Raw genomic sequence first — 72,089 nt, forward strand, 5'->3', positions numbered from 1 at the left:
CGTGGCTGTAAAGTGACCTTGTTGTCACCCTGTGGTGACAGGGGACCCTTCTGAAACAGGGGAGGAAAAACCCAAGACCCTGTTCTACCCCCCAGCCATTCCCCGCCTCCTCGGAGCCTGAGCAAGGACAAGCTGATTAATTTTCTCGGGTTGCCCTCGCAATCCCCGACAGCCGCTTCGCTTTGTCGCGATCCGCGGCCAGCAACGGCGCAAATCCATCCAGCTGCAGGGTCACTGCTGGGAGCCCAGGGAGGAGGAGGAAGGGCGGTATTAGTTATAACCAGCCCTGTAATAATACTCCCATCTGAGGCTGCAGGAATAGAGGCAAGAGCGAGATCGTTGGGTGCTTGGTTTTCTTTGCGTGTTTGCAAATCTGTACAAATACGGGATCTGCCGGCTTTTATAAACATCTTCTCAGGACGCAGTCAATCAATTAGATTGGCAAGCAAGCAGATCAGGAGCCTAGGATATATACAAGGCATAAATATATACATCTAAACCCTGTCAACTTTGCAGTATTAATGCTTTTTTTTTTTTTTTTTTCTTCTGTAAGTCTTTCTAAAAGAAACTGTATCTAGAAAGATCTCAGCAAGTCAGGAAATCAGAGTGAAAAAGTAGGAGGTATTGTTAAGAGGTTATGTTACTTTGTATGTTTTAATACCAGCAAGGGAAATGTTAGAAAAGAGAAAAAAAAATGCCTAAGCAAGTTGAAAACTTAAAAAAAAAAAATCTTAATATACTTACAGTCAGGGACACATTTTCAAGAATATGTGGCTGAAAAACATGAAACCTGGTTATTTTAAAATACAATGCAGTAGATATATCTGGAAAAGACATGAGTTTACCAGATTTTTTACTCAGCAATGTATTCTTTACGTTGCAGTCATTTCTAGTCTTACTTTAATTTGAAACATATTTGTATCCAGGGATAGGTCCTTGCAAATGCATTGGTTTGGCGTGTTTTTTGTTTTTTTATGGTCTTGTTATCAAAAGAGCTCTGCACAGCACGGAGTTTGTGCCCTCGCTTTCTGAGACTGAGTTGCTTGCAGAAGGACACGTGTGAACTAGGGATCCACAGCACAAAGAGCACAACAGGTCTGAGGCATCCCAGTAATGTAGAGAATAGTTACATTTCAAGGTAGGAGTAAAGCAAATTTCAGGACTTAAAAGAGAAGGGCAGATTCTGAGCTGGTGTAAATTAGGAGTTTCACTGAAACAGAGAAGTGGTGGGTGCTGTAGAAAAGGTGGGTTGTTGCTCCTATGTTGCCATGATGTGGCCTCTTCTTCTGGATCATGACAACATAAGAGGAAAGCCCTGGGCTGCTCTGACCGGGTGGGGGAATGATGCCAAGAGACCATAAGCTGTGTTTTGCAGAGTGTATCAAGGGGAGATTTTCCCAAGCGGTGAAACCTGTCAAACAAGCTTGTAAAATTGGGGACAAGAGTGTTAGTTTTGCTGAGGAAAGACCTTGTGACTGCATTTTTCTTTTGTTGCAATTACTGCATTTGTTGTGCAAGTTTCCCTGTCAAGAAGAAACTTGATATTAAACTCACTTTCAACTCACATAGTTGTCATCTGTTAAAAGAAAACGTATAAGGAGCCTGAGACAAATATTGCTCATGTCAGGAGAGTGGTATTTGGTGCTGACCTTCCAAACTGGCTGGGTCTTACAGACATAAATAGTATGGAAATTAATTTTCATTGGCTTCTCATAAACTTAAAAGCACATGTTTAAAAATATGTATTGTCAGCAGAATAGGGATCAGGTTATTCACCTGCTTACGTCTAAGAGCTCTCCCTGTAAGGACTAGTGTTTAAAACGGATTAGATCACTCGCTTAACGTCATTTTCATTTTTATATGACAATTTATGCTTGTCACTATGTAAGTGGGAGCTTCATCAGTCAGAGCTTTATTCTTGTGAACCTGATGTTTTCCATAGCAATGTATTATGGAGCCCTTTCATGGAAATTTGTCTTGATCTGTAGAAGACTGACCCAATGAGGGACATTTTCAGTTAAAATAGTACATGAGATAAATAACAACAATTAAAATATGAGGTGAAGATTTTATAAATATTTAATATCTTCAGTGTAAGTGGTATTTTTGTAAGCATGGTAACACCAATTCCACATTCTAACCTTCTGGGACACTAATTGGAAGGTGACTCTCTTCTGCTCTCAGGTATCAGTGGATTAGTTTGGGCTTACATGAAGCTCACAGTCTTTATTCACAAAAATTCCTGGCAGCCCCAGGAACGGTATTTTAATGTTACAGAAAAACTGTGAAAGCTCATACATTTCTTTTACCTTCAAAGATTCACAGTCTTTTTTTCCTTCCTTTTCCAAGATAAAGGATTGTTAAGAATTATATAAACAACCTTTTCTGAAAAGTGAAAAAGGAGGAAAGGGGGAGTGAAGTATATAATACACATACCTGACAGTATAAAAACCCCAACCAACCAACCAACCAACCTGGCTTTTTTCAGCCTTTGAGCATACCTTCTAAACTTTATGATATGGCAAGTGACAGATCTCTTTCTGGAAGATCTTACTGCTAAAGACAATGCTACTGACTCACCAAAGACTGTTTGTGAGAAGTGCCAGCCAGAGCAGACAGATTACTGTTCACCAGCCTATGAACACACAAATTCTCCTTTGCTAGATTATGTGATACACCTGTACCCTGAGAACTGGCTAAAAAGGGGGTGAAACCAAAAGGGCACTTTAATCACTGCTTGAGAAAATTAGAGTTTAATAAAACTGAGACACCTTTACTTTTAGACCAATATTCTGCTATTTCTGTAGAGGTGGAACTCTCCTATTTATTCCACAGATCTCCTATGCATCATGGGCACTGAATTTTACCTCTTTTCTCTGAGGTTAAATGTTTTTTGATTAAAGCATTACTTGTATTAAGTAGCAGTATTACTTGCACTACTTGTAAGCACAAAGTCTCCAGAGAGTCAGCTTGTTTTTTTCTTTATTGAGATTAGCCAAAGAGGTTTGAGAATACTGCTATGTTGCAACTGGTAACACAGTGATCGGCTTTATCAGCTTTAACAGTGTGCTAAGACCATGGGTCTGTCAGAAGGTAAGGCTTTAAAGAAAGACACTTCTAAGCTTTTGCTTCTTTCAATGTGTAATGACATCCTGATTCTACTCCTGTGAGTTACTGACTTGCTTTTGACAGGGGTGGGGCCAGAATTCTACTAGGGTGTATCTTGTTAGATGTGTTGTAAGGATAATGCAGATAAGCCTCTCCAAATGTTTTCCCATATTCTATGTAAAATTCCGCTTAGTTCAAGTATGAACAACTTCCAAAGTAGACTAAAGATCGTTAATCAGCATTTGTGGAATTATTTTGAGGATGATTTTGGAATAATTATGAAATTAAAGTTATTGACATAAAGCTGTATGGCTGCCAACATGGGTTAAGGAAACCCATCTGTTTCTTTTGTATAATAGAACTGTCTATACTTAAAAAATACTGACATTCACCGAGAGTACATCTTTACTGATCATTTCTTTCTGTTATTTAAGCAGTGTTAAAAAATTACAGAGAACACTTTATATTTTAAAAATAACAAGATTACACACAGTCCATTTACTAATTTGGGGGGAAGAGAAAAGCAGGCTGCAAAGGAAGACTCTCCTCAGTCTTTCTGCAGACAGCTGTGAAGAGGAGATCTGCTGGACAGTCCAGGAAGGCTGTTATGTCATCGCAGCAAAGAAGGAGGTATGAATATGGCTGGGACCAGGTATCCTCTTACAGAAACCACTAATCTCACCTCTTCAAAACTTCTGCCTCATTCTGCATTAAAACTAACAAGATTTTAGTTTTGATGAACCCTTTAGTGAAAGGATTTATCATAGAATTTTTTTTTTCTTTCCTCCCCTTTTACTCATTTGTATCTTTAGACCCAGACCATAAATCTTGATTTGTGTTTAACAATTTAACTTAGTATTACTAAATATTGTTAATTTAAAAGAATTCTCAATACATTTCAGAGTCTTTATGATTTTAAATAAAATTACTTTATGTAGGAAGTCAGCACAATATCTATGTACCATTTAAATCTTCAAATGAGGCCTTTAAGTGCTGCGATTTTCAGTATATGTTGTGCAGCACAATGTCCATTGTGAACTTAATACCAAGAAAAGGAAATAATGTATAAAAACATTTATTTTTAAAAAGGTGAAAAAAATTTTTTTTAAAAAAGCTGATTGTTAATTATGTGACTCCTGTATTTTATTACATATCTAAACGTAGGGAAATACATACGTATATACATAGGGAAAAAAAAGCTTTAACATATTTTTACTGTGATAGATGAATGTTGTATATCTACTGTAAATGCTGCTACTATGCCAGGGAAAAACAAACACCCAACAAAACTAGTTTTTGCTACTACAGATCAGAAGCAGTACCGTCAGACTTTAGACAGCATAGAACAGTAACGAATAGATTTATTGATATAAATTCCCAAGTGGAATGTAGAAATAAGAAGTTATATTTAATGTGAAAAACCACAGGATCTTGATTGTCACTAAGAAGCACACCAAGGGAGGCACTTCTAAAACATTTCTGTGATTTCCTTGCTTGTTTTGCCATGCAGATGATTAATGCTGCAGATGGCAGGTAAGCTTAAGAAGTTCCCCAGTTATAAAAATATATTTCAATTCAGTTGCATTACATGTAATTATGACAATTAGTCTGAATTCTGGATATGAGTACAGGGAAAGAGCAGTTGTGAAAATACTTTTTTAAACACCTAAGAAAAGCTAAGATAAAGGTCATGCAAATAATACCTGTGGCATCATACCCCATAAGGAGTGTGTTCTGCCTGGTGTAGCAGAGCAGTACTTAAGTCTCTTTCACTGTCTACGTCTCTGTGGAGCCTCACAGGATTTTTGGCTGGCTGAGTCAGTGGATGGAACTGATGTATAAAGGGGTCCACAGGAGTGAACGAAAGGTCAGTTTGTTGATACCGGGTTATGTGACTGCAGAAAGACTTGTGCAGCACAGGCAGACATATGTTTTTTTGGAAGAGGAAGGCTGCTTTGGAAATTAAATTCTTCTTTTCAGTTTTTGTGTATTTCATGTGTAAGGAGAACACAGTGTGCAAGCTGTAGTCCGACAGAATAAAGTTCCATAAGGAAAGTGAAAAGACAAATCATAAATAAGTTTCAGTATCTACCTTACATTTCAAAAGAACTGCTCATTTTCTTATGTCATGGTCACATATGAAAAGTATTGCCAACTTGTTAGGTTTTGGCTATTAGCATATGTGTGCACATAGATGCGTCTGCCTTGAGTCCAACAGAGCATTCCTTGCCACTCGACAGCCTATCTGCATGTGTAGGGCTCAGATGCTCCTAATGGAACACAGCCAAAAACGAGACAGGTTGCATAGATGGTCTTTCTCCAGAAAAACTTACCTGAACAAGCCTTCATATTTTTTTTTCCTTTTAAAGAATTTCTCATCTTCATGGATTATAGGTTTTTCCATCGGTTAATAATAAAGGCTATGCCTGCTCTGAAAACTTAAGTTTGTACTGGTATCCACTGTCAAAACCAGACTGTTGAAATAATGAATGAGGTTCACTTCCTCAGAATGTGTAAATGTCCCAACTCAGAGTTAAACTTTCAACAGCTGAAAGACAATACCATTGACATGTACCTGGCACTAGTTAGTCAGGTTTATTTTTTCCTGGAAAACTGTTTTGGGCGACAGAGTGGCGTCCCGGTTTCCCAGGTTGTTGTGCTGACAAACTGCAGTGGTGGTAAAGGCAGGGAGTCTGACAAAATCTCATTAATCATTTTAAATTAAATCCAACATTCCTCTCCAACACTGCCAAGAAGAAAGCTAACTTTTACAAATGAATACTCTTTCTGAAAAGAACTGGTATCCTGACCATGTTGCTTTCACATAAATATGCTTGATTTCTGTCACATACACATACTGAAAAGTAGTACTTTTAAGCTTAAAAAATAATACATTTGTTGGATTGCTAGAAATCTGAGAAGTGCATTTTGTTCATTTCTGTATTAGGTGCTATGAGTGAGCCACACAGCTGAAAATTAGAGCTTCTTCATTCTTTCAGTGAATTGTAGGTTTTTTGCTTTTTAAAATTATAAAGCAAATACAGAAAGTTCCTTTTTAATGCAAGAAAATTTCACATGAGGAATGGAAGTATTCTGTGTAAGTATTTTCTAAACCTTCTCTTCTCTAAGCTTGTTTATATGAATAAGAAAGGAAAACTGCGAATTTACTAACTTCATTGTCAGCAAAAGCACTGAAGTCATGAAGGAGCAACGTGATCTCTTTTGAAGCTTTTTACATACATGTTCATTTCTGTAACTAATCCTAGCTATCTGGTTATGATTTAATTACATGCATCTTCTGGTAAGTCCTAACTTTTAACATCTGATAAATAATATTAGAAGATCACATAAACTTTTATCTTGCTAAAACCACCATTATATGTAGATTATAAAAATTTGTATATTATTTCTCTTTAAGGCTAATAGAAACCATAATGTGCCTATGGGAGACACAGGAAATCCTTTAAGTCTGTCCTTTGTCTGTTTTAATAGTGCTTCTGAGATTAGAATGGTGGATTTTATAATGGCAGAGAACAAGTCATCAGCCTCAATGCTTATTAGTTTTGATACTTACATGAAATATGTGAAAATAAAAAATCCCAATCCCAATATAAGGCAAGTAAATCCGACTTTTCTGAATGCTTAATATTGTTATTTTGACATTTTAACATGATCAGGTAGGTGTACCTCAATTTTGCTTAAGTACTTAAAATAATGTAATACTTGTTTTCTAAAAAACAGAACTATAAAAAATGTTGGATTGCACAATGACAACATTACACAGAGAACAAAACTATTACCACTTCAAAAAAGTAATTCCTGTTGATAAATTTGTTTATGTAAGGAACATTAATAAACTGCAGCATACCAAAGAGGAAATAGTAACATTTATTTGCACAGCTAGGCAGTTTATTTTCCTAAATCTGTATTTTGAAACTGTTTATAATTTTTCTTTTTCCTGTGTGTGGGGGTGGGAGGGAAAGGTTAAAGAGAACAAATTGAATTTTTTTTTTTTTCCTGAATGCTAATTTTTTGCCCACTTCAAAATTGACAAATGTGTCTCTAACTTACAATTGTTTGGGCTTTTATATGTTGAAGCAGCTTTGATTTATTTTGAAAAGCCAAAACCGTATAAAACTGTTGTTTAGAGTATGAATGGAAAGTATTCAAGACAAAAATAGTTTTGAGAAAATACGTAGAGTATCAGACACCGTCTAAAACTAAAGCATGTGACTATGTAATATATGCCATATTCCCTGAATAAATGCAATGAGAGCCTCAGAATTTAATACAGGCAAAAATGAGCTGCATTATGTGACACTTTATATGGACACAGGTACACTCATTTCCCCTACATGAACAAAGAACAGTTGTCCTGTCAGATCTGTGTATGCTAAAGTTAGCAAAATTTCAGAAATGGCCATTCAGAACACAACTTCAGTGTCTTTTAGGACCAGAATAACTAGCGTTTGCAGGGGCATGGGCTGTAGGCTCATTTCTTCCTCCAGTGCTGCATACAGTTAGCATGAAGGCAACATTACATGGCCAAATTCTAACAACATGCAGTGGTGGAAACGCAGTAACTCGGGAATCATTTTGCAGTTATGAGTATGATCATGCTCATATATTTAGGCTTTGGGTCCTCTATCTAAGTCTTCCAAGTGCTTGATCAAGTAACTATTTCCACATCATTTAGTGACACCTGGATCAATGGAGTATACACTGTTTTTTTTAAAATGCACATGGAGACACCAGTAGTGCATGGAAGACACTGCCCAAAACTTAAGTTTTTAGAGGGATTTTGGAGGATGACTAAGAGAATTCATACTTTATCTTTCTCACTTTGCAAGAGTATTGTTACACCTGCTTAAGATTCCTTTTCTTTTAAGACAGAAAATTGCCTAACTTCATGAAAAGTCTAGATTTTAAAAATGCAAATAATTGCTTCTCTGCCACTCTGGAGGAAAGACTCAAACTTCAAAGCAAAAACGCATAGAAGAAACGTCTATTGTCAGGTTTTGTTTCTTGGTTACCTCTAAGGGAATTCACACTTGGCATGCTGTGTTTGCTGTTTTCTGTTCCACTCTGAGTTAGTAATATAATGTACCGTGTGAGTTGGGTGTTAACCATCTAACACTGTTCAAAATCCTGTTCTGAAGATCAGATGCTGTTATCTGTATGTGATTAGGGTTTTGTTTTTTTTTCTTTTCCCCTGGACTTGTGTCTTATAGAAACTTTAACCACACCATCTTGTCTGTAATTTATATTCTTGGCTGTTATACTGGCCTTGAACTTTCTAAACCTTGTTAATAGATGTACTCATCTATTCCAGAAAAATGCGTGTTCTGTCTGCTTGGAGGCTTTGTTCTGTATCTGCTTGAGGATGGGAACTGAGGATAACTGGAAATTAAGAGAAATGAAGATTAATAATTGTACTCTTGTAACAATGCAAAATTAAAACCATTACCACTAGTATCAACATGAATACCAGTCAGAAGAGAATCTGGCCTCGCTCTGCATTTGTGGTTTGAGATGAAAACATTTCCTGATAAGATTAGTTGTAATTTCAAAGTTCAGGGAATTCTTCTCTTTAACTGTAGAACTTCTGAGAAGTGTTTTCTAGAAAGCCGTATTCTTCAGTCTTCATGTAAGATCACTGAGGAGGACAGAGATACTTACCCTTTATTGCTGGTTTTACAGATTATATTAAAAGTTTTCCAACTTGTTGGGTTTGCGGTTCTTTTTGTTTTGGTTTTTTTTGGGTTTTTTAACAGGACCGGATACCTGTGCCTTCAAAGCTCCTCAGTGTACCATATACTCTTTGTGTTTGAGAGATTAATTGACTACTGCAGAATGCATCCCTGGGCTTTCTGAAATACATGAAATGACACTGGGTGAAGTAATGAGAAGTTATCCAAAGAGAGGGGAGTGATATTATAAAACCTCTCTGGAGGATGGCTGCATTTATTGCTGGCTCCTGGCTTTGGCTGTGTACGGTACACAAATACAAATTGCATTTACACTTAAAGGTAACATAATAAAAAAATACAACTTGTTCTGGCTGCATTTTTGCATGTGGACCAGAGCTATAAAGAAAATGTACTAACACTTGAAATAGCAGCAGTAGCTACATTTTTTAATCCCTGTCATTTATGTAGACCTTATGTGGACTCTCACTGTCATCTTCTCATATCTAAGACAAATGTAACACCCCCAAGGTGCCAAATGGAAAGCAGCAGTGTGGGGAAAGTGCGTGTCTGTGAGGAGTATGACCTGCATTCAATTCCTGGCTTTGCCATAGGCTTCCTACATAAAAAATCATATTAATCTGTAAAACAGAACTAAGAATATCTTCCTACCTCACCTCATGGTGTGGTAGGGAAAAAGGATAAATCTACTTGTTACCATGATGAATCCAGATGCTAGCAATAGCTGAGTATTATGTAAACAAACATAATCAGGAACAGCTCTGATTTCAACTACATATTACGTCAATTTAAGAAAAGTACTGCTCTATGAGTCATCTGAACAAAAACCAGGCAAATCCTCATTCAATTTCTGCACATGCACGGCAGTTGTACTGCTAATAGCCTACAGGCTTCAGAAAATATAAGACACAATCTGACCAAAACCATTTTGGAAGTATTTTCATACATTTAGAAGTATTTAAAATCTAGCTCTATGACAGATTTAGAGAGTAATTCAGTATCTGAGTCTGAAACAGCTCTCCAATCCTGCACAGTCACTGCTTGGATCTTGCACAGTCAGTTTGTAACAGCTTTAGCAATGAGTCATCTGGTACATACTTGCCCAGGCATTTCCATCATTGACACTTCTAGACTGAGGGAAGCAGCTGAAAGCAGCAACACATTAGCTACCCCTACCATGCACCCTGCTGACACTGTTCCTTGTTCACTGTGCTAAATAGATGATTTTTGTCCTATGATCCAAATAAGTAGTGTCTGTGATATAGGTTAGCTCTATATAATCTGCACAGTTCCCTAGGCTATCCCTGTATGACATCAGGGTTCACCTAAAATAGAGGCTGTAATCTTCTTCAAAATTGAGTGAAAGGCAGATTGGCAATGTGCTAATTCAGTTAGTCAAGAGAATATTAAATATCAGCTTAGATATTTTACAAATGTTCTGTAATCTACTAGAATAAACTTTATTGTAGTATTCAGAATAATGTTTCTCTAACTTCTCTATCTGAGGTAGTCAGCACTGTAAGAAAATGCAAAAGAAAGAAGTACAACACTATTTTAAGAGATAAAAGGAGAAATTTTAGTTAAAATATTTTACAATAAAATAATCATGATTATAAATCTCTTTAGTTAAATATATACACATTACATGGTAGTCTAAAAAGAATGAACTTATTAAAGTTTCAAGCAGATCTAACGCACAAATTCACCACTTTGTCAGCTTAGACTGTAATGTCAGTTTAACATTCATAAATGGCTGTGTCAGACTAATGGAATTGTTTTGTGCAAAACTAAAAAAATTATGAAAAACAGATCTCCAAATCCTTCTGTTCCCACAGTAAATAGATAGAAAAGGTAGTTTACACATACACACACAAACTTTGATTGCATACAGAGGTTAGAATGACCAGCACTAAAATAACCCCCATCTCTACAAAATAATTAATTTCTTGAACTGATGTAGTTTTTGTAAATTACAAGTTTTAAGTGCTAGCAAATTGTGCTTTTAGGCAGCCACATGGCCAATAAGGTAGATGTTGTCATAAAGGTGCCCTACAAAATCTTCACTAATATTCTGTGCCGCTCGTCGTGTATTTCGGATGAACTCCCTCTTTGACATTTTGTTCTTCACATGAGGGCTTGTTAGATCAATGGAAAGTAGAATCAAAGAGTAACATAGTACATAAACTGCATCTAGACAAGAGAGAATAAATTAAAAAATTCTAAAAAGGAAATTGTGATCATTAAAATTACTGTTCCTTGATCAAGAACCTTATGGTCTTCATTATCTGTGCTTATAATTTTATATATATATATATATATATATATATATATATATACACACACACATATATATAACAACTCAAAAGGGTATCCCAGTGAAATAAAACTTAATATAGCAATTTTCAATTAATATGTCAGCATATTGCCAAATGAGCATGTACTCTTAATATTTCTACCTTACCCAAAAGTCACTAAGGACTTTATGCCACATTCATTTAAACAGATTCTTGGAAGTTTTCATAAACTAAGGCCAACATCTTGCTAAAGCTTATCTTTAAATATGTAAGCAGTCCCAGTGCTGAAAACTGGCTCTCCCCCAACCAATTAGAAATGCTTGTTAACTTGAGTAAGGCCCAAAATTCCCTCTCATTACTGTGGGACTATCCACAAGGTAAAATGTTAAGTGTGTAAGTCTTTGCAAGAGGGAACAGAGTTTACACTACAGAGTTTAAGCACAGACAAAGGTGGAGGAAAGATAACATGAAAATAAACCCCACTTATCAGGTAGGTCTAAGAAAAGAATCTGTATGTTATTTTTAGGGTTTTTTTCAACCTGAGTGGGATGATGCCTGTATACTGAACCCTCCCAAGTTGTGTTTGTATTTTCAGGAATACTTGTTTAGGTGCTGATTTTAAATGTATCATAAACAGTAGCATCATCCAGAAATACAAAGACTGATCCACTGAATCAAAGCTCTTTTTTGCTTACCGGGGCTAAGGCCAAGCTCTCTCATCAAATCAGGGTTACAAGCACAGAATCTGTGAGAGAACTTTGTTATGAGAGTCTCAAGGTACTCCCCACGCTCCTCAGGAGCATGAATGTGTCTGAAGAACTCTCTCAGTGCATTTGGCAAGAACTGATTTCTGAAGTTGTGCAGCGTCACAAGGTCATCCAAAACATCTCGCCTGGTAGAATAAAATCCCACATAATTAGAGAAGTTTCTTTTAACTGTTTAAACATGGAAATGTAGGTTTTAAAAATAAAAATGAAAGCTTTAGAATAGTTTGAGCTTTGAGTTTTGCTGAAAGACAAAGAAAATTATCACTAACAGCACAAAGACAAACACATGTTCTTCAGACACATGATACTAGCTGAATACTAGAAAAATATACATTAATCAGAATTCTAAGTTTCTTTATATGCATATGCTATCATAGTCTACATAGAGGTTTCACTTCCTTTAAACTGTCTGACAAAGCCATTAAAAAAGACAGTGAAGGAAATAGATTCATGTGTGTCACACACTTTGGTGCCTAAGAGGAAGCTGTTACAGGAGTGTCCTGTTAAAACCAACCTTAAAGGTAGACCTTTAAAGTCTAAGTCCATCAGGGTGTGATGCTCTCAAGCACTGAACAGAGAAACATCTAAAGGATTCAGACTAGCCTGCACGAACAGATGTGCAAAAGACATCTGAAGGAAATTTGGAAGCAAATTTTTAGTGAATCAAAGAATATTCTCATATGTTTATTCTATTAAACATTTCAGTACTAAGAGGGGAAATGTCAACATTTAGAAACCTAGTTTTTCTTTTTAGTGCCTGATTACACTCTGTTTATGAAGGGAAGATGAATGGCAGTAGGCAGTGCTAATATTAACTTGCAATCTCATCCATTAAATGGTTTTGTACTTTTTCTATTGCCAAAAAATTTGATAATCTGAAGTTTTACAGCGCAGGACTGTCAGTGGTGATAACACTACAGAATGACTTCTTTTACTCCTTTAGTGATACAGACTGAGGAGCATGAGGAGGAGAGGACTCCTGACAGAAGCGCTGCTGTCCCTCTGCTATTTCTATTTAGGTCCAGTTATTACTCTCCTGCTCTTTCAACTTCTCCTGAATGTGTTGGTGCATCTCTTCTGATACTGCACTACATCAACCTGAAGGTATCCTGGAGGGCAAGAAAAAGCACTGTGGAGGTAGAAAAGCATGCTACAGCAGGGAAAAGTGTTCCCTACTGTAGCTCATGCTGTTCCAGGAGGATGCTTCCACTGCATCTTTGGAGGTGGGTGTAACTTCCATAGGAGAAATACCAGCCAACCAAATAATGGTTAGATGATTCCACATTAATTAAAAAGCTATCATCACTTGGGAAAGTGGTAACTACTTTTTCTGATTAACACCCATACGAGATAGGAAAAAAAGAAACCTGAAGTCAAAACCAGCAGCAAAATACCTAGAAAATCTGAATGTCATACAGCATAAAGATTATCCTGTACAGTTTAAATGCTCACTATAACTTCAAAACAATTTATGCCCAGAACTGCAAAAATGCAGAAAAAAAGAACAGGATGTGAAATTGAATAGTTACAGATGTTATTTTTAGGTGTTTTTATAAAGAGAAACAGTCACATAAATACTTGAACTGAATAACTATTCAGATTTAGCAGCAGCATTAGTTAGTTGCATTTCATCATCTTTAAAATTATATCAGTACAAGCAAAACATTGTTGAATGGTGCGGTACAATGAAAAATAATAGAAAACGTCTCAGGAGAAATTAATATTACCTTTCATCAAGGTAGATTCTCAGCTTCTTCCAATTTAGTGTTCTTGTGCAAAAGATAAACTTAGCTATTTCTTTTGGTGAATCGTCTAGTATGCCCTTGGACATGAAGTAGCTGACTCCCTGAGAAAAAAAAATACATGTATGTATGAATATGTTTAATCTTCACAACGCGTTTAGGAACAATATCGTATTTGGTAATGTAGGAACATATCCTACTAATTAGTTGGTTTGTTTTTCAGAATGATTCCTCTTCCTCTAAGTCACATTTGAACATGCACAATACACTCTAAAACTATAAATCGAACACAAAGAAATAATTTACTGTTATGGTTGAGATTTTACATCTACTCACAGTAGGAAATTTAAAATTATGAACCCCATAAGCATGATGGTTCTTTAATAATTTCCTTACAGTGTAGACTAGTATTTTGATTTTCATACTTTTGTAATTGCATTTAAAATGCTGCAGGGACCATAACTTTTAATTTCATAACTTTTGTAAATAAGAAAATCTTAGCCATAATGTGTCAAACCTTTAATATCTTTCACTAAAACATTAACGTTCTCACATGTATATGATGTGTCACATTCAAATAGATGCATTAAATGCATTTGTTTAAATGTGTAATAATGCAAATAAACACAAGCACGCTGATTTCAAAGCATAAGTAAAGATCAACATATATAACTATGCATACACATAAATAAGAACACTGTGCCTAACAAAGTTTAAAAAGATAGAACAATTGTACATATTTTATAGTCATATTATGATTTCCAGAATTTTCCACACTTTGCCAAGCACACATTTCTTATATAATACACATGCCAAATGTCATTAAAAAAATATTTCAGTGATATTCTGGATTCTTTCTGTTCATTGAAATATCCCAAAGACTACAACTATTTTCCTTATGATCTCAGAAATCAAAACCAAGGTAATAGATTTAAAAAATGTTCACATTTTTCAAGAACAAAAATCTCAACCTGAGAATAGCTAACCAACTGGCTTCAATTCAGTCTGGCAGGGGCTGGGAGTGGTTCTGAGCATTTGTTACAAGGAAGTGTTACAATACTTAAGTACATTACCACTTGACTATACCATAATGTTGAAGTAATGTAAAATGTGCAGCACAGTGCATTTCTTTATAGGATAATGCATCAAGGCCACAACCTAAATCACCTTTACAATACTTCAGAAATCTTTTTTCATGAATCAAGCTTTACAATATTTTGCAAGTCTGCCCTTTTAGTTTACACTACAATTATAAAGATGTATGGGCAACCTGTCATTCAGTGTATAAACTAACTTCCCAGTGCTCTTCAATTTTGCTTAGAAAAGAAATAAAGGACTGCATGCAGGTTTGGAAAGTTGTTTCATGGAAGTGGATTAGTAAAGCAAAGTCTCAGTTATAGCAAGCAAAAAAGGAATTAGAATATATACTCAAGATATTGATAACATGAGTGAAAAGCTAACAAGCACCTGTAATACTATCTAGCTTTTTACTAGTTCATAGTTTTTGCTTATATATTCAGTTAATCAGCATACTTTTTTTGTTAAAAGCATGTTTTATAAAATAAATAAAAATATAAAGGTTTTACATAGGTAAGACAAAAAAAAAAAAAAAAAAATCCCAGCAATTTTCGGCCCCAATTTTAAGAAAAATATTTAAGGCCATAATGAAACATGTATTGCACTATAAGCTTGCATTTAAGTCCAAATCAGGTAAAATTTGTTTGTCCATAATACGGATGGACAACATAAGTTTAAGTACTTCCTTGAATTAGAGCTAAATAGGAATCTAAAAATGAGATCAAAATGAACACCAACTGTGTTAATTCCTCAAGTATTTTTGCTATTTATACAAGACTAGCAGTAGGACATCTCCTTTACATATATTCTGACTTAATGAGGCTTACGCATTTGCTTCAGAAATAAGTATTTGCTTAAGGAAGGCTGGCAAGGAAGTCTCAGTAGTATGCCTGCTGCAATTATTTAACAAACACTTCTGCAATATATCCAGAAAATACCTGGCATATCATAGATAAGGCAGCATGAAAATAAGACCTAGTTTTAGACAGACAAGGGGTTGGTTTCTGTGAAAGTAAATGCCATTAAGTAATTTCTTTCATGGCCTAGATTTCAACTCAGTGTAGATCTTTACCTCATAGGCTACCAAGTCTTTTCAAGGCATTTTTATTCCCTGTCTCTAAATCCCTCTCTTTCCTCCCACCACACATAACGCTTGACAAGATCTTTCTCTCTGACTGCAGTCTTGTTATTCATTCTCCTCATCTCCTTCACAAATAAACAGGGTATATATAAAATATATTTCAGCACATGCATCATTTTTAGCTGCTTTTTATTTCTTCCCAAGCCATCACAAATACTTTGCAACAACAGAAACCTGATTTCTCTTTAAAGTCCTTAAGCTTTGGCTCACAGCAAATGAAATTTATTTACAAGATTTATGGCATGTCATTGAATCTGCTTTCTGTAACACTGTAAACACTGCTTTGAATCCCCCTCAGAACCCACACTTCAAATAAATCACTTCTGGTAGCCAAAATGGTCACTGGTGGCAGGTATACTAGCTGAAATAAGTAATTCTACACACTACTAAAATCTACACTAAGATTGTTTATCAGTCATCTGGTGACTCTTAGAAAACATTTCACTGAAGTCAGGTAGGCAGATCTGTGCCATTATCTACTAGGCCTGAAGAGGTAATTTTAACACTTAGGAGATACTGCAGGATGAGCACACACGGTATGTTCTTCTATTTCTGATTTAGTGGAAGAGTAGTGAGGTGAACAGTATTACAGCCAGTATTTCCAGTAGCTCTGTGTCTGCCTAACCTATCTGAGGAGCCTGCTTGTCACCATAATGTTCTTAGCATTAGAGAATTAGGAAAGATGCCTTAAGGATAGTTTGTCTTTGTGACAAGAATGTTACCACTGAATTTCAGACAGCTCTGGATAAAATCTTAATGTATGAAAGTGTTGATTTAAATTATATATGCAAATAACAATCATAACTACAGAGCATTAGTAGCAACAGAAGCCATTTGTTGTATTTCAATGCTATTTTTTACAGTTGCTCCTTTTTTACCAGTCACATGATGCTTGTTTTGCCAACCTATTCTATTACTGCACTGACACTCCTTGCTTGCTTTCAACCTGTTCCCAAGAGCCTTTCCATTCACCTTTATATCCATACAGTATATCTAAAACTCAAAAGTTTGTTTTTTGTTTTTTTTTTTTTTTTTTCCACTATTGGTTTCAATTCTGCATTGATCTTCTCTGATAAGAGTACTTTCAGAACATTTCAGTACAGCAGTCAACATTAAAACTTCTGTAGTTGCCTCTGACATCTCTGTATAGATATGCATACAAAACAAATCAAATTCTAAGTTAATGGAATAGAAATTTTGGAATTGGTGTTTTTCTACATATGTACATGATTTCTCAATATTTAAATGGAATTGCTTGCAAAGTTAGAGTTGGGAGACAATGAAGCTTTGTACCTAATGACTAGTTAAAAGCAGTGCATGAAAATATGACAAATACATTTGTCAATAAAGACAAATTTCACTTAGTACTTGAAATTTCAATTTTCACACACTCTATTTGTGTAGCTTAAATAGTTTTAAAAGGTGACAAAGGAAATCACTAGTAGAATACTAACATTAACATTTTCAGGTGATTTATAATTGTGAGATACGTAATCCTACCAAAATGGAAAAGCATATGTAAAAACATAAAATGCTGATTTCTTTCTAGCCTGTACTGTATTAAAAATAGAATATTTTGATCACCAAATTAAAACATTCTTAAACGAACACTGAGGAAATATAGGAATTCAGGTTTAAATATTAGCTTAATTATATAGATAAACTCTAAATATTGGGGGCAGTGACTGTCATTTTATTCTGTATATACAGTATCTGTCATAGAACAGCCTCAATATTTAATTTGAGCTTCTAGGTAACTCTAACATAATTAATAAAGAATACCTGTATGGTATTATTATTCCCATTTTTTAGGGAAATTATTATCTTATTATATGTCATGGTACATCTTCTGGAACAAAATATACAGTAGTGATGCAATATTTTATAATAGAAATTTTCAAGATTCTTTTCCTAAGAAATATACACAATATGGAACATACATTTCAAACAGTGTCTCACTAAATGTCTTTAAAATACAGTCTCAGTGATACAGACTTATGATGGCAGAAATCACAAGTTCATGTTATGCAGAATTTATAACTAATAATTTACAAGATTAAAGTTCTCTGATTTAATGGAGAGTTTTCAAAAGGTTTCAGCTGTGTGTTCCATTCCAACCTTCTAGATAAATCACACAAAGAACTTCTTCCCTCTACAACATACAGATACTTTTAATATTCTTCAGACAGATAAATCAATGCCTCTAAAAATTGGCTTGCTTAGTAGATCACTATGAAACAGCTTAAGTTTTCAAAAAATTTGGTTAGAAATATACAGCACAGTAAATATTCCATCATCTACAGATTATCTATAATTAAAAGTCAGATAAGGTAGCTTTATGCAAGTGGATAACAATTCATTTATAATTAAGAAGAGGTCAGAAAACTGACCTCCCTGGCAAAAACTCAGGGCAGTTGCAATGAACCAGACAATCAAAAGAGTGGAAATCCAGGCTTAGTATAAGCACTGTCTTGCTGTACTTTACTGTTACCATGCTACGTAAAGGAAATCCTGACCTCACTGAAGTCTGAGAGTTTTGGTACAGTCCAGATTCCAACACATTCATAAAAATAAATGCTATTAAACAGAATCAGTTAGAATCACTAAGAATGAAACAAAAATTTGATCTTCTCTCCTGACCAAAGGATTCTTTTTTCCACCTTCAGTGACAATTTTAACTACATAGCATAACTCCATATAACAAACTTGACAAAATATTTTATAGGGAGTTAGAAACACTATACAAAACAGTGGGAAATAACTTCTGGTTACTTACAAATTCTGAGTCATGAGCATATGAGATATGAAATGAGCACTGCATGAGAAACGTTTCACATACACCATACACTCTTTAGAATAAAATACAGCAGAGACCATGTAGGCAGATTAAACAACATAATATTCATATTCAAGTGTTAATACTGACACTAAACCACCCGCTCTCCCCAAAGAAAGAAAAAACAAGTTCAAAAATCTTGGCTACAATGGTGCTGCCATATGAAAAAAACCCCAGAAACAACAAACAAAAAAATAATGAGAAATCAAACATGCACCGGAGGGGGTTTTTTTCAGGTTACGTGTAAAGTGATTAGGCACATCCTTTCCGCAGAATGTGAGCACCTGCTATGAATTATGCAAGCTCATGCACACAATCAATACATTAAATTACAGCAGATATCACAACACCATGCACACAACAATGGCTAACCAGAGAATCCTACCACAAAGTGTGTAGATGCTCTTCCCTACCCCGTGAGACACCGCTAGCTCTGGAGCTGTTGCTGTGCAGCCTGGTTACCCATTTTCATGACATGGGCGGTGTCCTTTGGAGAATCTTGCTCCTGTGGCTGTAAGTATTCCTATTTTTATAGTAATTTGATCAGGTCTGTTATCAAATGTAAAGCAGAGTTTGGCAGGAAATTCGGAGACACAATTTGTAATAGTGGAATGTCATATCATATATTCCAGTCACAGTGTCCTTATAATAATAATTCTGCCAATATCACATTCGTAAACAATAAAAGCAATAATATTTGTGAATTCTCCTGAAACTCAGGCCCTGAATAATTCCTACCAGGCTATGGTGCTCCACAGGGAGAGAGGAACAGAAGCCCTTGGGAGATATCCTGAGGTTCTTGTGTCTCACTAGGCCTGAAGCAGACTGTACTACTATTGTACAATATAAACATAATGAACCCAGAAGAAATAAGTGTAGCCTAATAAATCTAATACCTAATTCAGGTATACTATAAGGTAGCTCTAATTTGTAGATCTTTATTTCCTTTAAAAATAATGTTTTTTGTTCAGTGCCTTTTGTGAAGTCTCCAAATGCTTTAAACCTACCAAGAGTACTTTAAATTAGGTTGGAATATAACAGCATATTATAAACTAAGATAGTGAAAAATGACGTTAAAACAAATTGAAAGACACAGAAAAATTTGAGTGGACAAAGCTGTAACCAATTAAAACCTGACTTGTTCTTGAAAACACATTTAAGTTACCTAAATATTGTGTTTCATTGGAAAAGCTTTACATTTATCACTAAATTCACTGAAATCCTGCTGAATCAGTGATAATCATTCAAGTGCCAAGGTGCTGATATGACGTCTCAGCACCACGTATCACAGTTCAAGGCGGAGCTCTACCAGAGAAATTACAAAATACTGTAATTTGTGACTAATAAAAGTAGTGGATTTCTTCATCAAGCAGAATATGAGATAAAGCGAGAATTTGTAACAAAATCACATCATTGTAATGATTCATACAACTGATTTATTTATTTCACACCATGGTCACAAGTTCATGTTTTCTGTATGATATCAGCAGCATGAACTATTTTCTCCTAGAAATGTATCTTTTCATGTCTCTTAATCCTTCTCCTACTTTGGATTTATTCAACTACCACTTCCTTGTATACGCATAAATATATGTAGGAAGTTAACACTACTTTATGTTCAGTACTGTGTACCTTCTTTTCCTAGGGAACATGAAGCAGGAGCCTGGTTTTGTACACAAAAGACTCTCTGTCCCTTGGGCGTTAACTGCATATCTCCCAGGCAAAAGCTGTCTACTCTCAAACTTTTCTTCTTTGAAAGGTGACAGAGAGAAGACAGAAACTGACTTTTCCAGTTAGCTACAGGAATTAATAAATGGAAATATTTTAGTTTGATATGGGGTGTTTTTTGAAAATAAATATTTGTTGCTATATACTATAAAGAAGTATTATGCTTATGCATAACAAACGTCCACAGAAATCAAATCAAACTGATCTTTAGGATAGTTCAGTAGTACATCTTTTTCATAACATTTCAAGATTTGCACTTTGATAGTGGGAATATTTAAAAATCCCTCACAAGAAACCATAATTGTCATAGAAGTATGACTTCTATGTACACTACATAAGTAAGTATGTACATAGTGTACTCTTCTAAAGTAACACACTTTATACTTCATTCTGCTTTAGCTAACTAATGTGGGATCTCACTCATACTCTACAGAGCATTTTATTTTATCTAAGCGTATTATTACCCTTTTAAAATTCACCATTGTCTCTTCAGGAATGAGTATAGATCCTAACTAAGTTAATACGTGGTTATGAATTTCTGGCATCCATAGGTCAGACTGCTGTACAGAGCACTTAAGAGGCAAGCCATGTAAATGATGTGCACAGGTACCATACACAAAAAAAGATTAGGATAGGGCTGTAACTTAGTAGTAACCATTCCTACAGTAAACCAAACACCTATTAAAACTTGGCTTTTAATATGGCTATAATTATAAAACAACAATCACAATTATTTTAACTGTTTATTACTGTCAGCAACAGTTCACTTACCTCATCAGGGTTGGCATTAAAGGTGAGACTGCCCTCATCTAGCTGCATATACAATTTTCTAAAAGAAAATCCTAGAGGCGGATTCTTATTGTATATAGAACAGTGACCCCAAGTGGATTTGCACAACCTATGAAAACAGAATGAAGTCTATTATCAAAATTCCTGTCTGTATTTCATGTATTACACAGAAGCAAAATGTAATCAACACTGCAAAGCCAGATACTCAAACTACAGGAAAAGTCAGAAATGGGTTGCTTGTAACACTGAGTTATTACGCCTTTTGAATGTGTGTTGCTCAAGTCTTCAATTATTTGATTAATTTTTTCTTCTAGGACAGGGTTTGGTGTATTGGAGTGCAATCCAAAAACATATCCCAGTAGGTGGCAACGTAACAACATCCATACAGCTGAGACCTCTGGCACTCCTAGTATCTGAACACTGGGTAACTGTGACAAGTTGTTCTGCAGCAGTATGACGTTCAAAAATTGTGTCTCTCGTGCCCCAATTGTGTAGTGAGTGGGATACTACACCTACACAAAATTATGTTTTTAACTCACTGCTTTCCCCATCTATCCTTTTCCACAAAAGTGTTTTTTCCAGTCTTGACCAATCCTCATTATCTGATCCAGCCCCATCCCTCTGTATCTTCCATCACTTCTCAGTTTCTTTCCCTTCTTTCTCACCCTGACTCTGTTATCTCAGTTTCATCATTTTCTGTCCCTCATCTCAGTTTTCTTGATGACAATATCTGAAATTCCTTTGTACTTTCACTTCCTAGGCACTTAGTTTGTTGTCTGGATTCCTCATTGAACTGGTAGTTCTGCTTCAACACATCTACTTTGCAAATAATTAGGCACAATGCTTAGGACCCAGGAGGTAGCCACTGAGGACATGGGAGAGACTTTGTTTTCAGTGCAGGAGCCTGGGTCTTATTTGAACCGAGTTCAGAACTGCAGACACAGGACTTTCCAAAGCATAAATGTGGAACATTGAAGACTAAGATGTCTACAGATATTATGCAAAATGAGATTTTTATTGATTTGCTAAATTGGAACACATTTTCACTGCCAAAGTGTGTATTTCAAAATATTTTTTTGGGGGGAAGATTTCACTAATGACTGAGCTATTTCCTAGGATGAACTCAGAGGAAAATACATACTTTTTCCCCCCCGTATGTTAAAACTATATACTGCATACAATTAAAAAGCTCTAGTATCTTCATGCTTTGCTCCAGGGAGTTTATTTGTATTTAGTGTGGCTTTGATACCAAGAACTGAGTATAACACAATGCAGACTGATATACATAAACTTAGAAGCTTAGTGGGATCTTCACTAGAATCCCTGTTTCCTGCCAAGACAACAGTCCTCAACAGCAGAACAATTGTGACTAAGAAGTTGTAACTGCATTATCCTATTGCTGGGTTCATAAAGCAAGATATGAAGGGAAGCTGAGGGGGAAAGAAACAGATGAGGGAAGGAAGAGATGTAAGGCACAATGAAAGGAAAAGAAGCAGGACCTGAACAATAACCCAACTATTACAGTAATACTACTTACGGTCTGTTAAGGGGTAAGAATATGTTGTGAAAGAAGATACAAGTTCTGCTGACCATCTACTCTAAAGCATGATTTCATCAGTCCTTCCTAGTCTTGTAAAACATCAAGTATCAAAGAAAATACTTTTAATTACATTTTGATCTAATTTTCTTTAACAGAACGATCCTTTATTTCCTGAACATACAAACTCTGTGTATGTTAAATAAATGTATTTTAACTGTCAAGACGGCAGAAATTCCATTTGATGCATGTGCAGAACTGACCTTTTCTTTCTCCTTTCCATCACCATCTTCCATAAAACACACTTACGTTGCTCTAAGACAAGTATAGTAGATGAGTCCTCATCCGTTTCTACCTGGCGCTTCAGCTGAATAGGTTTGCTTGCTCAAGCTAGATAGTTGTTTGAAGTTCAGAGAAGTAATCATACATACATCTGAGATGTGCTTTCAGCTAATAAAAAACTGAAGACAAGTCCTTCTTTTTTTCCCATGATATATCAACCAAGTGTGTAGTAATACACATGTATACTTGTACCAAGCGCACCTGTGTATGTAGCAATCTCCACTAATAAGTGGCAGTAATTAGAAAGCCAGAATAACACATTTTAAAACTATACTCATGTTTCCCCTATGTGGTATCTCATTTAACTTAGGAAACCTTAATAAGGTTAGGATGACAAAAAGCACATATTGAGACATAATTTGAAATCTAGTAATTATTTTTACTATGTCCAAGTGATATATTTTTTTCTTTTTGCTTACCCTTGCCAAAGAAGCTCATCATTAGCAAGATCCTGCCAGACACATGAGGCTAGACAGAGATCAGTTGCATTCAGGTATGACAAAATGGTAAAACTAAGCTCCGGTGGCAGCATTTCCAGGTTAATGAATCCTTCTTGTTCTTTAGATTTTCTTGTCTTCAACAGGTGGTAGATGTCAATGCCTCCTTGGGCTTGTTTGCGATGGCTTGTATTGGAAACATTGTTAGAAGCTATCCTCCTACCATGTTCTCTGGTAAGATAGCCTTGTCCACTGTATCCTTGGTGTTGCAGTTGCTGGTTCCTAGCAACTCTCCAGAGTCCCTGACCCATCTGCGAGCCTGCCGGACATAAAATCCAAAATAAGTGTTGACAGCTATTTATAAATATTTGTAAGACAGATTCTGCACACACTGGGAAAATAAAATTGTAGGACTGATCTGAATAAGAAAAAAGTGAGTTTTGTGAAAAAGTTATGCCAACGATGTAATCTGTCTCCGGAGCAACTGAATAAATACTAAAAACAAAACCCATAAAAAAAAATTGAATTTTTTTTCAAAAATTTATATGCTTGAAGAGTTACAAAATTCACAGTAAGCTTCTGCAAACAGTATCAAACATTATCTATGTCTTATGCAAGTCAAGAAGCCTTAACCATCAGAACATCTGTAACATATCATCAGACTTCCTTTAAAATTTAATAAAAATAGCTTATTTAGAGTCAGTGAAGTGCTACAAAATGTAAGAAGAACAAAAACGTCCTGAGTAGTGGGTAGCACACAAAATTACGACATTAAGACAAAGCTTAATGACTTCAATGATAATGCATTAAGGATTCAGTTTCTTGTTTCTGAGCACTCAAAATATCTTTTCAAGCTTTCTTGCACAGTAGCATAAAAACTTCAGGATAAGGCTTCTATATATTACTTATCACTGTGTTTGCTATTTTTTGTCAAATGTTGCTGCAGATGGTAATAAAGAAAATAGATTCTGAATGCTAGTCAGTTATCAAGATTTCTGAATGCCACGACTCAAATTTCAGAAACCACCTCTGTTTACCAAGAGGAAAAATTAAAGTGTGATAGATCATACTAATTCAGCGTGGGAATGTTGTCTTAATCTTATCAAAACTGGTATATATATGGGGATCTATCTTATTTTTCAACCTTTGCTACAATGACAGATCACCACAGTGATTATACTAGTAATATGCAGATTCCCAATTCTGACTTTCAAAAAATAAACACTTATGGCCTGGTCTGGTAGGATCTCACATGTTTTTGAAATTATGTATATTCTATTAGCATGGGGAAGTAAAATTGGGGCTTTAACAGCATTAAAGGTTGAAAATGAATGACAATTGTTCTATATAAGCAGAAAGAAAGGAGTGATTATGGGAGAAAAATTAGATAAATTACAGAAGAAAAAGCATAATCAAGATGGAAATAGACAAAAGAAGTTTCAGCTGGCTGGTGAAGCAGTTGTCTGCATAAGCATCCATTCAGGGGAAGTTCAAGGATTCATTTCTAGATAAAGCCACAGTTGTGAAGAAACTCTAGTCATGTGTATTATATTAAATTTAATAATACACAAGAATTCACATAAATTTATAACGCTTTTTATTCTCAATTTTTGTAGTTACAAATTTGGCTTAATTTTTTTATCATACAGAGGCAGGTCAAACCATGATCAACTGCTACAAAATACCAGGCAAGGTTGTTTTTTTTTTTTAAAAAAGTCTTATTGAGTTACATCATAAATAGGACATAGAGCTGACTGCAAGAATCTATGTATAAGGAAAGTATTCCCATTTTCTTGAAACCAGAATAATTTTTTTATAAGTCCTTACAGCTATGGGTAAAGTTGCTTCATGACAGGAAGCTATACCACAATCTGCCATTTAAAAAGTGGCAACACAAGGATGAAAGTGGGCTTTGGTAATTCATGCTGGTGTTTGCAATTAATTTATAAATTTTTTAGCTGTAAACAAAATGTATTTCTTAACAAGATGAAGAACTCTGCCTTTTTTCTTTTCACTGCGTAGCTAGGTTAAAATAAGAGTTAGTAACTTTTTTAAAAGAGACATTCCCAGAACTACAGTTGCTCAGTGCTACCATTTTCTGGTTTTGAATAACTAAATCTCTCCAAGGAGAAGGAAGTTACTAACCTTCATCCCAAAGGAGGATCACCAAGCACCGTTACGCCAAAATCTAGCACTATTAATCTAGCAGGTGTGCCAGAACTGGCATTTGGGACCACAGGCTTAAACCCATCAAGTCTCCTGCTGCTCCAGCTGCTGCTGCTATTGCCCCTGCTGAGCAGTGATGTGCAGTGACCAGTTTGTGGGGGTAGGCAGTAACAGCCAAGGGCTGGAAGGAGGAGAGAAGGCTTTCCTAAGGCATGAAAAAAGCAGATAAGGAATATTTCTGAGCAAATACAAGTTTCAAAAAAGGCGACTATCACCACGCTAGAGGATTCAATTAAGATAAAGTTCACATTTTGCTAGGCACTGTATATGAGCTTGTTAATTACTTAAGCACAGTACTCAGTAAACAGATATGTCTAAATATCTTGGGAGGCTTCAAACAATTCTTGACCTTAGACCTCTGAGTAAATTGAACACTGCCAACGAGGCATTACACTTTCAAATATGCAGATGCCAAATTTAGAGGCTGTGTTCACTCTTGGAAGGTATCAAATGACCTGAATGACTGAATAATAACGATCTTTCAATTCAATTATGTAAAAAATTTAGACTTTGGAAGAAGTAAATGTATACATACACATGTAGATTCAACTCAAATATAATCAGCACACTTTCTTCATGTAGAAACAAAAGCAAAATCTGCCTGAAAATATAGCATTGACTCTAATTGAAATGATAAAATAGCTAAACAGCAAAATACTAGTTTCAGGGGCAGAGAGAACTAGGACTGAGGGCTTGTAACTCCTCATTATTATTTCAAGTCCTTAACCACTAAAGCAATAAAAAACAGAAAAAAAAAAAAAGAAACATTGCAATATTAAGCCTTGAATTTTACAAAATATGAAGTGAGAGAACCTATTCTATGTAAACTGTGTATGTGAAATTGTTAATTGCAGCAATCCATTTGTTGAGGTACCTATCTGTAAAACAAATCAAGGAATTTATTTTACTAGTATTTTTTACATCTTTTCTGACATTAGTTTATATCATTATAAAAACCCCCACATTTCTATACACATCTGTCAACTCCCAACATCTTTTGAAAATACTACTTATTTGGGCATTAAATAAAAAAAAAAAAAAAAAGAGTAACAGGAAGGCTCTGAAGATAATTGGGAACTGTATTGCGACAAGTTTTGTAATCATAATACACCAGGAAGATGAGAAATACCAGCAGTATTATCAGAAACAGCTCACAGAAAGGATGTGCCCAGTCAGTTATTAAATGAACTTTACACTATCAGGTAAGAATCTGGCACTTTTATAGTAGCTTCAAACCTCTTCAAAATCAGATTATCATTCTGTTCTATATGCACTACTTGTAAAGAATTCAGTAGTGGTCACAGTGGACGAAGTTCTCTTACTTAGCCCTAAATCAAACACTCAAATTTTAGTTGCTATTTTAATATCTTTATTGCAATATTCAGCTAGAAGAGACTGTTCACAGAATACATTCTACTGAAGAATACTCACAAGAATATCAACAGTTCTTGCTGGAGGTCATGTGGTTTTTCTCCCTACACAAAAGCTAACTGCTATATACCACCACCAAAATAATCACTTCTAAATTACTTAACAATAGAAAGTGGATCCAAGTCAGAATAAAAATACCAAGTAATTCAAGAAACTAACCTCTGTATAATACACGTATATATACAGAATATATCACTGCAGAAATTGATAAAAATATATATATATGCTGTTTTAGAGTATCAACTAAAGAAATTTAAAAGAAGAAACAAAGTGAGACACAATCTAAACCATTCTAGAACCAGTTGCTGGAAATCCACAAGCTTCTGGCTGCGTAGCTGTTTACCAGTCTATACGCCATTTGTTAGATTGATTTTATTTTCCCCATCATGCAATTACTTTCAGCTTTGTAGTAATCCAGGATAAATGCTTTGAGAACTCACTCATACAACAAGATGAGTAACCTCATTGTTTTTCTAAAGCCCTTTAAGTAATGGTGTCCAGAACTATATTTTTACATTATTTTGAACATTCATTTTCAATCTCCAGATTCAGCAAGCCACTCAAATGTATTTTTTCAAACTTCCAATTATGTAACTTTATCTAATAACTGAACCCTCTTGATAGCTTGGCTGTAATAACTATCACAGTGAAAATAAATAATTGCTTCTCTGTTTCTGCCCGATATCTGTCAACGAATCTGATTTCAATTTTAATCACATCTTCTTCATGTTACCTTGTTACTGCATAATAAATTATTTTGCAGTGTCGAAGAGGAGAACAGGATACCAGAAGCTAAATGGAGTCTAGATTAATGCTGTATGGGTACTGGCTTCTGCTTTAATTAAGCAGAACACAACATACCCTCTCGATATAAACCCCTTCCACTTTATGCCAACCGAGCCCTACAGCCGCTGCTTTGCGACCAGAATTATCCGAACAGTAAAACGTTCCTTCCCTCGATGCTATCGAAGCTGAAGCTTCGTTTATCGCACCTGTATTCGTGACCGAGGCCTGCCGACACCCCGAACGTGCGGGCTTTCAAACCCCACTCCAGGCGGATAGACGGACGGTCCCCGAGGCACAGCCTCACGCCCAGGGTCGTCCCAGCTGACAGGAACGCCCCGAGGAGCCCCCTTCGCCGAGGACCGCGGCTGCCCTCCCACCGCCCCGCGTCCCGAGGAGCTCCGCAGCCAGCCCGCTCGCCGCCTCCCCAAGTGACGCTTCTCCCCGCAAAGGAGAGCCGGGCCCTCGGCCGGGGCAGGCGGGGTCATGGCCGCCCCGCTCTCGGGGGACACCGGCGAGCCTGACCCCCGCGGGTGCCGACCCCGACGGTGCCGCCCCCGCGCACCATTGGGCCGCTCCAACGGCCCCGGCTCCCGATTGGATGCGCCGCCCGTCCATCCGCAGCCGCCTGCCCCGCCGAGGGAAACCCGCGGGGCCCGTACCTGTGCGAGCTCGGGTCCCAACCGCCGCCGCGACGAGCCCGGCCCGAGTCGGTGCGTGAGCCTCGCCGGGCAGGAAGGGGATGAGCAGCCCCCGGCGGCGGGGAGAGGCGGTCGGAGCCAGGGAGGCCCCTCCGGCGCACGCAGGGAGGCCCCGCCGCCACCGCTCCGTCTCCTCGCCTGGCAGGTTTGACGTTCGCTGTTGTTGCTGGAAGTGACGTCGCTGCGGAGGGACGCGCGGGAAGCGGAAGCGGCCGTTGTCTCTCGTGGCGGCATATTCAGTCTGCTCCCGCCGCCGCGCTCCTGAGGGGAGACAGCGAGGCACGCCGCGGCCCGGCGCGATCGAGGGTTCCCGCAGCGGGGCCGGCGGCTGGCGCCGGTGAGCGCCAGGGTCTCTCTCGGGGCAGAGGTTTGTCCGCCGTCAGGGGCCAGCCGAGCCCAGGGCCCTCTCTGTCCTCAGGGCCGTCGAGCCCGGGGCGGAGCGGGGGAGGCCCGCTCCCCGGCGCGTCTAGGGGCGAGGAAGGGAGGGTGGGGGCCGGCCCTGGCATTGCGAGTTTGCCTCAACGCGTTCGTGCGGCCCCAGCACCGCAGCCGGCCTCGACTTCGGCAGAGTCACGCTTTTTTTTTTTTTTTTTTCCGCCGGTGCTTCAATGGTGCCCAGGGCAACCGGCCCGCGACGCGCAGGTCCTTGTGCCGTTGTATTGTTCGCAAGTGTCCTGTGTGCTTGAAGCGTGTCTGTTGCAGCTGGCGCGATAGCGAAGTGCGGTGTTTGTCCTTGACTCTTTGCATCTCTGCATAATGGTGTGATGCCCCGCTCCCCATCCCATGTAACAGAAGAGTCTAAAAACGCTTAGAAGGAATCGATTCCTTTTTGTTAGATATTTCAAAGACGGTGTTTACAGCATTCAGATACTTAAGAACTTGTGTGAGTTTTTCGGTGTGGGGTTTTTTTGACACTTAATAGTTCTTTGAATGCCATATCCCGTTTTGAAAGCTGTTCTGTAAACCTCTTGCAGTTCTGTTACCTCTTAAAACTTCATCGTGCCTGATTTTATTCTGGATAGCCACTGTTCTGTAACTGCTGTCATGAATTCCTACAGGCAAAAGCTATACGTCACTTTTTACAGTGTCCTCTTTCCTAAAAGTATTTTCTACCAATTTACTTATGTTATTCTTACGATCTCTTGAGCTATTCAGTTTGTAGTGACAATAGTTGCCAATTTTTACATCCAGAGGTCAGGTGTAGAAAGGATTGTTGATACTTTTGGGAAATAGCGTATATGATTAGATGAATTCCTGTGAGAGTGTCTTCTACGGGTATTTGCACTGCAGATATTTCAGCTGAGAAGTATCTCACTGCAGAGAGCTTCAGTTTTATGTCAGATTCTTTGAGATTTGTCTTGAGATCCTGTTAAATGGGCAGAACATAGGGTGGATCAGTTTGTAAGTTAGTGCAAAAAAAATAGTTGCCTCGGTTTCCAAACAGCTGAGTTAAAATTGTCCCTACCCTTTAACAATGAGTCTTCTGTACTTATATTTAATGTGACTAATAACCCAGAACCTAAGGATTAAAGAGGAAGAATCTGATAATTAAATATTAAGAAAATATTTTAACAAGGGGAGAGAGAACACATGTGAAGATCTTAATCTTGAAGGTGGCTGAGTTAAACACCAGAGGCACAAGAAGAAAAAAACAAAGCATAAAAAAACCCAGACCACTGTGAATGCAAGCTTGAACTGTCTTTTTTTTTTTTTTTTAATTTTACTGTAAGCGTGTGGTCAAGAAGTTTCTTTCAAGAAGACTCATTGCTTTGATGAGTAGGACCAATTAACAAAGCTGCAAATGGAGTACCCATTGGAGTTGATTTCTGACAAGGCTAGAGATAATCTCTTTGGAGTGTTTAGTCTTCTGAATCTCATGTGTCAGCAAGAGAGATGATATAAAATTCTGTATCTTGAGACTATCTCTTCAAGTATAGTCTTTCTGTCAGTGCCTCCTCACAGATTGAATTGGTAGACTTCAAATTACTTGTTTTTTTGGCAAGAAAAATTCAGTGAAGACAGTAGCAGACAGTTATCTCCTAGGTTCTAGCAGAAAATTGAAGAGTAAATTTCTGTTCTAAGGTTTTATAGCAGAAATCATTGCTTTTACTGAGGCTTTTGGGGGAAGTACTGTAGAGGATTAAGATAGGAACAAGCAGATTGCAAGGATGTGAGGAAGGAGAGCTGTTTTTGTGAGGTGTCAGCTTTTTGTACACTGTTTGGCAGTTTGCTAATAGACTTTCTCAGGTTCTATCACTCTGTCCAGATTGCTAAGGTGCAAGCCATTTGTTTCCAGTTGTGACTTAAGAGCTAGGCTATCATCCAGTCTGTGCTTTTAAAGTCTTGTATTGGAGAAGAGCTGAGCTAATATTGGTTACTTATAAACAAATGGTTAGAAGATACAGTAAATAGGACTCATAGGCTATCTCTAAATATAAATGTATTTTGAAGCAGTGGAGTGAGGAACAAGGTTCTTTAAGGTAATTATTAGTTCTGATATTTGAAGGTACTGCTTCAGATGTTTCACTTTACTATCTGCCAGCCAGGTAAAGTTGTCAGTAATTTTAGATCTCTTAGGTATTCCTCCCCACCCCCCAGTCTTCTCTTCATCCATTTGGGAATTTACTAATCGGTTCTGTTTGGTAAAACGTATTACAAGTGTGGGCTTCCTGTACATATTTATCCTTTTGATAGATCTCAAAACTGATTTGGATGATGGTGATTTCATGCCTTGCTGATTCTCTTTTGTTGTCTTCTTTTTTTTTTTTTTTCTTTTAGTTATCATTCTAATAATCTTGCACCTATTTTGAAATATCTAGGCACTGTTACTCCCTCCCTCCCTGAACAATTTTAAGTGTATTTAATGGATTGTCTAAATAGAGAAGTATTGTCTGTAATGAGTTGCTAGTCTTCCCTTTTTATTGGTATTGGGGCCAGGTGAAGAAAAGAATAAGCATTCTAAACTGAAGAAGTTTTCACTACTTGTGGAGTTTCTGCTCTTTTGAAAAGGTGAAGAAATTTGTTTTTGCTCAGTTTGAGTGGATTTAGCCAGCCCTAAATTCTTAATATGCTTTCAGATACTTTATCTTTAAAGATCTTTGATAGTTGACTGGATTGAGGATTACTACTTGATCCTATTCAGAATGAATGAAGATGATTACTGATATTAATTGGTATTGAGTTGTAGCTCTGTACTGTTTTATAATAATTTGGAAACAGTAGTGTCTAGAAAAAAGAAGCAAACGCCTTTGATTTTCAGTGATAATTCTCTTACATTTTGTATTTTTTGTATACTTTTTTTTTTTTTTAGAGGAGAATGTACTCTATTATATTTATTTCATAATCTGAAAGAAGAATAGCATTTGGAGCAATGGCAACAGGAGACCTAAAAGGAAGTTTGAGAAAAATAGAGCAAGGACTTCGCTTGTTAAATTATCCAAGAGATGTGGATTATACAGTGTAAGTGGCAGTGTGAATAAATTTATGCTAATACATGATGACAGCAAGATGTGTAAACAAGATATGTATAAATATTAGCATCGCACCCAGTGATGAGTAAGCAGAGCATATGTCTGTGGGAAGTTGAGGTTTGATATATGGGAACTGGAAGATAAAAGGATGCAGTTTTGCTGTTCTGAGCAATCCTTAGAATAGTCCTGAAATGTATCACTATCTTGATCTTCTTTCTTCTGCTTTTTTTATGTTTTCTTTGATTAATCTCTCACCTTTATAATTTCTTTAAGTGCTAGCAAAACTTTCTTAAGGAAATTTCATCCTGTGAAGATTAAAAAAGAAAAAAAAGTGGTGAATGTTATGGAAAAGCTGGTGGACTTTAGACCTGACAATGTTAAAATTATATAAAGGTCAAAAAACCCATTTTGAGCATTTTACAGGTAACAGTAAAGACTGCTGAATGAGATATGCCTGGAAAAAAACTTAAAATGGAGGAAGTACTTGCTGGTTATATTAAAACACCTTTCAAGTTAAGCATTTGAAGTAATGTAATGAAAGGGTTTTGTTACCTTATGTTGTGTAAAATACTTTTCTTTCTCAATAGGTTAGTAAAGGGTGATCCAGCTGCATTTTTACCTATCATCAGCTATTCTTTTACATCTTTTTCAACTTACGTAGCAGAACTTCTGGTAAAGTGTGATGTGGAACTCACAGCAAAGAGTGACTTGCGTTTCATTGAAGCTATTTATAAGGTACCTGTCTTCATGTTCTTCACAGAAGAGAGACAGTTTTGAGTATGGTTTCATAAAAATTAAACGTCTAGTAAGAGTTTTACTAGGAAGTGAAAATTTTTGGAAATGAAAGTAAATTGTAATTCTGTTAGGATTTAAGATAAGTGGTAAGTCACTGCGTGGCAAGTCTTTGTTTAGATTTTCATGAAAATAAGGATGGATGTTGTTAGGCAGAAACAGAAATATTATTGTTTTATGTTAGTTGTGAAGAATACCAAAATATTTATTGTACAATTTTATGGCACAGTTTTATAAAAGTGACCTTAGAAGAAATAATAAGCAAAAAAATTGTAGCAGATGTCAATACTTGTAGTGAAAGCACAATTAAGAAATACAACTATTTTAAAACACTATGCCATATTAACATATAAAGTCAAATACTTAACAGTTTGTAAATGGTAATAAAATTCTTAACTGAATGAAAGTAATTTGGACTATCCTTAAAAATATTAATAAGTATATTTTATGAAAAGTGACTTGCTGTATTAAAGAATGCTAGCTTATTCAGACTAGTTTTTCATCTAAGAACAGACTCCTTCACAAAGAAGCTCTGTGGTAGCCGTATTTAGCCCTCTGATGCATTTGCTGAGTTTAATACAACTTTTTATTGTGCATTTACTTCGGACAGTTTTTGTTAAACTTTTTTAATATTAATGTCTGCAGTCGTTTATTTCATGAATCTTAAGACTGAGTTAAACTTTACAAGAGTGATATGAATGAAATGTTTCTGGAAAAGGTATGTTGAAAGTCTAATTAGAAGACAGCTGAGAATATATAAATAACCCAATGAGAAAACGTTTAACTGCTGAAGTGCAGAGTGAAAGATTATAGAAAAATAAGAACGTGAGCATGCCATTTCTACAATAAATTGCGGGGTGATTTCGAAAATGAAGTAAACTCTTATTTTGTTGCAGCTTCTTCGAGATCAGTTTCAATATAAACCAGTTTTAACAAAACAGCAGTTTCTTCAGTTTGGCTTTGCAGAAAGGAAAATGCAGATTGTTTGTGACATTATCAACTGTGTGGTGAAAAAACATAAGGAATTAAGTAACTTGAATAAGGTACTGCTTAAATGGTAACTTTTATAATAAAAGTTTCTTTTGACATGTTAATGCTGCAGGTAGAAGCTGAAGACCAGTTTATTTGAAGATGCAGCATTGCTGATAGTCAAAATAAAGGAAAAATTTTTTAAAGCTCCATTGTAAGATGCTTGAATGCTATCAGGTATACAAAAGACACAAAGCTGCCAATGCTTTGTAGTATAAAGAAAATATCAGAATAAAGCTAAATCTAGTACTTGGTATCTTTACAGTAAGTGATGTTTCCTTTTATGCTTCTTGATATAGTGAATATTTGTGTAACTTGATAGACTTTGCAGGTTTAAATCTAATCTTTGAAGATTTAAAAACAAAGCAAAATTGTCTGATATGTTGGAAGTTCTGGAAATATTTAATTTAAACATGACACTTGTATATGTGTTTCTGTGGTATACATCTCAAATCTGATTATTTTCATTAATCATTTTTGTTTTACGTTGTTCAGGCATTATTTTTGCAATGGTGTATGCTGTGTATTAATTTGTGCTTAAATAAAGGAATTTTCAGTCTTCATATTTGACAGAATTTTGTTTTGTTTGAATTTATAACAGTCTTTAGGACTTCTGTATACTTCTCACTTTTGGGGGCATAACTACATTTTTTGTATTTGTCTTTCAACTCTGGTGCAAGTTGTGTTTTTTGTTTACAACCACCTTTGTTGCAGCCTCACATAGGCATTAGTGTGTGTATGAATATGGCATTCATTTCCAGTTCTGTTTCCTCTGTGAATTTGGGTCTGTCTTTTTTTTATGACAGTACTGTACTGCAGAGGTTTAAATGTGTTTGTGTGTGTGTGCTGAAACATTCCTGCTTGTTAATGATGGCAGAAAACGGGGTGGGTCATCCTGTCCCTGTGTTTTGTACTGTGTGTCTGTCTTTGTCCTGTGTCTGTCAGGTGTCCCATCCCTCTGTTCCCCCCGCCCCAAGATTCCTGTGTTGGAAGTGTAATATTTTCTCCTCTTCCCTTTGAAGGTTAAATCCCAAACGAGGAAAAAACTCAGATCTTCTAAATGTGAAGTATTGTCAAATTGTGTTAATGTCTTTGCTGATCCTAGTGGCAGTGCTCCAAATTCCAAACAGGTATGAAAATAGTTTATATGTTGTATGTCTAAAGGTTAATCTCATTTGTAGCACGTCAGGTTTTTTCTGGAATATGTGCTTGCATTTAGGTTTTAATGCTTGATCAAACCAGGTTGTTTGTTGTTGGCTTTGTTTTTGTTTGTTTGTTTGTTTGTTTTCCCCCAAGTGTGGTTGACTGAAATAATAGCTGAAATACAGAGGATATCACTTCTCTCTTTTACCGAGTGGTTGATCTCAAAGGCTTGGTGGTAATAATGTAGTACTGTTGTTTGCTGTTTGAATTATATCAACTGGAGGGACAGCAATGAAAATGAAGATGCAATTGGAAAAAGTATATGCATCCTGTTTGGAGATTGATATGTGCTTCGTCTAACATGCAGTGATTTCAGTGTAGCTTTCAAAACACTTTTTGTGTTTTTTTTTTTTTTTTTGTCTGAATCTGTTCAGCGAAGGTTTCTTAATGTAACATTCCTCTTGGCTTTTGTATTACAAGAGTAACACTTGATCTTATGTGTTATGCTACTCTTGGCCTGTGGAGGAGGGAGGAGTCAGCTTTCCTAATATTTTCTGCTAAAAGGATGCAAAGTAAAATCGTATAAAACTTTTAGACTGTGACTGCTCATTAAATGTTGATGATTTATATTTAGAAGGAAAATACTGCTTTAGAAGTGAGGAAAACTTCACAAAGAAAGTATTTGGAATGACTTATCTGGTACTTCTGGTTGTTGAATGTTAGAACTGAATGGGGATATATGTGGGTGTGTTAAGAATTCCCTAGAAGAGGAGAGTTTCAGCTTCACTAGAACATCTGTAAGTGTTAAGATGCTGCACAAAACTAGTAATTGTGGGTTCTTAATCATTAGGTAATTTATTTTGTTTTGTGTCAGATAGCGATCATAGGACTTGATCCACCTGGAGAAAAAGACAAAATTTGTCTCGTAGTTTGTTCTTTCTAAGGGAAGCTTTCAAAGGACATTAAATATATAGCTAGTAGGGCTATTTTGCTGTCACTTGTCAAGAAAAAGAGTGAGCTCTAATTTCCCCCCCCCCCCCCCCCCCCCCCCCCCCCGAATGTTTGAGGGGTGGTTTTGATGTTGGGACTGTCTATATTTATGTTAATACATACAGTGAGATTCATACCTCCCAATCCACGCTTAGAAATCTAACAACCCTTACAATAAGAGGGAACATTAATGCCTTCATTACTGTTTATGGAAGGGAGCGAAGGTACTTGTGGTAAGGTGTGTTCATATTTGTTTTGCAGTTCTTTTATGTCTCTGATTTTTTTTTTTTTTAATTTAACAGCCTGCTGTTGCTTTCTTTGTTTTTTCAACCAGTTAGGATAAGATTGTTAGATTTAAATAAATCAGTAAACACTAAAATGGTAGGTCTTTTGTGTCAGTTACTTGGCTGATGAACTGAAATGTTCTTGAAATGAATAACACCAGTGATTTTTATTTTTTTTAAACATATTCAAAAGAAGCCTCAAGTAGAACGGCACTCAGGAAATGAAGTTAGTGGTGACCTTCATCCCCTACCCCTTCCAGCACAGGGAGGTGATGAAGAAGAATTGTGCCTAGATCATGATGTTGTGGAAGTTAAATATGAACAAGTAAGAACTTTTATTTTAAGATGCTGTTTGCATATATTAACTTTTCTTACAGGGCTTTTCTAAAGGGATAAAGGTTTTTACAAGATAGCTGGATGCTCCTTAAGTTTACCTAATATTAAAAAAGTTGAAGAAAAGTCAGTTAATTGTACTGTCGTTTCAAGAGCCAGTTCTGTCAACAGTTTCTTTTAAAAGCCAAGTTCCATGAATAGGCATATTGTGGCAATTCTGAAAGAAAAATAATTTTCTAATGTAGCGGAATGTGATTACTGAACTTGAAGAAGATTCCACTTAATTTCATTGTTCAAGTGATGAATTATATCTGTTTTGAAATTTGAGGACATGTGTTCTTACCCATATTTTCAGGTCATAGGAGATAATTCACAGATTGAGTTCCTAAAGAGTCAGCTTGCTGATTGCCAGGAAAAGCTTCATAAACTAGATTGGATGGAAGATAAACTACATGTTCTAGAAGAGAGACTGAAAGGCAAGGTGATCATAGATGAGAAGGACTGGAATAACTTGTTGAGTCGAGTTTTACTTCTTGAAACAGAACTGTTGTTGCAATCCAAAAAGGTATGTTAATGTCTGCTTTTCTTCTATAAGAAAAGTTGTCCAAACATAATGTTGTCAGCCTGTTTCTGCTTTTCCTGCCTGTTGAGGTATGCTCTTCCACTATTTTTAAAGGCATAATCTGAATGGAAGTGCTCTTTATGGAGTTGATGGTATTTTTTTCTTCACTGTTAAGTCCTGTTGTTTTCTTGTGTTCTGTGAAGCAAAGCTCTCCACTGGAAATTATTTCCTTGCAGGAACAGCAGGTATAGCTAAGCCTATTTTTATTACTAGTGACTGTGTGTGGTTTTATTTCCTAGCGAACTTGTAGAAGGAAGCTTTTGAAGATGCTTAATTATGCGTCTTTGAAACCTTAATGTTTTGTATTTGAGTTTCATCATGCTGGTGACACATTTAAGGGTTTCTGAATGTCTTTACTGGCTGCAAATATTGTTACTGTTGATACAGTTGAATATCTTTTTTTTTAGTTCTCCAGACTCTAATCAGATACAACTATTTCCTTTGGAAAATTAAGTCTTCATTCTATATAACTAACGTTGACAAAAATAGATGGCATGCTCAATGGAAAATACAAGGTTAATAGAAAAGTTAAGTCTTTCTTATTTTAGTCCTATTCTTAGTTTGTGGCTCTTTGGAATTTCTAGCCTAGTTTATCCTTTTTGTACGTCCCCCCCCCCCCCCGCCTAATTTCTTGTCCATTATGTTCATGGCATTCTTACATGCATGAAAGTTCTGCGTTTATGATGTGGCTACAATTGGCATATTTGTCAGAACAAATCAAGTATTCTGTTGCATTAAGACTGTTATTTTTCATGTTGTTGAAAGGTCCTTGTATGCACATCGTATAATTTCATATACGTACACATGTAAGTATTTTGAGATGCAGTGAACCGTAGCATCAATTTTGTGATCACATGCTTAATTTCAAAGTGTATTTGCATTATGTGTCTTGTGTATCCTTCAGATACTGTCAGATGCTTTCCAGAAGTTGAAAACCCTTCTGGAAAGTAGTTGATCAGTGTTGCACTTTTCTCTGTTGTAAAAACTTTGAACTTATTTGTAAGTAGGAGCTCTGTGTGTGTTGCTGGCCCTATTTGAAAATGTCACTAATACTTGTATACGAGACATGGGGTTTTTTTGTGTTCTTTGAACTTGCATTAGTTAGGTAAAGTCTTGAAATGGAGGAGTGTTCAGACTGATCACATTGTTTCTAGAGGCTCAAATAAGGATTGACATTCTCAATCACTTTTTTTTTAAAAAAACCCCACAATTTCAGGTCAGTAATGGCTCAAGTGATTTACCATTTGAAATAATTTTCTTATGGATATTGTAATTTGATTATCAGTGGACATATATTTCCAAATAACACCACCAATGATAATGTCTTCTGCAAGCAGTCTCAAGGGGCCTTCAGCTGAACAGCCGTAGACAGTTTTGCTCCCGTTTCAAGTGTATTCTCTTCAAGAGATAAGAGTTGCGTTTATCACGGTAGCAGCACGGGAAAGCTTGTGTTTCAGACTAGGCTTGTTCTTTTATTTCTGTAAATTTGGTTTATTATTACTTCACTAACACATTTGTTGCAGTTGTTCAAAGGTTTGGAATAGTATTTGGAAAATATTTAACATTAACATTAAGATCATTCAAAAATTTCCAGTAGTATAATTATAACTTGTAGTCCATGTTACTGAAAGGAGTCATCTGCAGAAACAAGTTTGAATGTAGTTTGTGTGTGGCATTGTTGCTTGTCTTTTTTCAAAGCAAAATAAGCTGGGTTTTATATTAAAAATAAGTCTTCAAAAGCCTAAGTTTTTTGCAATAGGCATTTGAAAACTGCCAAGAAATAATCCTCTGGGCCAGAGAATTGCTGTTTCTTTGTTTCATGAAATTCCATCCAAGTTGTGCTTCAGAGATAGAGAAGCAATTCAGAATTACTCCTTTCTTCTTACTCTTGCATTTTTCAGGGAACTTTTGGCATCTAGCCAACATAGCAGGAACACTCTAAGATCTGTCTTGCACTGTTGCCAAAGTAGCAGCAGCTGTGCATTTAGCTCTGGGAAAGTCTGAAAGATACCAAATCCTTGTTCAATGAAAGGAATTGAGCAGTAGTCAGCGCAGATATCTTTTTTTAAAGAAGTATTACTGTTTTGGTTTGTTTTGTTTTTCCAGCTTCTTCCTACACAATACCTACTATTTTTCCCTCATTCACTTCTTTGAGTATAATATTCCCCTGTTAACTGATATAGTCACTCCAGTATATATAAAGTAATATACTTTACCAAAGGCTGAAATTTCAAATCGTAACGATAACTCCTTGGTGAAAAAAGTCTAGATGTTGAGTGTTGGATTTTTTAATTTTGAAATTAGAAAATTGCACTCAAAAATACTTATTGTTAATACAACATTAATTTTGTTTAGTTGTTTATGAACAACCTTTTCTAAACTAGATGGAGTTAAACTGAGAACCTTTCTTAAAAGAGCCCTCTCATTTAGGTGCCTGGGAAACTAGTTTAACATAGACTTTTGAGTTCTAAGTGTTGAAGTGGAATGAATTTCAGTTCATCTATAGTCTAATTTTTTAGGACAGAGGAATTGCATCTATGAATATCAATCAGATGTAGAAAGTACACTTATTTTGTTAAGGTAGCGGCAGACAATGTCAAGATGTAATTGTTAGCACAGACCAAGAACAGTCTGATTGTTTATTCTGTTCGTACCTGTTATGCACTATATTTGGACCTGGTTTTGAGCTGTTTATGAACAACAGTATTGATGCTAAAAAAGTTCCCATGAAATAGGCTGTCTTGCTAATGCAATGTGCATATGCAAATTATGGGTTTTTTTAGTTCTGTAAAGACAGTGGTGCAGTGTCAACATATCTGGAGCGTGTAGCACTTGCATACATAATTAGTATTTAAATATATTTTTGTTTGTCAAAAGATGGTTTAAAGAGGGTGTTTGGCTAAAATGCAGTAAACTTGTATTTCAGAGAGACTTATCTACAGAGTTCAGCAATATAAGTCAAGAATGTACTTCTAGTAGCATTCCAGTTTCTTCTGGTGAGTATTAATGATTTTCTTTTTAATTAACATCATATGCTAAACACTTCTTGCTGACCTTGACTAAAATAGTGGTTTTTAAGTAGACAATTGTGATTTAGTGACCTCTGAATTTAAATGCACACTGCAAATTAGAAATTAACCTGATTGTCAATTCAAGTTTGTAGCTTATTCTTCAGAAGCTTTATTTACTGAAATAGTTTTTAAAGCAATAATGAAAATACATAGCATTGCAATTAATAGTTACAAGTAACTACTAAAAATCTCGAAGATGCAAGTTTGGTTAAGGTTCTATAGCTAAAGCTGTGAAAAACCATGCTATCTGCACTTTAAAGCAGTTATCATAATGTTTTAAAACCAAGCTATTTCTAAGCACAAAAGGAATAATATTTGCTACCACTGAGTTTTTGTAATCAAAGTAGTGTGACATTTATGATGTTTTTTACTCTTATAACGGCTCTCAGGACAAAGCAGGGCTTTTTCATTCATAATCTGTGTTGTTTTTCAAATTGCTGCTGAACAATTTCTACAGTTTCATCCCTTTTGAAGCACTTAGCAAAAATGCTAGTTGGATAGCTCTTAAGCTTTCCTGTTTTCAAGAGCAAGACAAAATCTTTTTCTGCCATTTCTGATGTGATTTTTGGTAATGTACAAGTGAACGAAACAGCCTTAAGTGGGAAAGAAATTAAACACATTCCCCAGGCCATAAGTGTTTCTCCTCTCTTCCTCAGTGTTAGCTCTTTAGCTCTTACCTTGCATCATTCTCTTTATTATTTTGGCCTGTTTCTCCTATGGCAGCTGTTCAGCTGTTATTCTTACCATCAGTAGTAAGGAGGATACTCTATTTCCCATTTTCATGTATTAGGCATCTTTGTCCAGTGTTAGGCTGTTGCACTGAAATTAAAAGGGAATCTCAGCAATCCACTTTATGTGGAAATTAGGGAGTCAGTTTCTTGGTTATGTCAAAGCTTGTTTGAATTTTGAAGTCTCAGAAGTGGGACCTTCTTTTTACAGACCTTAGAAAGCTTGCAACATGTTTACTTCCTTTCATAAGTTTAGTGACACTTGAGGACTTCATAGTCAGCAAGCAGGCTGGTGGTCTTTAGGAGAGAATTTTCATATTTTCAGACTTCTAGAATTCCTCTGAATTTGTTATTCCTGTTTTTTTAAAATGATTCAGGAAATTTTAGGCATACAAATTATGTGGCCAGTCTTAACTCTTCTGAGATGTACAGTGCTAGGAATGCTTTTATGCTCCTTTTGGTTGTAATGCTCTTTGGGAATCACAGCTGTACAGAAGAAACAATTTTTAATTTCAATCGATTAAAAATAATTTAATGTGATTTTAAATACAGAATAGTGTAGCTAAACATGTTCCAAAGACATGGTCCGTAGATGGTGGCCTTACTAAAAAATAAGGGCATGGGGACAATTTTTCTCTTCTAAATACTACATTCTCTTCCTGACAATACTGTTCTAAAATTGCAGAGTATGAAAGCTTTCCCAATGTAAAAGTCTGTTTTTGCTGAATGATTGCTTAAACCTATTCCCATAGGAGGATAGCTAGGGAAATAGCAAGAGCTTGATACAAATTTTAAGCTAAGCAAGGAAGGTGATGATTTTAGTTATATTTCTGCTGCTTATAAGACATGTTACTTAGCACAAATTTAAGACATGTCTGAACAGGCAGTTTACAATAAAAACAATCTAAATTATTTGGGATTACTATTAAATGTTTGACCCAGTAACTAGACTTTCTTAAGTGTTGATTTTACTGTAATCAGGATAAAGGTATCATTCCTAGTAATCTTTCTAGAATTTGTCTTGTGTGTTCTACACAGTATACTGCACTTACCTTGTGCAGAAAGTGAGAAACCTATTTGGGACTCTCACTGGTAGCTTTTCTTTTCTCCTCTCTAAACAATGCATTCTCTTCTGTTATTGCATACTGTAAATCAAGCTATTTGGTACCTGACCATGCAATAAGAGAGCAAAAAGGCAAAGGTGACACAAAACTGAGTATTTCTCCACAGATACAGAAAGGAAAGAGGAGATGCCAGAGAGTCTTCATCAGTTGTCTGGATACAGTTCACTATTATTCACAGACCCATCTCCCAAAGCCATGACCATTAATTCTCATAATCTGACAGACATTTCAAAGGTAAGTGAAACTGACAAATGCTTAGTTGATTTTCCTTCTAATGTCAAGAGAACAAGTAAGCATTAGTTTAGGTGTATATAGTACTAGTGAAAAACAAGGAAACGATGCAAAACTGCATCTAGGTATGTCTCAAAAATCCTTTTGATATGTAAACAGTGCTTAAAAGTCACATTTTCCCTACAAAAATTTTCAGGTTGAAAGTCCATCTGAGGAATGTTAGCTTTGAAGTGTTCACTAACTTTGTTGCTTTTAAATTGTAGGAGACAACAAGACAAAGAATGGAAAGGATAAGTAAAATGTAAGTAATAGGAAGGGGCAGGAGGAATTCATTTCCCAGGAGGGAGTTGTGCTGGACTAAGGCATATAGAGAACGTACATATGTGTTCCAAACCTCAAAGGTCTCTACATCAGGTGTGGCATTTCCTTATAACTCCACTGGATAATAAATCCTCTTACAGTTCACTATTTGTGGGATGAGTCCTATTTTGCTTTTGAAAGAGCAATAGAAAACATTCTTAGTAGTATTAATGAGAGATTGAAGTGTTTAGAATCTGGTTGTTAAAGAATAGGAGTATTACTTCTGATTGGAATTCCCTGGTACTTGCAACTTTTCTTCCTGAAGAATAACTACGATACCTTTGCTCTATTTTTTATTATTTAAGGAAAAATAAAAGCAATTTCCACCTAAGCGTTGTGTTAACTGTATTAAAGGTGTATTAGATACTAGTCCTGAGATTCGTAATGACAATTTTTTTGTAAGAAATACTTGTATTACACTTGAAGAGAAATGTATTGCTGTATAATGTTTCTTTAGCAAGAGATTTTTATTCTGTAAGTGCTTGCCCTGAAAAACTGTATCCTTTCTGAGATTTTATTTTGTGGGTTACTTCTATCCTTATGTATACTTAAGGTTTATTGACATGTGGTAGACATTTAAAATGCAAACCAATTGCAGAGGAAAAGGGGGGGGTGAGAGGAAACTTAAGGTTTTGTGCTTCCTGTTAGTATTTCAGTTATTTCCTACTCTGTGTGTAAACAAAATTTATTTTCAGAATTGAAGAAACATCAGAATTGTTGAAAACATCAAGCAACACCTCTGAGAAGACCTGAAAGCACAGATCTTCAGGCCTGGTCTCTGTTGATTTACAGATATCAGAAATAATATGTATGTTTGTACAGCATTAAATTTTTAATATATCAGATTTGTAATGATCACCAGTGCTTTTATTCCTTTTAATAAATATTTTCTCATGTATCTCCCAACTCCATTTTTTCGTTTTCAAAACTGTTCGCTTCTGTAAAGTGAAATCGTTACAGCAGTGTATTTTTGGGTTGACATTTGTTAGCAGTGTGCTAAGTAATATGTTTTTTAAAGTGCAGGCTTGAGTACCATGGTTTACATCCTGTTGGAAACATTCCAGCTGGGACTTGCATATTATACTCAAGAGGCTTTCTTACATACCGACTTACCATCTGTACTGTTGAATAAGTCTTAATGAAAACTTAAATATGCAATTTCAAATACATACCTCTTTTGCTGGTTTTTTTTTAAAATATGAATTTTCATGCTGAGCTGGAGAGCACCAGCACATTATGGCTTCCATTAACACTGACAAAGTGAGGGTCAGTTTGATCCTAAACATGAAAATGTGCAAGTAAGTCCACAGGCTTTGACTGCAAGAGATGTGTTGAGCATTTTAGTGATCTAACCCAACATGTTTTAAGACCAGCAGCATAGATGGGCACTATCCAGTATACAAAGATACACAACACTTTAATGATTTGAAGCCATATTAAAATTTCTCTTTAGAGATGTGGGTAGATGCAAGACTTCCGTAACCATTATATAATCAAAGATATGTGAGGCTTGATAAGTTTTACTTATTCATTGCTCTGTGTAAATTGATAGCCTATTATATCAAGGTTGCTTTGTGCTATAGTACTCCAGTTAAAAAGATTTTGGGAGTTTCCTATCACAAAACTAGTGGATTTTTTTGGCAGAGTTTGCAAATTAAGGCGAAAGCAGCTGTTTGACATTATGCTGTAAAAAGTGATTTATATGTTTTAACAATAATTATTATTTTTTTCTATGACCATATGGAATAGAAATTGACTTTATTTTACATACAAACAAAAGAACAAAACGGTGATCCATTATGTTATATAAACTTTAGTTGAGGGGTTTTGAACTTTTGCAATAGTACTTTTCCAGTTGCATTGGGGGGAAAAAAACCCCTAGAAAAAGAAAAGTTAGATGATGTGAACATGTTTTTCTCCTTAATTGAAAATAGACCTTGCAAATCACGGTTCATTATCCTAACAATGAAATGAAATGAGATTTCTTCTAAATGTTAAACCAATTCAACAGAGTATCGGTGATATTTTCTAAAATAGGACTGCAGCACCACCTTGTGGAAAGGAGGAAAATTTGCTCCTGTACAAGTTGAAGTTACTGCTTTAAACCAGTAATGATCAAATATTTTGGAATACTACCTCTTTATTTTTTCCTCTTTGCTTTGGAAGTGAAGAGATTTCTATGTTAAGATAACTATTCTATATAATATTTGATAATATTTGGTAAGCAGGAACCAGAACAATGAATCTTGTTTGTAGATGTTATGGCAAAGATGGGAAGTGTTAGTCCATATAAATTATAGAATTTACAAGGATTTATCACTGAATGCATCCGATTGATACAGCAAGTGTTAGAAAAAGTTCTTTCTGTAACTGTGCAATTTAATATCTAGTAGTTGAAAATCCAGAGTTTGACTGTTTCCTTGTTCCAGATACTTAAATGCAGTACTTCTCTCTGCACAATGGGATTCAGCCTTTGTAATTAAAGGCTTTGCTTCTCCTGTTTTTGGGACCAAGCACAGTCTCACTTTGATCAAACTGAAGCCACGGGTGTTTCACTGTTAGGGCAGTGGAGTTTCTTTTAAAGGTCTTTCTCTCACGTTTGCTTTTTTTTTAAATCAAATTGGGGTTTGGAAGATAATACCATCTTTTGAAAAAGAAATACTCATAGTACATTCAAACCCTTTTTACATGTTTGAGTTACTTTTTTTTTTTTTTAATTCAGTTCTATTCTCAAAAACAGTTAGTACTAATAATGGCATATATTACAATACAATTTCACCAAAGCAGTGCAATGCTGGGAAGTGCATGTCATGACTGAAAATAGCAACAGTTTTTGGATAATTACTGATGCAATGCTACTTTGAGCATTGTCACAGCAGTCAGAGTTGACATTCTACATGTACAAATAGTTGCATGGGTAGATCTTGCTGAGTAACAGGAAATGTTAGATACGTTCAAAAAAAACAAATTAAAAAAATCCAGACAATATTCCTCACTATAGTTTCAGTCATGCCTAGCTCTCTTCAGTGACTTGGAAAAAAAATTCCTGTTGTTCAAGATATATGTTCTATGATTTTATGTCATTAATTAAACTACTGCCATTTCTTAAAGTTACTGAATTTAATATTTTTAAAATATTAATTTTATAGTTAAGAATTTTTTTATAATTATTTCCTTAAACCTTAATAGAATAATTCCACCTTTTATAACTGAAAGTTATATGTGGGGTAACGAAGCACAATTGCATTAAAAAGGAATGCTGAAACTGAAGCTTCTACAAAAATATATTTACTTTTTTAGCACAATTCTAAATATGTTAAAACTTACAGGACTCCCATTAAGATTTTTTTTTTACTCTTCCTTTTCTAACATCAGTATGCACTTTAACTCATTTATTGAAATTAAAGCATGCTATAGGAAACACAATAAGAATACTCTCACCCCAAATCTGTAATATTGCAAAGAAGTCTGATAACCTCTTTTAGTTATATTTTAAGTTTATGTATATACTACTATATGTGTTATTATTGTGCTCCAAACCATAAATGCTAAGAAAATTATTGCAGTTTTGACACTAGAATATATTCTCTATGATGTTACTTGTGACGTTTGAGATCTGATACTTAAAATTGTAGATCACTCTGGTTGTACCTAAATATGAGACAGGCTCAGTTCAATTATATCCTGGTGTTTATGCATAACTTGGAATTGTTTGGCATCATCAAAAGTGTATTCAAAGCTCAAAGCCATAATTACTAAGCGTTTCCTATTTCCTTATATCAAATTTTCTTATGCTTATTCTTAGACTTCTTTTATGTGTTTCTATCCTGGTTTAGTCTCATATTCCCTGTCAGGCTCAGTTCAGTTTGTAGTCCAACAGTAAACATAGTGCAGAAGAAACCTGGACTTAAAATGTTTTGGGTTTTTTTTTTTTTTTTTAAGTTTCACTTTCTTTTAAATTTGCCTGATATAGAATACTTGTTGTCTTGAAATCAGCTCCATTAAGGAGAAAATCTTCCATGGAGTCTGTGGAACTGAAATCTTGACTCTGTAGGGAGGGACATTACTTGGTTTTCCTTCCCTGTTAGTCTAGCAGTGATTAGTAGAGCCACCTTGTTTGAATTCGAATATAAAAATAGTTTTGTTCTTTTTTTTTTTTTTTCTAGTATTGCGGTATATTTATTACACAGTTTTGAAGAAATATTCCAACGTGAAAAATACTGCATATGACTTTTTTTTTTTTTTTTACCTTAAGCTGCTGGTAGCATGTAGTGTTGTGACTTCAATTTAGCTGCACCTGATGACAGTGGTCATTTTTCTTCTCTCCTTGTGGGAGATCAAATAGGTGATAGTTCTTTCAAATGAGCTATTTTTTTTTAATTTCTTAAACAAGAGTGTGGTGAGTTGTCGGGATAGCTGTCTGGTGCCCATATGGCTTCACAGCAAATTTTGTGTTGCTAAAGTTGCTATTACAGCCTGCAATAGAACCAGCATATAAACCCAAATTTTTTCTAATGGCTATTTTGTTCTTTTTTTTTTTTACCCCTATTTCCTTGCTCATTGGCTTTTTTGTTTGACCTATTGTATCTATTTTTTATATTATTATAGTAGTGGAAAACTAAAATCAAGGATATGGAAATGATGAAGTTTGAGATGTGCATTCTTGTCTTGCAAAGGTTAGTTTTTCTGGAGAAAGGAAAGATCAAAATGTTTGAGAAGCTACTAATATTTGTGGAATTTACTTAGATTTATTACACATGCTTAAAATTCTTTACTAGTCATCAGTGAACAGGGGTTAAACCAACTTTTTCTGTCAGCTGCCTGTTTTGACATGGGAAGTTAGCCATCATTTTGAACAGTTGAACTAATATATTCCACCTTAAAATTATTTATTTGGCATTAGTTACCTTTCCAAAACCTTTATGCCACCTATAGATTTTTTTTCAGTTTCTTTCTAGGATCTTTTTTTAACTCCATGTGGTGAAAGTCTAAGTATTTCACTTACAGTCCTCAGACTGCAAAATATGTTTCTTCAGGAAAGGTATTAAGTCTGCAAAAATTGTTTAATGATAGTATATTGCTTCTGTGGTATCTAGACAGATTTCTGTGCAATAGAGGTCTGTGTTGTGTTCTTTTTAGGGTACTTGGGATGATGCAGTCTGTCAACTCTGTCAGACAAACAATCAATACAAGGGTCCTAATTAAAACACTTGTGACTTGCATGTTCCAAATGAGGAAAATAGGTCATACTAAAACTGATGCTTGGACTAGATGATCTTCAAGGTCTTTTCCAACATAGATGATTCTGTGATTCCGTGATATTCCTTTACTTGAGCATCCTACAGCTTCTTTCATGAGGTGCAGTAAACTTAGTAGCTGTTTATGCAATGTAACCTTATCTAAGAGAGAAAAATGCTATGTCTATGGTTACTAAACTAATCCCCTTTAGACTATCCAGAGCAGATGCTTGATTTGGAAGTAGTGAGGCTTTTTACTATATGAGAGAAAACTGATCTAATTTTAAGTTAACAACAATAATCAGTAGTGTGTAGCACTGATGTTCTAATACAGCAATGAGTGTTAGTTCCCCCCCCTCCCCTCTTTTATCTTTCCAGTTACTGTAAAGGAAGCTTCATATGCCATAAAGTAAAATAACTTTTGATTATAGGCTCTGGAATCAGCAGAAATATAATTTTGCCAATGTTAGGTTTATAATGATTAATTTTTAGCATAAGTGATAGCAAAGAATATCATGCATCAAAGACGCAGTTGTATTTCTAAAACATACTGCAAGGTCTTGGTAAACTTTCACACCTGTAAGTCTATTGTCATTTTACCTAGTGTTGCTGCACTTCATTGAGTACATGTTGAAATATGAACTGGGATTAAGAGAACTGTAGTTAGAGCGCCTTGAATACTTTCCATGAATGCTGAGAATAGTTTCACAAAGCTGAAGTTTTTGGCAGTTTAGGGGATTTCCTCCCACTGCTGTTTGTTCCCATTGGACTATGCTATGAACTGCATTTTGTAACTGATGTAACTTAAGTATACTCTTCTGAAAATACATTATGAGGGGTATTGTTTGTTTGTTTGTTTGTTTTTTTTTCCCATCCACATCAGCTCTGTGATCCAGTTTATGAAATTGTGTACATACATGTCTGAACTTTCAGTTGGAGCAGCATGCTGTGGTGTCAACAGGTAACTGGGCAGCAGGAAAGAGAATGGGTCAAGTTAGTGTTTTACTGCTGAAGGATTTTTTCTCTGAGCCCATAGTGACCTAGAGGTGAAGAAGTCTCTATGCAAAGTCCCAATGTATGTGTTAATGAAAACTTGTTTATTACATGCTTGTTTAATTTATGTTTGAATTGACGGAATGAAAGGGCAAATGTGTGTCTGAAAAAACATGGAAAATAGGATTAAAGAGAATCTATGTTTTAGAATTGGGTCAGTTTTCAAGTCTTAAAATAACTCTTATTTATTACATGTGCTTCTTATTTTAATTCCACCCCCCCACCCCCTGCCAATTTTTGTGGATTTAGAGGCATATTTTTCACATGTTTAAAAAAACTCCTTGAAATAAATTTCTCCCCTGATGATATGTAAAATGACCATAGAATGTACCGGCAAATGCAAACCCAATCCTCAGGGAATATGTATTGTGTTATAAACATGTGTGTACGTGTAAGGCATTTAAAATAATATTTCTTATAGGTGATCATACTATTATAAAAATATGAAACAAGTACTCCTCTCCACCTTAGTTTGTGGGATAAAAAATTTATAAGCTAGACAATATAATTAATGTAGTTCAAAGTATTTCATTACTATCAGTATAAGTCAGTTTTAATATACATAAAGACTCTTCAGTTATTTTTAGCAGTGCATGTTCATTTGTTTCATAGGCGATCAAACTGAATGTGCTGTGCCTTTCCTATCATACTGACTTATGATCTGGGATTACATAGAGTCTGTTTTTCTCTGTTGTTGCATAAGTCATTTATAGTAACTTCTTTGTCTGCTTTTTCCAACTGTAAAATTAAGTGATCCCCCTTGTCTTCCTCCTGAGAGTATTATGCGCTTTGGTTCATTGTTTATGCCCGCTTTAAGTATTACTTAGGAAAAAAGCTAATGGAAAAAAATGTAGTCTGGTTTTAAGAGTTCTCTTAATTGAAACCATTCCATTGGAACCTATAGAAGGAACTAAAGGGTAAGTTCATGAACTTACTTGAGTTTATGTATTAGTAGTAACTTAAGCTTCAGCTTCTTGTAGTTATAAAAGTAGTTGACAGCTGTGATAATTTCAGATAGAGTAGTTGTGCTTTTGTGTGAACTACAGAAAAATAGGTGCTGATATGGTGGGAGATTCCTAGCTTGAATACTTTATCAAATTCCTCTTTAAGCTGTGATATAACAATTTAAGACCAGTGACCCACGTTTTCAGTAGGTTTTTTCATACATCACTGTTGTAACGTTTCTGCATTCTCTATATTACATACAACCTTTTTCATGAAGATGTACTGGCAAACAGTTTATTGCTCTAAGTATTTTGTGATTGAATGTCATATTAAAAACTGTTAAAACTTTTCATTTGAAGCTGACTTTAACTCACACAATACTGCATTGATGCAGTGATTGTAAATTTTCTTCAGTATAAAATATCCTCTTACCTCTACAGAGGGAAGGGATACAGTCCTTATGGTATTTTAGCAAGAAAAAAACCCACAATTGTTCTAAGTGATTGGGAGGGTGCTAAAGGAGATTAATGTATCTAATGTCATCGTTGATTTCTTGACTCTGGCCTTGAGTTAAAGTATTTTGTTACAGGCATGGCTTTGATACGCTCTTGGATTTTGTTTTAGTGAGCTTTCTGATGGTCTTGCCCCCAACTTAAAGGATTGACATAAATATGTACTGACTAATACTGTTTTAGAGCAACAGGAAGCTGTGATGATCTGTAGGTATTCTGGAAAGGTTTGTGAGCTTTGCTGTACAGGTACAGTTTTACCTTAGCAGCAAATTATATAAATCATCATGAGCCATGAATCACTCCTTGCTTAAGGAGAGAAGCTGTCTTGAGTGGAGAGCAAACTGGAGTCCTAGTAGAGATGTATATGGCCGTGAAAAACCTATGCCCAGAATGTGGAGGTCTTTCCTGGTTATTGAAATAAGGTACACATAGCAGGAGATTCTTCTGGATGAGACAAAAATGCAACTACAAGGAAGCAAGAAAAACGCTCTGGATGAACCAAAACTCCTCAGAAGTTCAGCAAACTTTCCACCCTGGAACCCTTGTGAAACTGGGAGAGTGGCGAGCAGTAGCGTAAAAATGAAAATGTTTGACATAATTCTGTTTTATACATGTGGAAAAAGAATGAGGCTTATCCCTTTGGAGGGAGGTGGTTGGACTTTGAATCTGAATTGATGTTTCTGTTCAAAATCTTTTTTAGGGTGGTTGTTCCGCTTCCAAGATTTAGGTAATGCCTTCTGCATTCTTCACGTTTTCATCAGAACGCTTTTAACTCTATTAAAACAAAATTATCAAAACCTCATGTGTCAGAACATAGTCATCAAGATCAAGGAGGAATTTGTGTCCAGTGCATGCATGATTGGTGAGGTGTATTGAGGGCTTGTGGGGGATGGAATGGAATTTTTGTTTGTCTACAAAAACTTATGGTCCAATGTTAATTGCTAATATTAATTTATGCTAATATTTAAATACAAATTTAATGTAAATTTCAATGTAAATTCTTTATTGGTATGTTTTTCCTCCTTTGCTGACAGCCATATGGACAGCTATTCAGGATCAAGGTCCCCTCTGACTTGTAGATGGAGTGTCAGAGTTCTCAGGTGTTTTATTTTTTGTGCTGCATGAAGTTGACTTTTGCTTTCTAGCCTTGTTGGCTAATCAGACAGCCACTATTGCAGAAGCTTGTTGGAAGCACATAATTTTTGATAAGCCAAAACCAGCAGCCCTCTACTTTCCCATGAGGTTCTGCCCTGACCCTGTGTCTGGCCCTCTTAATGGACTGGTTTATCTGTCAGGAAGCTGTGCACACAGAACAGTGTGAACTGGGTTCAGCTGCAGAGAGACCAATGCGAAAAGAAGCAAATTTCCATCCGACTGCATTGGCTAGACACAAAGTCAAGGCAACACTGGAGGGAGAAAATGGGAGTAAGCAGTTGGGGGTACCCTGAAGTGAGCTTGGGATTGGTATCCTTTTTGCCAGTACCAGGCTGTGATATGTTGCATTACAATATTTATTGCACATCACCCTCAGTTTTCTGGGGACTCAAAATTTTATGATTTTTGAGGTGAGTGAATACTTTGGTACTTTGTCTCCTATTATAGTAACTCCTCAGAGAGGGTCTTCCCAATCTTCTTTAGGTCTGCTGTGAGTGTTTTTGAGGGCTGTAATATTTTAGGACATATGTGAGGTTAGGCCTAGTATCACAGTCATATTGAATACCATGAAAACTAAAGCAGTGGGGGTTTTTTAATTTTTTAATTTTTCTAGGTGTTGCTGGCCAGCTGGAGTTGTGTGTTCCAGTATATGTCTATAGTTTTCTTTTCCTGTCTTAAGAAGACAGCCATAACTACATGGCTATGTAATAATAAAACATTGTAGTAGTAAGTGTAACAATAAATGCTGTCATTGTTCCTAGCAATAAAGCACACAAAACACTTTCCTTTGATCAGTGAATTAGTACCGTTCAGTCACTTTCATTAATTGTTAATTATCTTCCAATGCTTTCTAAACTATTTCATTTTGTAATGGGGTGAAAAAGGAAAAGTAAAGATTACTAAGAAAACACTGGCATAGTAACAAGCTCACTGCTAAAATATTAATTACTACACAAAATGAATTATTTGCAAGCCTCTGAAATACATCAAAAGGAGTTCCAGCCGTTCTGGAACTTATGGTTGAACTTATGTAACAGAGGCATACTGCTTTATGATCCTAGTCCTTTCCTCACTGTTGACTGCAAGTTTTCACTCACTGTCTTAAGCCTTTTCTCACCTCAAGAGAACCGTTCCAGAGTTCCATGTTTTGTCTTTAAAACGAGTGTTTTGACCCTGCAGGGGACCGCTACAGCTGAGCACCTGTGCAGCAATGGCAGAAGTTCCCTGAGAAAAGCAGCAGGACGGGGACCAGATTGGCTTACCAGATAGTCAAACTACATCACTGCAGCTTCTCAGTGAACCTGTTGTATGTCTTCTCATTTTCAGATCTCATTGTTTGTATACTTTAATCTACTCTCACCTTATCTACTGTGTAATTCTGTTTCTGTGTTTTCTTGCAGGCTTTTAACATGTACTGTCCCAGTATTAGGACAATAATATTGCTCAGCAAATTATTTCATAGACAGTCATTGTGAAGATGGAATGTGACAGTTGAATCTTGTACAAGTCACAGACTGTAAATGAGAGGAGACAATTCGACAGGTTATTTAAAATTGTATAGATATCAGAAACGGTTTTTTGGGCTTTCAGACCTGTGCTGACCCTCAGCATCACATTTCAGCACACAGCTGACTTTAAGGAAGTCCACCTCCGTTAAGTTGTCTTGATTACTCATTTAGCTCTTTGTTTGCAGTGCCTTCTGCATTTTTTTCTCACAGTATGAGTCCCATCAGGTATGCTAACTATTTATTTCTGTTATGCTTATGTATTTAATGTTTGGAGGGGGGAAGAATGATTGGAGGTTTTTTGTTGTCTACCTGAGTGAGCTTTAATGTGGACACTTAAAACTACTCAGCAGCGTAAGTAGCTAAGATAATCATTGGTCTTTTCACTCTATGTCCATTTAAATAAAATTGTAACTAACTTGTGTAAGCAGATCTAACTTATCAGTAAAATGAGTAGCGAAGGTCCTGACTTGTTACCAGGGCTGTAATGTTGAGGTCAGCACAGGCTACCAGACCTGGGAAGTCTGTTGGCCAGAGCACAACAGTCTGTTGCTGTAACTGCTCTTGCTGATAAATGAGCTAGTTTGATAACTCTAGTCTTAACAGCTTGGACAGAAGCATTTACATCATTAACTGAATGTGGGATCTAAAATTAGATGGTGTTCTCAGTAGTTCATGTTATGCAGTTGTAATATCCTACATATCCCACAATGATTGTTGTATTTTTATGTGTTTTCCTGTAGGAACTAAAGGGAAAAATATGTTTAATAATATGAATAAAAACGTTCAAAGCATAATTTATGTAACAGTGGTTTTTAACAGGAATGGTAAAATCAAGTAAGGAGTAATCCTTACTTACCTTTGGATTTTCCATAACACCTTAAAACTGATAAGTTTTTTGCTAAGCTTGAACTTACCTGAACTCAGGATTTCTATTTAAAGATGGGTTAGTGCTTTCTTGTTAAAAATGAAAGTTGTATTTGGAGTAATTCAAGGAACAATATTCTGTTCCATGTAAAGCAAGCCCACCATTCATGCAAAAATAATGGCTTTACATTTACATTTTTTATGTTTACTAGAGGATCATTCTTTTTTGTTACTCTAGTGTTAGTCATTATACAAAATAAAAAGTTGACTCTTACTGCAAATAGAACGTATAGCATGTTTGTCTAAATAAAGCATATAAAACATGACACATTTTCTATTTCAATGTAGTTTATTGGCGAATGTAGACAGACTTGTCTACTATAATATAAACAATTTAGTCTTTAAGCTACATTTTATTCATAAAAGATTGACATTTGCTGCTTTTTTCAGATAACAGTAGCCAATGTTGCCTTATCAGGAAAAAGGTTAGCTGCAGTTCTGTAAGTCATAGTAAAGATAAGAACAGCTTTGAATAATGGAGCAATGGTGCGAGTTTGCAGCAAGGCCTTTGTGTTTGGGAAAAGATTAAAGGCTAAAGGACTTCCCAATAAACTGACAAAATCACCTCTTGCTTAAAGACTCTTAATAGCTTAGAAAGATGAACTTCAGATAAACATGTTAAATTATACAGGCCATTATAAAAAGCTTAAGTTCTTAAACTTTAAAATTATAAGGATGTCTGCAATATAGAGAATATTTCAAAATTATAGGATTTTCTTTTTAAGATAATTTCAATTTTATGTTCAGTTTTCTTCATGTGGGCCCTTATTTGTAATACTGAGCCTGTGTTGCAGATATAATCCCTATAATTTAATTTTTTCTAACTTCCAAGAAAAGATACCCAAAAATAGTTTTCTTCAGATCTCTATAGGAATTGTTGGTTTGCATTTCTTGCATCTCTAAATGTGTATCTAGTCCCTTGATAAGAAAGATTTTCCTGATATCAATGACTAATACATTACTGTACATAATGTTAGATAGGCCCACTTAGTTCCAGCTCTCTTATTATCATTATTAGCAGGTATGTCATATAGTCCTTATCATGTTTGAACTATTTTAAAGGCAGTTTTACTCCCCTTTTTTCTCCTTTCATCATACCCCATCTGCTAATGTTTTCCTTCTTTACAAATTGAAGCTATTGAGGTTTCAGAATTGAAATTTCAAACTGAAGTTTCAGAAACGGCTTCTTGCATTTAATATAAGAATACATGTATCTGGGAGAAGAGAGAAGAAAGCTCATTGCTTCTGTCCTAACAGCCTTCTGTAAGTTTACTTCAGCTTTTTGTTTTCTGACCCTTAACAAGATGTCACTCTAGAAATTAAAGAGCATTGTTGGAAAGAAAAATTCCCCAAATTCAGGAATGTCTATTATCTTCAATACCTTTTGCAAATCACAGCCTTGTATATCCATATATTTCTATTTCTTTACCTGATCCCCCTGATTTATCCAGGCAAAACAGTTTTCACTTCATTTTTACCTTTCTTAGGTCAAACATTGGGTTCTTTTTTGATAGCTCTGTGTGAACCGTGATCCTTAATGGATAATATTGGAAGCATAGTATTAAACAGAAAATTTCACCTAAATATCCCTTTACAGTGAAAATGCTGAAGAAGGCTTCTGCGTGTCCTTTTGAGTCCTTTGAGGGTATTGCATATCTAATGTTTATGTGACATGAAGAAAATTAGACGTTTATCATGGAAAAGTGCACAAAGACAATATAGGTAAACTTGATATTCTTAGGAATTGGGTGTACCTCTTGCATGTACTTCACACAGTTGCATAAATTGCAACTTTAAACTGAGTGCAGCACCCTTCAAAGGAAGCAATTTCATACTGTCAGTGGTGTAACATAACTTATTGCTTGGTATTTAATAACCACTTTAATTTAGGAGTAAGAGTTTTACATTGAAACTCTTATTAAAAAGATAAAGACCTTTAAACCGACCACTTGGGTTACTAAACTTTAGTGTCTGTTTAGTATGAAAGATTATGGATTTTTCGCTCATTCTTTTGGGTTTCTGAGTCCCTATGTCTGGTACTAAGCTTTAACAACGTGTCTGCTGAGACCTTAAGGCTACTCAGAAGTCTCTGGTGAAATTGAGGAAGATTCAAAGCTACTTACATAGCTAAAATTGTATCAGATGACCTGTGAGAAACAGGTACTATTGCAAATTCAAGTTACTGTTAAGATTCCTGTCAGCAAAAGCAATCATTTCAGCCCTTTCTTGAAAAAGCAACCAAATAAAGTATTATTCAAACATCTGTCAGCAGAGACTTGAGGGTTTAACCCTCAGCTACGCTAGAAACCCGTAATGAAGGACAGCTGGTACAAACTTTTGCTTACGTGAGGCTTTAGCACTTCTTTGTTGTATAGGTAGGTCACATTTGTGACAATATAATTTTCTAGAAATAATCTGTCCAATATAATTTATTCAGTCTGTTTTTCTTCATTAATCTACTTTATTATTTACCTTCAGATTCTTAAAATGCTCTGCATCTGAATGTATCATGTCTTTAAAACTGCTCTGACTTGCTGGGCTAGATTTTACTTGTAATGATTTCTTTATAATTTCTGAGATAAGCAGAAGCCTTCAGATCTTGTTTCCATATCCCTGTCCTGTAGCGAGCCAGCAGAACCCACTTCCTCTCTTTTATAAAATGGTAAATGTTCCACTATTTATCCATAATATTCCCTGAGGCTTCTTTCTCCTCTTTATTTTAATGTGCACACTTGCTAATCCAACCTCTTATCAAAGGGGTTTTTTAAACCTCAGCTGATCTAGAAGTTGAAAGCTAAGAAAAACTAAGATTTCACATTGCATTTCCAGATGGAGTAAAAGGGGGAAGGTGAAGGGCTTTTTTAAACAAAACAGTGGTTAATCGTTGTCACTTCAATAGAGAGTTTAACTGCTGCTGTTTACTAGAGATGGGATAGTTCATTTATTTGGAAAAAGCAAGAAGGGCCATTAACAATTGTTTATAGTGCATGACAGCATCTTATAATTACTACTATTCTACTAGTAATAACCTGAAGCTTAGTGCTGTCTTGGAGGAAAAAAAAAGAGTCTAAATCCTACAGAAAACAGGATTTTTGTCTCCTCATATTTTTTTTTTCTACTCTTAAATGGTGTTTCTGTTAAGAATCTTAAAAATAAATACCTAATAGTTAAAGTTATTGCTGAACCTGAAGGGTTTTTTTTACACAGCTCATTTGACAGTTTGACTTTTACAATTTGACTTTTATGGATTTCTTACATTGCAAAAAACCTATGTTTTCTCTTTTATAATTTTCCTGCAAGGGTCTCTGATTCTGTTTCAAACGCTGTCTAGAAACTGTTAAGTTCAAATTGCTAATTGTTTAAAGAGTGAATCTCTCTTGGTATATCATGAGGCACGATAATTTTTGGAATGTGAGTATATACGACCAGAGTCCTTAATTTCTCAACCTTGTAGTTAGAAATCCTGATGAAACTAGAATCGGGCTTAGCTCTATTGCATAAAACTGTCACCTCCCTCAAGAATGTGTAGAAAGTTTTTCTATGGGGAGAGTGGTTAGTTGGTGTGGAAAATCTTGTATATGCTGAGTAATACCTGATCATTTTAGAGATTTTTTTTTTTTTTTTTTCATGTGTATCCACACAAAGATATTCCATGTTTGAAGGTGACCTGGCTACAGCAGGGCTGTGTTCTTGGTTCTGAGGCCCTGATGGAGAAGTGGCCCTAAGACTTGTTGACTGACTGTGTTGTAGATAGATTAATTTTTTGTTTTGGTTTTGCTTTTTTCAATACCTCTAACCCTGCGTTCATATTTTCATATCTCCAGGTACTGCTTTAGGTTATCTTTACTCTTCCTAGCTTAGGTGTATATGACTTCTGCTAAAAACCTGAAGTATGCTGTAAGATCTATCTTTGGGTTGGTTTTTTTGGGGGGTTTTGTTGTTTGGGGGGGTTTTTTGGTTTTGTTTTTTTTTTTTTTTTTTTTTTTGTTTTCGTAACAAACTCTAGAAGTGTTTTAAAAACCTCTGGATTTTATGTAGACTTTTGACTTCACTGTAATTTTAATTTGGTTTTCTGTATGGCTTTTGTGCTTGAAAGCTACATGAGATTTAAACTATGTATGAATTGTAGTTCTGTGTGCTGAGGGGCTTTGCAATGTTCTGCTATTGATGAAGTAGCTTGCACTATGCCAGCCCTTAGTTTAACAGTGACCTCTTCTTATACTGTGTTGTTATTCAAAATTTGCTAGCATTTACTGACTGAATTCCTAATGACAGAAGAGCTACGGCAAGTGTTCCTTATATTCAGAAAATAGTTCATAACTGTGATGTGTCTGGCTAAATTCCTTTTTGAATGGCTGTGTCTGTAGATGGTGCAGTTATATCTTTGCTGATGCGTAACAAGTTTAGTAACATGTAAGTTTTGTCATCTTCCTCACACATGTTAATAAAGTTATATATTAAGCGATGGAAAAAATGTGACTTCAACAAAAAATATTTTTCTCACCAAAAATGTTCCATTTCTGGAAATTGCTGAGGGGCGTGTAAATCCATTTCTAAATACAGAACGGATTGAAGACCCAAAATTGGTTTACAATAAACATGTTGATGTAATTTTGTTACCTAATCTAACGTACAATTTAAAAAACAACACACAGCCTACCCCCAATCCTTTTTTCTTTTTTTTCTTTTTTTTTTTTTTCCCCCTCTGTTTTTCCCTTCAGAAGAATAACCAGACTGGTAATAGCCAGCCACATTACTGATGTGCAGTACTTTTATGTGTTTTTCTCCCTTTAACGTTTAGTAGTATTCTTATTATCTTCTCAAGAGTATATTTTACATATTTACCACAGATTTGGAAGACATTTATTCACCTTGTGGTACACACCCATGATTGAATTATGTGAATAACAGATGTCAAGCGTACAGCAAGTCTCAATCTTGCTGATTAGTTTTCGGAATTGTAAAGAAAGAGGAAACTTCAGAAAGTACTGCTGCCTGTTCATGTATGCACATGCACCCCAGTCCATTTTCCAGAGCTAGAAAACCTGAACTGATATAAAAATAGGAAATACAGTAAGAAAATTGGATGAATAAATTATTTGACCTCTAGATTTAGAATTTGATAGGCTAAATGCAACAGAACCAGTTGTAACTAACCAAAGTGTGTAAGCAGATGAAATGTGAACAATATTTCATATAATTTAAGGGAAAAGACCCTTGGTTTTAAGTACTTAAAAAAAGGAACATTTGAAGAATCATTAGTTTTACTAAAGCAAATATCACTGAATACCTATTGAAACTAAATTGCAGTGATCAGAAAATAATCAGTCTGAAAGTGGACTATTTTGATTCAATGAGTTACCTAATAATGGATGTTTTACTGACTCCAAATCTTACACTCCCACCATTTCTAGTGAAAATCTCCCTTAGTCATCTGTTTTTCTGAGGTAAATATAAAGAGAAATATATGTGTCTATAAATATATAGAGAAAGTAATCTGTGATCAAGGAAGGTCTTGGCTGGTGCAAATAGCGTATGAGCATTATTCAGGCAATCTACCCCAGCACTATGTCTGTAGAGCACTGAAGTTAATTTTCCCTCCAATTAAGTAAACCTGAAGTATATCACTGAACCTTTACCTTCCTGGAACTGAAACATAGAACATAATGCGAGTGACTGAGTTGCTTGCTAATCGAAGCAATCAGTCAAGATAATGAGGGAGAATTTTTCTAGTGAGTAGTGGGAGGGGATAGGGGAGACATTCAGAACCTCATTGAAGTAGAAACATGATTAGTGGGTACAGGCTTGGGATTTGTGTTAGTGACGTTTTGCACTTTGCACTCAGGAATGATGTTTGAAAAGTTCATTGTTTATATTTGTTACACTGAGCTGTTTTATACTTTCACTAAGCATGTTTTTCTGATAGATGGCAACCACAGAATAGCTATTGACTTGAAGAGTAACTGCAAGTTCTAATTTAAACTGAATTGTTACTTCAGGGTGGAGTTTGACTTGCTTACTGTAGTTCTTACAACTAAATATGTGATTTGGATGGTGTTCAGCCCTCATTTATCACTTCTGCATATCTCTTTTACAGCTGTCTTTTTCAAATCTGGTTTTAAAGTTCATTTAACATGCCTTCCAGAAAGTAAATAAGTCAGTAAGTTTTGGTTTATTTTACATACTCATTCTTAAGATAGTTTAACTTAGTACAAACCTGTACTGCATTCAAACATTATTCAGAGTTGGTCAAGACTAGTTTCATTTCAGATTATGGAAAGTGATTCAGAAACACCTGGAGCCAAGATTTATATCCTTACCTAAATTCTGAAAGCACTGTGTTTTTATAGCTCTTCAGAGGAAAGGCAGGAACTGCATTAACACTTGTTAGAGCAACAGTTAATGCAATGCTGACTAGAACTTCAAAACCCCAAATATTAATGTTAAAATGTTAAAAAAAAAAAAAAAAAAGGGGGGGGGGGAATGAGTTTAAATATTTGATCTTTAATGAAGGAAATTACTTTTTCTCCTTTTGAAAAAAAAGTCAGTCATGTTTTAAGACATTTGAGGATTGTTACAGTAATAGTATAGGCTTGCTACTTTATTTTCTGTTGAACTCATATTGAAAATAAAGACCTCAAGTTCTCCTGAAAGTTATTTCACTGGAATAAGTGTGTGGAGATTTTAAATCCTCACAGATTATGTACACCACTCAGAGGCTTAGAAACTGATTTATTTCTCAAAAAACTGAAATATCTCATTCTTACTAAAGTTACCTTGTGCTTAGCTTTTTCTTGTAGCAGAGAGATTCAGGCCCAATATGTTGTAAATCTAGGTTTCAAGTTGGAAGAATTTGAAAACATCCAGTTTTGAGTGTTTTTGTATAGTAATGCTATATCAATTGGAAAATTTATGTTTGCATAAAGCTATACTGATATATACTTAAATCCTTCTCCAGAGAAGCTGAAAATTACACTGTGTGTGGCCTCAGGCTCCATAATCTACGCTGGTAACTCCCTTGCTTAAAGTAGATAGTGGAAGGCCACTAGTTATAGAAATTCTGGCAGGTTTCAGGAGTCCAGGCTGCTTTTCCAAGCTTTAAAATAGTGCAGTGATGCCATCTCTTGCTTTCTTTAGTAAATGTCAATCTGCTGGAATTGTTCATCACTGACAGCACTCCATTCAGTATCGTTTCACTTGAGTTAGGGTGATAAATCATACTATGCAATTTTTCTGAAGACTATAAAACCATTTCGACACTACATCTGTTAAGAATATAATGCTAGTCTTTCCATGCAGCAGAATTTTGAATGTTGAAGTCATAACAACACTATTTAGAGGTGTCCATTCATGTATTTGGATATTTTATCCAAGAGAGAGGGGTTGCTTCCTGAATGAGAAACAAGTATGTCTTGGGATAATCTCTTCTATTCAAGCTATTTTCTCTATGAAATGGGATTTTGAGACATACTTGTTTAAAATACCTTCAAGAACTTGAAAGCATCAGGTGTTTCCAGTACTTCTACAGCTGTGTGAAATGCTTTGCACATGAGTGTAGGTGGTCAATTATGGTTTCACAAAAGGAGCAAGCAAGTGCTATTAAGACTGTCAGCAAAAGTTGTTTTTTTTTAACTTTCTTGAAGAGGGTAAAACTTTTTCTGTTAAATATCACTACAAAGTAAATGAAAACTGTATATTTTATTTTTCATTTATTTTTATAATGACATTGTCATGCATTATTTTTGTCTGTCTCCCTAATATGTTCTGCAGAGAACCAAATTTCTTCAGGTATTGGAGGAAACTGACAGAAGTTGACAAATCTGTCTCTAAATAGATCATGCTCTCTTCTTTCCTCCTGCCTAAATCCCCAGGACTAATTTATACATCTTGTTGTTTCCCCTCCCCGTATCCTTCACTTAGTCTTGTTTGTGCTATGAGTTAGGTCTTATTCTTTTTCAGACGATGTGACATTAGTTTTCTTTCCAGCTTAAAGAGCTGATATGTTTTAAGCCTTATTCACTGAAGAAATTTTTTTTACATTCTTTTTGTAATATTAAATATCTTTGTAATATTGTACATTTTGTAAAAACTTACATCTTCAGGTCCTGTTGAATTTAAAAAAAACCCTCAATGCTCATTTTTATCCCTTCAGGGCATCAATTCAAAACCTATTAAAAATCTTCTTTTGGTCACAGTTCAGAGAAGTGGTTTGTTTTGGTGTTTTTGTTTGTTTGTTGTTTTTTTTTTTTCTTCACTAAGCCTTTTTCTGTTGTTTTCTTTTCTGAATGTGTAACTGACACAGGGTAGTAGCATTTGAAGATTACATTGTAATGCTTATGCATGATTTCACACTCTAATTTTGTATAAATATTGATTAGTAAATTGTAGGATAACTGATTTTGTGCCCGAGGCAAGTATTTTGTAGTGGCTTTTACCTCGTCATTCGGTCTAGGACTGGAACATGTAAGGTGAGTGCAGATGCACTGGACAGGGGCAATTGTCAAGAAATTAAAAGTGAATTGGTTTTAGAAATCATGTTACAGCAAAAATGAAGTCTTGTGATGAGGGGAGAGGCAATTTTTGTAAGGCTGTTTGTCTTGTTAAGCGTTGCAGCACTGTAAGACTAGATCTTTAAGGTGAAATAGTTGGTATTGTGGACTTCGTTGCCTACTGTGTATACTCTGGAGGTTTTGGTTTGGGTTAGACGTGATCTGGCCCCATAGACTGAATATCTATCTGTAGTTTGAATGTTTTAGCTGCTCACCACCAACAGTTGGCAAACTGTTGTTTTTGTTACATCTGACTGATTTAACATTCCAGAGATATCTGTAAATTTTCCAAATATGTAAGAAAAAATGGAAACAAATCTAATTCTTCTTGTGAGGCTAGCAAGCAGTTAGTGACAAGTTAATTTCCTATGTGTATCATCTTATTATAGTTTGTAGTTTTAATTTCACACTGTGACTGTAGCTTGGACAAAATGATGAGCATTGGCCTAATTTGCGGGATTGAAGACTATTATAAAACATTTTCAGAGGGAAATATTTTCTGCTATTTCTCAAAATTTTATGCTTATAGATGCCTTGCTCTTCTTTGTGTATGTGTTTATTATTCTTTTATCCTTCAATAGTTGATTTGTTTTCACCAATTAAATTAAATCATGATATGTTCTCTTACATACGAATATTATTTTTAAGAAAGCATCAATTACTTTTTTTGGTAACATCAGGTGTGTCTTAGTTCTTTTTTGGGATATGAACAAAGATGTTGCCTTATAAATTAGAATAATAGGAGGATTCAAAGGAGCTATTAAACCAAATTTGAAGAAAGTTGACATCAATTTAAATTAGGACGCCTCAGTACAAAACTGTCTCTCAAAGGCCATGAGAATTCAAAATAAAAATTAAAATTCAGATAGTCCAGAGCTCCACAGAATTGTACATCCATTTGTGTCCACAGAATTGTACATCCAGTTCTGTCCATTCCTAACAAGGTTTGGGAAGCATTTCATCCACTCAGAATCCAAAACCAGGCGGCTCATTTACACTCATTTTCTCGGGACTTGATGTGATAGATGTTCTTGGAGCCCGCTTACTGCACTGATCTTCTTGCAAGATCAGTGGAGGACTTCCATTTTGCATTACAGCTTAGGACATGCAGTAGTTTCCTCAGCAGTGGGAATACAAATATATGTCTTCACTTTCAGGGATTGTCCTAACCATCAATCTGTAGAATAGCTCACATGAGGAGAGTGGGTTTTTTTCCTGCTTCACAAAACTTTTCACTTGTTATTGCACTACGCATACAGTTATAAGTAAGCAGTCTTGGGAAGAGCAAGTGGAATGTAAAGTGTTTCTCTGTGAGCTCCCTGATGGCTAGACCAGAGTTTCATGGGTTTTATGTCATTGTGGCCCAGACAATTTCTGCTGGATTACTTTATAAAATGTGTGTTTTAGAAGAGAAAAATGTTTTCCTTCCAATAATATGTAGGTACTTGTAATTTGGAGAGTGTTTTCATCTGTGATCCCAAATAGAAAGAGGTGTCTTACTGTAGGCAAAACATTTAAGCCCCAAATAAGATTTTTTTTTTTTTTAATAAGAGTTTACTATAACTGGCTTCTTTCAGGGAGCAGGTTAAAGGAAGGAATTAGTGGCTGGGGCCAGGCAAGAAAGGCATGAGAACATCTCTAAACTAGCTTTGACTGAAGACAAGACAACGTATCATGTAACTATGCCTTAATGCAGATGTTTGGATTCCTTTGTGTTCTTTTAAGGGAGGAGCTGGTCAAGTGCTTAAGCGGTTCTGCAGCACCTTTAAACTTTAGACATGAAATTATAATTTATTGAAGTGTGGAGTCCTTCACAGTGCCTGTCAGAATTAAGTACTCTCAGCAGTACAAAGGAAATTAATTGTTATAATTTAATACTTTTGCATATAGACCCAAACGTAAAGCTGCATATTATCCTAACCAGCAATTGAGGTATTAAAAGAAGGTTATATGTAAAAAAAAATCCTGAAACGCTTTACATATAACCCAAAAGATGTACTTTGGAGATAAGTTTGTGTTGTTTTTCCTTCTTTTTTTTTTTTTTCTTCTTTTTCCTCTTCCTGCCACTTTTCCCCCAAGAATAGCTTGAAAACAAAAGCAGAAATACATCACCCTTGGTTAAAGAATTCCTATTTAGGAAAAGCATTTTGTGGGGAATTAACCCATCTCCCTGACTCTATGCACTTGAATCTCAAGTGCATATCGGGTCCTCTCCTGACTTAGGACCTCTGTCAATACATAAATATGGAGGAAAACAGGTAAGATTATAAACTGAGTTTTAAATAGTATCTTAAAGTAGAAGGATGAGAAGATGGGGAAAAGCTGCTTAAGGGAGATAATTATTTGATAGATACTTGTGTGTGGAATGTGTGTATATTTGCAGTTACCCATCTTGGTCAGTCCTTGTCAAGAGAGATTATTTGTATCAAAATAACTTTCCCTGGTTTACTTTAAAACTAAACTGTTTTATTCATTTTGTCTCCATTCAAATGGCATAGACACAATTAAAATGTGGATGCCTTTATTTGCAGAAAGCATGCTTTGTTCATCTCATCTACTTTTGTCTGGACTGTTTCAGTTTTCTTTTTAACTTCTCCTTTTTTTTCTAGTTGTCTTTTAAACACATGCTCACCTGCTTCAATGGATCCAAAGCTACTAATAAAAACACCCCTAAATATGTAACAGATGCAGAAGTGAATATAAGTGGAAACAGTTGAATAAGGGAAGCAGACCTGGAGCTGTCATCAAGTTCTTCACAGTCACTAGATTTTTTTTCACCTGCTCATGCAGTGCTTGCTCAAGACCTGTTGGCAGTGACTATGTATTTCATCTCTCACCATTTTTTTTAACTCCACCTCACAGGATTTTTCTGGGAGTTTGTGACTATATTAGATTCAAGTTTGAATCCTGCTAGATGTGCTAAACAATGTAAAGTGGTTGCCATTAAAAAGACAAATTTATGTGCTGCCAATATTTTAACTAGGGCCTCCTTCTAAAGTTTGTCCTTGGAGACTCTCTGGAATCCTTCCAGCTTGTGGGAATCTGGTGTGGAAGGGTGCATGTCAGCTTGATGAGAACAGCACCAGAGGACTAGGAATTTGTTGGTTTGTTTTCCTATATAAACAAAATGCATTTGGGGAAGAAAGATGGAAATGCCATTTGGCAAATGTATTTTATGTAGTGTTTTGAGTCTTGAGATGTGGTACGCTGAGACATAAAGTAGCTATTGAAAATACCATGATCCCATGTATAAACTTGAGAGCAAAAAAAATGGCATTTATCTTTCTTCAAAAATGTTTTTGAAAGAAATTGATGCTTGTTGTTCTCTGACATATTCCACATGTGAGAATTGTGTTTATAGAGATTTTTCTAGATCTGTGAAGAAACTTCTGGGCAAGATGGCTTTAAACAGGGTGCAGAAAAGTTTTGATTTGGTTACAAAAATAAGGCCTCCAGAAATCATAATTTTATGTGCATTCCTTTCCTTCTAGGAGTGTTCTCAGATCCCATTAAATGTACCAAGCTTTGTTCCCTCATGTATTTTGGGGATACAAAAAATAAAGCAGATGCTATCAAAACGAGTTTACAATCTAACAGGTGATTTGAGATAATAAAATGAGATACATTCTTCACTGTGATCTTTATTTCCATTTGTTGGCTGTAATAATGTAGCTGGACTGTAAACTCATGGTAGAAGGACCATCTCCATGGCACACTAGCATGATTCTGTTAAGTTAAAACAGAACACTTAAATGAAACCAAACTGAAAAATCTTTTTAAAGTTCTGCCTACGTGTCCTACAGTGCTTTCCAGTACAATGCTGGGCAGTTATAGACACAAGCATCCTTTTAGAATCTTCTTCAAGGACATGTGATCTGACTGCCTCAGTCAGCAGCGTAGAGAATACATCCCCAGTTCTGTACTGGAGAGCACAGACAGAAAAACTACTTTGGTCTCCTTGATTTTTTTCTGTCCTCTTTCCCCTATCCACATGAAGTAAAATGCAGCACTGCAGCAAATAGTCACAGGTTTTTTTTTTCCAGCTAAATTAAACAATAGCATTTCTGCAATCGATATTGGTGTATGTTCAAAGGAGTTTTGTAGTTTGTAGTGCTGATTGACTTGATCTGTCTGTGTTCAGTATGGCTCATTTTCTTTCTGGAACTGAGCTACAGGGTCCTCTACTTTCTATTCCATAGACCTCTTGAAAACCATACATCTTTTTGTTGTGCAGTCTAGTGGTCCCTTGCCTGTACAGAGACAGAGCAGGACTGTGGTGAAAGTCAGTTTGGTGGTGGCTTGTGAAACTGCTGTTCTTGTTAGACTGCACTTCCTTTCCTCTTGCTGAATGAAGTTTAAACAGGCTCTGCTACAGAGCCACCTGTTTCTCTGTGCACAGATACTCTGTATTGGGCATACACGCAAATTATAAGTAGAACTTTACTCTCCTTTGTTTGCAGCCTCATTAGATTGATACGGTTCCAATGCTTTAAATGTGCATAGAAGTAACCATGCACTAAAACATATGGGTCCAAGTGCTGACCTTGGTTACATCACTGTAAATCTAGACTGTAACTGTTATCATTTAGATTTATGCTAGTGCTATTAAAATAAAAAAAAGGGAGTGATTTATTAGTGATGAACGGAGATTTTATGGCCTTGTCAGTCTTGCACAAGTTTACAAGGTTGTTTAAGTACTGATACTCACAAGTTTAACTCTTTCTTTTATTATGTGTAAAGTAGTCTACGGCAGGTCATTCATTGCACAGTAAGTGAATAGTATTAAGAGTATATTAATTAAAAGTTCTGTTGTTTGAGGAAATGGCTTGTTGGATTTTCTTAAAGTCTTGGAGCTCTTGTACGGTCCTTAATTACACTTTTTTGTTTGTTTAATATTTTTGTTTGCTATGTGTGTTATTATTGTATGAGAATATCCTTGGCTCGAAGGAATACCATTAGCAAGGCAGTGAGCATGTTTGTAATTTCTTTCAGGGATACAGATGTGCGAGTGTTCAGTGTGATACATTTTCTGGCCACCTGCACAAATTATAACCAATATTCAAGAAGGCAGGGGCGGGGTGCAGAGAAAACTTGTTTTAGGAGTGTTGGTTGTGATTCGGAATTAACGCTGCTATTTGGTCTATTCCTGTCTTTCCATTGACAGCTCTTTGTGTTGTTTCAAGCTGCACTGGAAAGGAGATAGATAAATAGATTTTCACATGTAGACAGAATAAAGTATAATGTATGACAAGAATAATCACTTCAGTCTATAAAAACTTTTGTCTTGGATAGACAGTTTAAGTATATATTGAGAATAAAATACTGTGATCTTATGTCTTTTAAATAGTGTCTAAATAAATTGACATTGCGGGATATACTTTACTACATTAATGAATGCTTTGAACATTGAATATTCTGTAAAAATGAGACTCTTGTGAGAAAACTGTCAGTAAAATGATTTGAATTTACAAGTCACAGAAAAGGCAGGAGTGACTGCTCTTTTGAGGCCTAATACTGCACCACTTAAGTCTGTGGCAATACTGTCTTGTGCAGGAATCACTGCCTCTCTGAATGAGCTGTAGAACCTCTCTTTAAAAAGAGCACCACAGCCATTTCAGATTTAGGAAAATTTGAAGGCTCAAGTTATACTTATAGACCTGAGCACAACAAAATCATAACTTTTAGGAGGAATGCTTTAAAAATAAATCCTTTAAAGAAGGTCCCTGATTTCTGCATCCTGAAAAATGGTTCAACATTCAGGAGTATAGCACTGAAGGAATTGTGTGTGCCATTGTGCCATTAATATAAGCAACATGCAGAAAATAGGAATTTTCCTGAGATACACGTATGAGTAAATACAAAGTCAAAGCCCGAAAGTAGTCCAGAAATACTTAAATACTTAACTCTCTTAATGTGTACAGCTTTTCAGAAGAGATCCTGCTTTTACTTACCTGAAAGTGGTTATTCTCATCTTGATACACATATATAAAGCTTTTATGAGTTCTCAAGAAACTGTGAGAAATTTTGCAAGTATACTGGTGGGGGGGTAAGGGGCACAAAATTCTCTAAAGGTGGATATTTAAATGATACAGAGAAATTCTGAACTAATGTCAGATCCTTATTGAACAGAGCATGGAGCCATGGTCTTTTCAGACACATTGAGTTGATAACTCTGAAGTATTAAAGTGATTTTTGATGTCCAGCTCTAAGGCAATAAAAATAGATCTTCAGATTTTTATGTATGACAATTGGGCTTGTAGAATAATAATGGCCATCAGGAGGATGCTGCACATTTGCAGACCTGCCACTTTCAGTGTTGATATGCTACCCATATGTTTCTGTCTGCAGTTTTGAGACTGCTGAGGCTGCATAAGAAAAGCTGTTTTTCATCCAGCCTCCGAGTAACCTCTCAGTGCTGAGTACAAGCATGGCAGTCAGGACTTTTCTTGCAGGATTGCTTGGCAGTTAGCTGTCACTGTTTGCTCTTTGTGGCACAGCAATTGAATTCTGTTCTGAATTAAAGGAAAGCATTAAAGATGTCCTGAAATACTTTTAAAAGTAGGAAAAAAAAAAAAAAAAAGACCTATCATAACAGGTGGCATTATTCTTGGACATTCATTCTTGGCTTATATGTCTTTGGAAGGAAGGCAATAACCTAGATAGAACTTGTTATTTTAGAAGTTATATTTTTAAAAATAGATGTTTTTTTTTTTTTCCCTGGCAAACCCACTTTGTTATTGTCTCTGCATGAATGAATGATGAATAAAAACAAAAAAATAACATGAGGGTAGAGAAGCATTCTTTGAATTAGAATTCAAAATCTTGAAGAGTGCTGTTTCTTTTTACTTCTAGCTGGTTTTGTATTATTATTATTTTCCTTCTAAAAAAAGGCAAGACACTTTTTTGAAAGACAGCCTTCAGCTTTCATTCATTACATAATATCAGCATTTCAGTTTATAGTCTGACAAAAATATTAGAAAATAGAAGTAGGAACACGACACCTCACTTTTTAACATGAAATAATTTTTTGCAGTCAACTACAGAGGAGTGTGATGCCTGAAAAAAAAAAAATCTGTTATTCTCTAAGGCCAAGGAAGTTATTTGATAGACGTGAGACTGTCTTATGGATCACAACAGAGACCTTAAAGATGTCCTACAAATCTTTCATTATTTAGGGCCCAAATGACTTAGCTCTGTAAGTTCCAATTCATGTATTTATGCTGGTAACTGTGTTACCAGAGTGAGTAGGAAATATTATTGCAACAAGAGAGTTAAACTGTCACCCCAGAATATTTCTCATTCTCTACAGCCAAACTGACACAGTCAAGAAGTCTAAGTTGAATCTGGAAAACATAGTTTCTGTTATTCAATATACGACCATGAATTTGATATTTGAACACTAGAAAACTAGTAAGAATTGGCAGTGGAGTCAGTTTTGGTGAATCTGTCCTGTTGCTCTAGTTTTCCAGAATGCTAATTTCCTTTTAGTGCCTGGGAGCTCCCAATCAGAGCATCTAGGATACTTGGCATTAGCATGTACAGAACAATGTTACCAATATATATATACAGTGAGAGGCAAGTCTACTCATATCAGCAAGTGAGTGATGAGATACTGGCTTCCACTAAACAGAATGGAGTACTTCCATCTGCAGTTAAATATTAAATTATTTTACCTATTTAAGAAAGGCCAATATTAATATTTATATGTAATATATAGTCATCTATAGATCAGGTTATTTTTTTCCTAATAAATGCTGGTAATTTATGTTAGTCTATCCCCCCCGTGAGACACCTATATAATGGTTTATGCAGTATTCTGTGGAATTATACATACTCCCTGAGACAGGGAGATCTAACAGTAAAAACAGTTATTGTACTGGAAAAGACAGGAAAATAATTAACTTCATGATACGTAAGGAGGAAAATCCTGTCTTCATTTAGTATCAGTTTTAAAGAATATCGATTAAGTGCAGCTGTCAGGAACCTCATGTATAATTAGACATGCAGAAATGTATTCTTATGGTGTTCTGTTGTATTGTGATTTTTTTTAACTGCAGAATCTGCAGAATTTGCCAAGCAAATAACAGACAACTATGGTTTAGTGATTTGGTTTTTGGTTTTTTTTCTTGCTTGTTTTTTTTCTTGTTAGGCATGTACCTCCAATATTTCATACATGGATTTAAGTTATGCCTGTCCCTAAGGTTTGAAAGATTCCAGTCATATGCTTCCTATCAAATACATTAAGAAGCACCATATGTATTTATACATACAGCATGTGATGAATTCTGAAAGTCTTTAGATTTGTCTGAGCTAAATTCAAGATGGAATTTCTTTGGGTTTAACTGAATTCTGAGAACGGGTTTTATATTTCTTTGAGTTGTTTTCATTGTGACACATTTTACAATGGCATTATATAATTTTATTTTACTTTCAGCCCAGTTGATGAGGTACAGTTGATATTTGGTCTGCTCTCAGGATATGCCAGGTGATAGTTACCTTACAGCATATTTAACACACTGAATTCTTCCAAAATATTTCTGTATATTCAACAAGAATGAAAGAAATGATCAAATGGCCCTAAAGCACATGAAACTGGTTAATGCCTCATCACAAAGTCAGACATTCATTAGTCTGATTAGTCTGCTGACACTGTGAATTAATTTTAAATGTTTGGCAAGAATATTAATTCTGTACATGTATTATGTATCTATCTGTTAATCACTACAGTAATAGATATACATGTGCACAGACATATTTGGCTCTGTTAAAATCATCACATCTTATAAAGAAAAGGAATACAAAGAATCAGTTACCAAGTACAAATAGTTAAATGTAAATTTCTCTGTTACCAGTGTAATTTTACTGAGAATTGATTTGGTTCTCTTCTAGATTTATTAAAATTAATGCATTTTATATTTTGGTTATTTGTCCTTGGATTTCACCCAAGAGGATCTTGGTTTTCTGAGCACTTTAATCCAGTCCTTTCTCCCATGATACATACCCGTTCTTCTAAAAACTGGAACTGCGACAAAAATATTAGCACAGTATTTTATAATTTCATCATTAATCTTTGGAACATCCTTAAAATGTCATTTATTTTGTGATAATGCAATGAGAAAATATCACATATGACAACTAATATTTGTTTAATTTATATTGTAGAAATAAAATCAGCTTATGATAACATTATGCAAATGCATGAGGTATCCCAGTCTGTCCAAACAGGTATGATGTGCTTGCTAGAATTATTTGACAGGTAAGTATCCAATATATGTTATATCATGTCCAGGAAAACAGAGGTGTCTAGCTCTTTGGCAGCTTTACTTATATTGTGGCAAGTTCTGAGTCTAAAGTGGAAATTATTTGCTGAGATTGCACTATT

The 72,089-nt window shown here is 35.6% G+C and overlaps 2 protein-coding genes across 5 annotated transcripts; one reads left to right on the plus strand and one right to left on the minus strand.

The window, feature by feature from the left end:
- Positions 1-10,368: 10,368 nt before the first annotated feature.
- Positions 10,369-28,799, minus strand: FBXO8 (F-box protein 8). 3 transcript variants are annotated; one of them, XM_074905771.1, is made up of 7 exons: positions 28,609-28,799; positions 25,652-25,877; positions 23,489-23,825; positions 21,173-21,299; positions 13,605-13,723; positions 11,806-12,002; positions 10,369-11,006 (listed from the first exon to the last, which is right to left on the minus strand). In XM_074905771.1, the coding sequence occupies exons 3-7, from the start codon at positions 23,815-23,817 to the stop codon at positions 10,819-10,821; spliced, it is 960 nt and encodes a 319-aa protein (XP_074761872.1). In that variant the 5' UTR covers positions 23,818-23,825; positions 25,652-25,877; positions 28,609-28,799; the 3' UTR covers positions 10,369-10,818. The 3 variants fall into 3 exon arrangements, with proteins under 3 accessions (XP_074761872.1, XP_074761871.1, XP_074761873.1); XM_074905770.1 differs by lacking the exon at positions 25,652-25,877 and having other exon boundaries at positions 28,609-28,798; XM_074905772.1 differs by lacking the exons at positions 25,652-25,877; positions 28,609-28,799 and adding an exon at positions 28,156-28,394.
- A 45-nt stretch (positions 28,800-28,844) lies between these two features.
- On the plus strand, positions 28,845-43,722 carry CEP44 (centrosomal protein 44). 2 transcript variants are annotated; one of them, XM_074905769.1, is made up of 11 exons: positions 28,845-29,014; positions 31,958-32,106; positions 32,705-32,852; positions 33,806-33,952; positions 34,961-35,068; positions 36,552-36,680; positions 37,044-37,253; positions 40,237-40,306; positions 42,340-42,467; positions 42,728-42,765; positions 43,520-43,722. In XM_074905769.1, the coding sequence occupies exons 2-11, from the start codon at positions 32,018-32,020 to the stop codon at positions 43,575-43,577; spliced, it is 1,125 nt and encodes a 374-aa protein (XP_074761870.1). In that variant the 5' UTR covers positions 28,845-29,014; positions 31,958-32,017; the 3' UTR covers positions 43,578-43,722. The 2 variants fall into 2 exon arrangements, with proteins under 2 accessions (XP_074761870.1, XP_074761869.1); XM_074905768.1 differs by having other exon boundaries at positions 28,847-29,014; positions 36,549-36,680.
- Positions 43,723-72,089: the final 28,367 nt, after the last annotated feature.

This window comes from Athene noctua, chromosome 4 (assembly GCF_965140245.1).
Source record: "Athene noctua chromosome 4, bAthNoc1.hap1.1, whole genome shotgun sequence".
NCBI lineage: Eukaryota > Metazoa > Chordata > Aves > Strigiformes > Strigidae > Athene > Athene noctua.

Bases quoted from the DNA above. Each gene is read 5' to 3' on its own strand.
- FBXO8 (XM_074905771.1), bottom strand. From the start codon at position 23,817: ATGGGTCAGGGACTCTGGAGAGTTGCTAGGAACCAGCAACTGCAACAC. The intron at 13,724-21,172 runs GTAAGTGAACTG...TTTTTTTCTCAG, and splicing joins TTAATGCCAACCCTGATGAG to GGAGTCAGCTACTTCATGTC. The intron at 11,007-11,805 runs GTAAGCAAAAAA...TCTCTTGTCTAG, and splicing joins AGAGCTTGGCCTTAGCCCCG to ATGCAGTTTATGTACTATGT.
- CEP44 (XM_074905768.1), top strand. From the start codon at position 32,018: ATGGCAACAGGAGACCTAAAAGGAAGTTTGAGAAAAATAGAGCAAGGA. The intron at 35,069-36,548 runs GTATGAAAATAG...CATATTCAAAAG, and splicing joins GTGCTCCAAATTCCAAACAG to AAGCCTCAAGTAGAACGGCA. The intron at 36,681-37,043 runs GTAAGAACTTTT...CCATATTTTCAG, and splicing joins TGGAAGTTAAATATGAACAA to GTCATAGGAGATAATTCACA.